Here is a 72089-nt window from a genome sequence, read left to right as displayed (position 1 = left end):
TTGTAAGAACAGTGGGTTGGAATATGAATGTTTAAAAGGAGGTTTGAGTTCTCGCTGGATATGGTAAATTTTTATGATGGGTATTGCAGTTTATCTGTGTCCTGTGTGAAATCAAAGGTTCTCTTCAAATTCTCAAGTGCAACATGTGTTCGAAGAAGCTCCAGCTTTGTGAGATGTTAAAATACCCGTCATGATTTCACACAGGACTTTCTTTCCACCCTCAGAAAATCCTTTAAAATTACTACTAACGTTTAAAATTTCAAGAAACAAGTAGTTTCCAAGATATGAAGAAATTCACTCACTTTATGGTCACATTTTTGAGGGGGGGGGCTGCTGGTTTGTTTTTCATTCTTTTTTTTGGAGGGGGATATTCAATTATAGAACTAATGTAGATTATTAACCGTTTTAAGCAGAAGAACTTTACAAAAATTCTGTTTACATTTGGTGGGAGGCGGTGGAGGGGCGGGGGGGGGGGTGTGTTGTGGCGGCTGCCACAACACCCTCCCTTGGAAACTACTTGTTGCCAAGACAATTCCTTCATGGACAATAAGCAGTCAGTAAACGAAGGACATATCTCTACAAACAGAGACAACTTATATCTCTACAAACAGAGACAACTTATTCTGCTTAAAACGGTTAATTAAACAACATAAGCGCCTGTTAAAAATCTACATTAGTTCTATAATTGAATATCCCCCTCCAAAAAAAGAATGAAAAACAAACTAGCAGCACCCCCCCCCCCTCAAAAATGTGACCATAAAGTGAGTGAATTTCTTCATATCTTGGAAACTACTTGTTCCTTGAAATTTTAAACGTTAGTGGTAATTTTAAAGGATTTTCTGAGGGTGGAAAAAAAGTCCCCCCCCCCCCGAAAAAAAATCCTGGCCATAAAGTGGGTGCTCATTTTACGTTAAATTATTATAGAAAAGTGATCATCCACTTTTTTAAAACTAACATTTATTCATATCTTGGAAACTACTCGTTTGCTGTAATTTTAAACATTATTTTCGTTTTCAGCGACCCCCGAAAACCTATAAGAGTGGTAATTTTAAAGGAATTTTCGAGGGTGGAGTAATTCTTCATATGTACCCAGGAAAATATTTGTCCCTTTTAAAATAATAATACAAAAAACAATCTTACTTGATACGTAAAATCCTGAAAGGCAAACAACATGCAAAAATGTTCTTTTTCTTTCAGTCTTTCTTTGAGTGAAGCTCTCTCAATCTTCTAGAACATTCTGGTTCTAATGTTGTTGATTTTTGTTTTAAAATAAAAATGTCCTTCTAATGAAAGGAATTTCGGGTAAAATTGTTTTCCAACACAGTCTCTTTCTTTAAGTTCCTTTCTTGGAGAACATATGTGCTGATAATTTCCTAGTCTTCTTGGCAGACAGGCCAGCAAATTTAATTTCTATCTCTTTACAGAAAAATATCTAAGAAAACAATTGGTTTCTACCGTAAGACCTTGTTTCCCTGTAATTAACTGGTAATGAAATTGAAACATTTTTCTCTAATAAATCTCACCTGTCTATTTAAATGTATTGTTACGTTCAAAGGTGTAACAATTAAAAATATGGACGATATGAAATATGGTTTTCGGAAAATGATATTTTCCTTTATTTTCAACAATAACAAAATAAATAAGGTTGATCACAAATATTTACAACAGTAACAAAACAAACGAAAAAAAAGTCGGTTAACAAAGATACAGTTATTTTGGATTACTACTATCAATACAAAGGAAAAGACGTTGAAACTCGAGGTTGAAAACTAGGACATAGAAGTGGAGGGTTACAAGCGTAAGGAAGGTAGTCAAAATTAAGAACTACTAACAGGCCAGTCTTCATGTGGCTATTCACTCTATTTACGATGAAATTTAATGACAATAAAATTTCTTTTTGTTTTTTCTTTTAAAAGTTTGGTCAATGAGAATATTTCAAAATTGTATTTACCATTAGTCCAGAGGGCATTTTCTGCAACTTTCCGTGGGTTGAAGGGAAGTATTTTTCTTTTTGTGTTTTAGATTCTTTCGGCTAGACTTATCCATGAATCAGAGACCAAAGTTATCTTAATGGGTCCAAGCTGATAACTGATCTGTTTCCCTCTCCACTTTTATTTATATGGCATCTTAACCCATTCTAGATTATTGCAGAACCCTCTGGGGCTTTCTAGATACTTCTAAAACCTTCTAAACTTTCTATTACTATACTCTGGCCTTTAAACTATCTTGTGAATTAAAAACTTTTGAAATTTGATCATTAGGGCTGCCTAGAATATGTTAGTACACATTTTAAATTGTTTTATTGATTTTTTTATTATTATTTTATAGAAATGCTCCCTCATAAATGTATGCATGTTTGTATGTTTCTATGTAACTATCGATAGAAGCGACGGATTTTCACAAGATCGGTATCATTTTGAAGCGCGACCCTTCAGACGACAAATATTGAAAAATTGGCTAAAAACATTAATTCCTTCACCCTCAACTGGGCACTTTTCTACAGAGACGGGTCGCTTTTTTTGCCAATATTTTCGAAAGTCATCCACTCTTTTGATTGACTAGCCTTAATTCAAACATTCGCCCCTTTCGCTTTGGCAATGGGTGCAACAGCAAAGACATCACTTTTTTTTTCACATTCTTTTCCTCCTTCGCGATACGGATTCGAGCCTGCTGCCTACTACCACTGTTTTATTTTTTTGTTCAACACATCTTCAAACACCCGGGCAACGCTGAGCACCCAGGCTAGTCTTTCTCTCAAGGAGAAAAACCTAAAACATAATGTTTAACATCAAAAACTTTTGTTTTGATGGGAAACGATCAGCTCACGTCCTCTCCTGATACCGGCAAAATTCATACTAAAGTAAACGGGCAAAAAGCCCTTCCTCACCCCTTCACTCCTATCAGGGCAAGGAAGATGACAGTGGGGATAGTTGATGATTAGAAGCAAAGAATCTCAGTGCCACTGCCAACCACACCAGGTCAAGAAGTGTAGGCTCCCCACTCTACAAAGGCAAAAAGGGCTGACCCCACTTAACATCCCTTGATGACTGCTAGGATTAAAAACATAAAATTCTTAAAACATCTCTCCATTTTAGAGTTTAAAAGAAAGTCTCAAATCTAACAGATTCTTCACTCTTCACCACCTTCATTGCTGCAAGGTTGCATCCATGTGCTCGTTTGACTTTTTTAAAAAATGTTCTTATTATTTTGTTTTAGCTTGGAATGGGTTATCCTACTAAATGCCAGACATTCACTCACTATATCAGACATTCCAACCGAATTTTTTTAAAAGATTCTAACTGCCTCCTTTAAGTGCAATTGTTTGTATCTCTTTTCTACTTGGTTCACCGGGTATATTTGCCAGTTTTGAAGTTTTTTTTATATTCATTCATTTTACAACTACTACAATAAAATGTGCTTTGATGAATTTACTGCTCTGGTGCTTCCTCACTTGCCTAACCCAACAATCAATTAAATTCCATCCATTCACTGTGGGGGGTGGGGGGGGGGTCTTCAAACATCGGAAGACTTTCTACTCTAATAGCTTCTTCTCTCATGCTGTTAACCTTTGAAATTCTCTCCTGACTCCCTGTTTCCTTAACTGTAACATCATGCAGAAACTTAAATGCAATGTGAACAAATATTATGATGCATAACTCTTCACTTAAAATTCTGCCTATAATCTGTTTCTTGTCCAAATCTTTATTGTTGCATATAACAGTTGTTTGACTATCTGCCAAGATAGTGGATGGAAAATAATTTTTTCCACGATCCACCACAAATGTAGCTAGTATTGCATCATGATTTAATAATGAGTGAAAAACACAATATCTATTTAGTAAACCAACTATTTAAGCAGATCCAGATAAAAGATATACAGGAATAGCAGTTGATAAATGTTTTGGTATCAACGTACGTGCATTAGAAGCTAAGGACACAATGTCTACAATTGTCTACAAAAGCTTTCTATGAACAGATGCAAATATATCTACTATTTTTTTTTCTCTACACAACATTTCAGATGTACCAACTATGCAAGAAAGTTATATAAAATGTGGAATTCTGTCTTTTCAACCTTTTACAAATTTAATATTTCTGCTGCTGGTGGCCATACTAAATAAGGTTATACTTGTCAAGCAGATACAATGCATAATGTTGACGTTCACTTATATAAAACAGAATATTTAAAAGTTAAATTTCTCAAGTATCGTTTCTCAAATCCATAGCAGCTATGTTGGCGGATTTAAATGTAAGTGTGCATGACTTGTTTGCTGCTTTGATGCAAGTTTGTGTCATTTTCTGATGAGTTTGTTTAACTTAGTGTTTTCTCATGGCCTACTCTTTTTAACTCTACAAAAGAAACCATTAGCATGTTATTTATGTAAACAATTCATTCTGTACATTTATTTTTAAAGTAATGGAGCATAATTGAGGAAATTTAACTTTTAAATATTCTGTTTTATATGAGTGAACATCAACACTATGCATTTTTAAATATTCTGTTTTATATGAGTGAACATCAACACTATGCATTTTTAAATATTCTGTTTTATATGAGTGAACATCAACACTATGCATTTTTAAATATTCTGTTTTATATGAGTGAACATCAACACTATGCATTTTTAAATATTCTGTTTTATATGAGTGAACATCAACACTATGCATTTTTAAATATTCTGTTTTATATGAGTGAACATCAACACTATGCATTTTTAAATATTCTGTTTTATATGAGTGAACATCAACACTATGCATTTTTAAATATTCTGTTTTATATGAGTGAACATCAACACTATGCATTTTTAAATATTCTGTTTTATATGAGTGAACATCAACACTATGTATTTTTAAATATTCTGTTTTATATGAGTGAACATCAACACTATGCGTTTTTAAATATTCTGTTTTATATGAGTGAACATCAACACTATGCATTTTTAATATTCTGTTTTATATGAGTGAACATCAACACTATGCATTTTTAAATATTCTGTTTTATATGAGTGAACATCAACACTATGCATTTTTAAATATTCTGTTTTATATGAGTGAACATCAACACTATGCATTTTTAAATATTCTGTTTTATATGAGTGAACATCAACACTATGCATTTTTAAATATTCTGTTTTATATGAGTGAACATCAACACTATGCATTTTTAAATATTCTGTTTTATATGAGTGAACATCAACACTATGCATTTTTAAATATTCTGTTTTATATGAGTGAACATCAACACTATGCATTTTTAAATATTCTGTTTTATATGAGTGAACATCAACACTATGCATTTTTAAATATTCTGTTTTATATGAGTGAACATCAACACTATGCATTTTTAAATATTCTGTTTTATACGAGTGAACATCAACACTATGCATTTTTAAATATTCTGTTTTATATGAGTGAACATCAACACTATGCATTTTTAAATATTCTGTTTTATATGAGTGAACATCAACACTATGCATTTTTAAATATTCTGTTTTATATGAGTGAACATCAACACTATGCGTTTTTAAATATTCTGTTTTATATGAGTGAACATCAACACTATGCATTTTTAAATATTCTGTTTTATATGAGTGAACATCAACACTATGCATTTTTAAATATTCTGTTTTATATGAGTGAACATCAACACTATGCATTTTTAAATATTCTGTTTTATATGAGTGAACATCAACACTATGCATTTTTAAATATTCTGTTTTATATGAGTGAACATCAACACTATGCATTTTTAAATATTCTGTTTTATATGAGTGAACATCAACACTATGCATTTTTAAATATTCTGTTTTATATGAGTGAACATCAACACTATGCATTTTTAAATATTCTGTTTTATATGAGTGAACATCAACACTATGCGTTTTTAAATATTCTGTTTTATATGAGTGAACATCAACACTATGCATTTTTAAATATTCTGTTTTATATGAGTGAACATCAACACTATGCATTTTTAAATATTCTGTTTTATATGAGTGAACATCAACACTATGCATTTTTAAATATTCTGTTTTATATGAGTGAACATCAACACTATGCATTTTTAAATATTCTGTTTTATATGAGTGAACATCAACACTATGCATTTTTAAATATTCTGTTTTATATGAGTGAACATCAACACTATGCATTTTTAAATATTCTGTTTTATATGAGTGAACATCAACACTATGCATTTTTAAATATTCTGTTTTATATGAGTGAACATCAACACTATGCATTTTTAAATATTCTGTTTTATATGAGTGAACATCAACACTATGCATTTTTAAATATTCTGTTTTATATGAGTGAACATCAACACTATGCATTTTTAAATATTCTGTTTTATATAAGTGAACATCAACACTATGCATTTTTAAATATTCTGTTTTATATGAGTGAACATCAACACTATGCATTTTTAAATATTCTGTTTTATATGAGTGAACATCAACACTATGCATTTTTTGTATCTGCTTGACAAAGTCTTTCAACTTTATCCTTGCTTTCAGTAATTTATGTGTGAACTAATTTGGCAAAACCTCAAATGCTTTATCGTATGAAGTCTATTCAGAGTTGCTTAGTTTGGTTAGGTTGCAGATAAAGGATTTCCATTGATTGCCATACTATCTTGATTTTTGTTTGCTTGAATTGTGTTTGATTTTCTTCTCCTGCCCAGCTTTTATTACTGAACATTTTACAAGCATTTTTGTTTCTTTTGCTAAATACCGTATAGACAATAGTTTTTACTTTTTGTCGGATCTAGTAGAAGACACTTTTATCTTGCTGGCAAAAATAGTTGATCAAAATAAGAACGAAGAGTCCATTTTTGTTTAGTTTGTGATTCATTCTTTCAGTCGTTGTCGTACTGTTTTAGATGAGAAATCATGTAAAAGTATATTTCTGGCTTTAATGTGCATTTTAAGTCAGTAACTTAATGCACAAAAAGTTCAAACTTAAAATAATATACAACTTTTATTTGATAAATCCAAAATACTTCATTCATTTTTTTAAATAATCTTTTTGCACAGAACACCCAGTTACATTTCTGTGGAAAAAAAGAAAGAAAATTGGATATTCTTAGTTGACATTCTACAATTAAAACATTTGGTGAATCATTAGTAATGAAACCAATGAATGTTTATTAAAATTAGCAAAAGATTCTGTGTGAAATGCATTTATTTGTTATTAATGAGTCACCACTTATGAAAATGAATAAAATCAATAAATTTTGTTTACTTATGACGCCTATTTATCAATAAGTTCTTAGAAAGAAACTGTTTATGGAAACTGTTTGATGTTATGCGCACTGAGGTAAAAATGTGACACTATTTCCTATCCCAGACAACATCTGTTCACCTTGCTAGTCAAATCAGTGGTTGTGTGCGTTTGACACATGGTTAAAAAAAAGTCCAGGTTGCTAAAAGAATGATAAAATGTTTTTTCTCGAGAATGGCAGAAAAATACATTTCTCGATGATAATTGACTTGACAGTTTTCTGAAACAACCCTAGCGAAACATCAACAAGTTGTCACCAAATAGTCACGTGTTTATATTGAAAAAAGAAAATTAAAACAAGCTTTGTTTTTTCTTCATTAGTTTGATAATAAGTTAAAAAAGCAGAAATTGCAATCATCATATTTGTTTCATTGGATTGGAGCAAGAAGAAGGTGGCAGACATCTCACAGAAAGGTTTTTTATAATAAGAAGAAATAACTTGGGTGACATGGGAGAAGGGGATGAAGGAATTAATTTAACCGATAAGTAATTTTCTTTAAGAAAAAGAAAGAAAACCAAAAGTGATTTCAGGAGAAAGAGAGAGAGAGAAGAACTTTGGAAGAAAGAAAGGGGGGGAAAAAAAAGAAAGGAGAGAGATAAGAGAGAAAAACAGAATTATCCGAAAAAGATAAAAGAAGAATTAATGGTTTTCATAAAAACCATTTGTTTTAGCAAATACAAGAGATTTAAGCACTGGCCTCGGACAGAGTGCACATCAACTTTTGGGCTGGCAAAGGTTGAATCCCTGTCCGAAAGAGCAAAGTGGATAGAAAGACTTTTCCTCTTGATTAAACAGATAACCGTAAGCCGTGTTTTTAACGTTGCAATGAAAATTGAATGATGTTGAAATCCTGCGTTTGTTCTTCTTAAATCTGAGAGTTTAACTTTGCATGACTTTATCTGAAAGATAATTTTCTTCCCACCCCAGACGTGGTTACAAAAATGGAAATTTTTTGCAGTTGTGGTAGGAAGACATCTTCTTACGAACATCTTCCAGGAACTAACCAAGGAATAAAGCACAGTCTAGCACCTTTCATAGCAAGATAGAGTAGAGAAAGACTAGCAAGATTTTTCTATGAGAAACAAAATATCCATCACTATGGAAATATTTCATTAGCATAAGATGAGAAGTAATGAACACAGCAACTCATATTAGTGTATGGGTGTATTTATGATGGTGAAAAAACATGTGCATAGAGGTGGTACTTCCTGGACTTTATGCTTTAAATACCTACAGACACTAGTGTTTCATCCTTTCAGGAATAATCAGTGTAGAGTGACACGATTACTGCCGGTCAGGAGATTTGAACCAAGTAACAAAGTTATCTCTGACTCCATTAGCAAGGAACAAACCATCTCAGCCAACCTTAACTTTTAGAAATACCGTTGAAATTTAAGCATTTATTTTTAAATGTTTTAACATCTGTCAGAGTGATCTAATGATTAAAACATCATGATCTGTGCATGTGAGCTTAAGTGACCGACTTTTATTTCAACTGTAAAGTGCTCAATGATAAAAATCGAATTCTTAGGGGCTGACATAATTATTTACTATAATAATTTTTTTTTATTAAATACTAAAGACACTAGTATTTCATCCTTTTGGGAATTATATATATATATATATATTATGGCAGTAGAGTGTAGTTTCCTAGAAGTACATCCAATGAAACAACATGTGTCTACCAAACAGTGCTCAATGAGTAAACAGAGCAGGTATATTTAATTTATTTATACAAACATTGATGGCTACATATGTGCATACATGTTTCTGTAATGACCCGTGTTGGGGAGATTACGTCTTCAGGCCAAGAATTGTCCTCGATAACTGATATTTCAAGACAAAAACATTTTCTTATTTCGTTTACAAATTTAGAGTCTCGTTTCCGTCGCAAAAAGAAAGTTTTCATATGAAGAAATTACTTTTTCGAAAAGTGGGTGATCACTTTTCAATGTAAATTTAACTTAGAATGAGCACCCACTTGAGAGAGGGGCATTTTTCTGTGTGTGGTGGGTCCCCGCCCCTCCAACCAATTTAAACAGGTAATTTTAAAGGATTTTCCAAGGGTAGAAAGAACCCCCCACCCCACCAAAAAAAAAAAAAAAAAAAAATCGTGGTCACAAAGTGGGTGATCATTTTACGTTAAATTATTATGGAAAAGTGATCCTCCACTTTTTTAAACTAACATTTCTTCATGTCTTGGAAACTACTCGTTTGCCTTAATTATAAACGTTATTTTCGTTTTCAGCGACCCTGAAAACCTATAATTCTAAAATAATACTTGTTTATTTTTCATTAAAGTTTTTTAAGGTATTCACACGTAATTTTCTACAAAGGTAAAATCGCATATTTTGGATAGGTGGTCAGTTGGGGTGGGGTGGAGTGTTAACGGAAAGTATTAATCTACAATAATACCAAAGAAATATTGCAATATATTCATTTTTAAACAGTCCTAAATTTCGATTTCAGTTATTTGTACATATAATGCATTACAATTCAGCTTTGAGTTGTTTAACTTCTTTTCTTTTAATGATTACATGACATTTTGAAGGAATTGCATTATATTTATGTGCATTTACTGCGGATTACTTGGAAACTATTAATTTTTGGAGATTTTCAGTAGCATATTCTATTTCCTAGCACAAAAATACACTTACGTGGTAAATTTCATTGCTTAATCTTCTGTTTTAACAAATATATAGCATTTTTACTGAAAAAGTAGTGTAAAAATGTGACAAAATGCATCTGGTCTTAAAGAGGGAAAAATATCCAAACGTGTGAGGCACAAAAATAGTCATAACTTCCTTAATTTTAATTGGATTTAAAAAATTTAAAAAGATTCTTTTGTAGTTCAAGCTCTTTCTATAGATGCCAATATTGAAATATTTTAAGCTATTTCAATTTTTTTTATGTGTATTAGAAGTCCTATTACTAATTTCCACATCTCTTCATCTCTCATGGCTAAGTGACGTTCCAACACTGGGAAATTTGATTTGTTGCCTAAATTCTCTCATCGCTGTCTACAAACAAATTCATTGTTATTCATATTCTTCACTTCTATATCCAAGGACTGTAAATACCTTAAATGCTTAGTGGACACTTATCTTTGTAGCACAGTTTCAATATAACTGCTGTTTTAAGCTCATAAAAAGCTTCAATTTTAAGATTAAAGAATAATGTTAACATCAAGTATCTTACTTGACCACTGAGCAATTTTGCTTGCCATTAATTTTAAAATTAAAGATGATTGCGCGGTATTAGATTTATATGAATGTAAGTAACAAAATACAGAAAAATAAAAGCACCACACGGTTTAAAAACTTACAAATAAAAAAAATATTTACAAGTCACTAAGCATAGGCCATGCTAAGAATTGGACGTGTCTTATTTTTCATTTGAAATATTAAAACTTTAGTAATCTGTAAAATTAAAAGTTATATTTAGTATTCTCAGCTGAGAGTCGAGCATCACTTGAACAGTCCAAATACAAATTGTTTAATTAATTTCATATTAATAAAGGCATAAGAACAAAGAGGAAAAAAAGAAAAAAGGTGTCAGAATGAGCAGAGGAAAAAAACATAAATATGTTAAAGTAAAATGGTTGATTCTCTAAATTCCTATTTAAAATTGAATAAGCTATTTGCTACGTTAAGCATGAAACTATTTCCCCATAATATTGTATAACCGATTCATAGTACTAGAACTTATGTCTTTGATATTAATGGTGAGTGTCCACTAAGCATTTAAGCTCCTCACAAAATACCCTTGCTCAACTAAAATATGACCAACAAAACAGAAGAATAATAATTTGAAAGTGATTACTCACAGACCATTTTCCATCTCGACTTGGTTTGTTGTTCTTTTCCTTTTTTTTACACTATATTCTCCCATGTTGTGGTTAAATACATTGGTATTACGAAAATCCAACACACATTTGACAGAATTTGCGTCGGCCAAAGAGACACCATCAAATTGACAGAACACGATCCTGAGCAACACCGTTAAATTGATAGAACGTGATCCCGAGCACGAACGCAGCAACACACGATCAGAGCAATCCTCCTCAACTGACCCCGAATGACCTATTATTTTCTATAGCCGTCAGGCGAAACCCAACCGTTGCTGCGGGCAGGATGGATGTAACCTATTGGCAGACTCCTGATCTGCAACCGAAAGGCATCAGGTTCGCTCCTCGCCACTAGTTTGTATTTATTTTTATTTACGTCTTTTTTAAAAAATTTTCTTCCTTTGAAGATTGTAATGCTGGGTATGGGGCAGCCAAACCAGCTGCCAACATTGCCCTGCTTTTTATTGAAATCAACCGAGAGCTCTTTTAACTATCCTGCCCCCCTGATCATTAAAGATCATTTCACATTGCATAATCCCGTGCCCAAATAGGTACATTGCGTTCTTTCTGCGGTTTTTGCATCGGCACTGGTTCACCTTCATTACTCTCTGGCTCAGCACCGACATCCTCATCATCTACATGGACCACGCACCTTAAGTCTAAAATATGTTGTGGCATTCCATCAACACTCAAGTTGTTAGGGGATTGCACTCCCGTAATCAACCCTCTTCACCATTGTGTCGTGCATTAGAAAGTTTCACCCAAACCTCTTCTCCTATTTGCATTCTGGCTGGCCCTTTCTCATCAATTTCTGAGGACATATCTCTTGAGTGCCTCCATTTATAATTAAAAATTAATCTATGTGGCACTGTGTCCGATCTCAGAATGTGGCTTCTTCAGGTGATATTCTTCCTCCCTCAGCTATTTGCTTTCACTGTCCGATGATGTCATTCCACTATTCCATTTCCTCCAGGTCCATAGGCTGCCCTATAATAACTTTTTATCTTCCATTATTTTAGCATAGTCTGGAAGATTTCTGAGTGAAAAGCAGTGCCATTATCCATTATCACCTCCCCTACTGAACCTCGTTCAAACATCACTTTTTTACTTTGGCTGCAATTGCGCCGATTCCATGTGTAACTCCCTCCATATCTCCAATTGGTCCACAGTCAAACATTGACAACTATGCTCCTCCATCATGGTGTTGTCAACAGCTAATCTTGTCCAATTCTCTGAAATTCCAATTTCCCCAGGATTGTGTATATTTGGGGCAGGATCAATCGATTGAGACTGAACACAATTCTTAACTACCTTTTGAATTTCTTCCAGTTTTATATGGGGATAAACTTTCCGCACCAAATATAATGTTCTTTCCACTCCCAGATTGTGCATGCCATGCAACTCCTCCAGTTCACCAATTCCTAGACAGCATATTGAGGCCTCTTTCTCAACTAACCACTGTTTTTTCATCTGTGTTAGCACATCTGCTTGAAGTCACAAACACTGCTTTTATTTGTAGTTCAAATTCACATATTAACTCTCCAAGCATTCCTAATCCCCGCTTTAGAGTAATTTCTCCAGCACTTTTTGTTCGTATTCTTCCACTCTCCTCCACTGTAGAGTTCAGTGGCTGAATCGGTTCTTATTTCGATATTTCTCCATTCCGATTTTATAGCTAAATTGATGCCCTTTAGAACAGCATCTAATTCAGCCATGTTAATATGATTATAATCATTATTGTTCCTCAACCATGTTGCATCTTCCACCAAACCACTCCTATGCCCGTTTCAGGTATGTGCTAAGCTCCAATAACAGGGTCCCCTTTTTTAACCTTAACTAGAATCTCCTGCATTCATCTGACGGTCATGCAATCTACTCCACTTGCTCTTCTTTTCACACAACTGCATGACAATCGCAGCCATCCAGCAATTGAATAGTGCCTAAACAATCTCCCACAGATAGAAAATAACTTCTGCCTACTAATTTCTCCTCCCATCTCTGGGATCTTATGGCTTCTCCTGAACATCAGCGCTCCCATCCTGTTTTTCATAAGCCCAGTACCGCTTCTCCATCCAGGAATTTTGGCAATTTAGCTGCTAGCCCAAATCCTTTCAAATGTTGCACTTCTTTTGTCGATATCTTTATTAGATCCATTATTTCATCGATCACCTTTCATTTTGCTTCCTTTCTTTAACACCGTTTGTAAAATGGCTGCCAACATTAAGTCTGAATCCTAACCGTTAGGCTGTTTTTCCTTTATAACTGACCACCTGGTACTGCCATACTTCCTTCGCCACATGTAGGCAGACTTAAGGTCCACAATGGTGATTCCTATAAACTGTCTCCATTTCTTCATCACACACATCTAGTATGTCGCTACCTGTATGACACATCACAAAACGGTTCAACTCAGGAAAGACTAACACTGGCCTGACTTTCCCTTTTGTGGTCTAAAACACTGTCATCAACGGTAACCCACCGTTTCTTTTTCCCTTCCATGGTAAAAGAATACGGTCCGATATACATCTTTTCATCTCTTTCTCAAATTCTAACTTTTCAGGGAATTCTTATAATACTGCACTCTATTCTGTAACACTGGAGGTTCTCCCTTCCATTTCCATCTTACTGTCCATTTCTCTCCATCGAAACTTGCTTCAAAGTCTTTATCCTCAATTTTGCAAACATTCAGCTAATGCAGCACAATGTACATTTCCTAACTTTATCTCAGCTTTCTTTATAGTTACACTTCCCATCTCATTGATTATGTCTGTTCCAGTTATGACATCGATCCCGTCAATGATGTGATCTTTTACTCGTACTCCACTTGCCTGGTTCCTTTAACTGCTTTCACTGTACCACTCCTACCATACCCACTCGTTTTGAGTTGATTAAATTGGTGGTGCACCCAGTATCGACAAGTGCAGCCATTACTGGATCATCCAACACCACTTCTATTATAGAAAGAGGCCTGTATTGCGCCCTCATTCTGTTGTCGGGGTAGCTTGTGGTGTAGAAGCTCCCTCTTGCCTCAAATCTGAGAACACTGCCTAGCAATGTGGCTAAACTTTCCACAATTGTGGCATGTTACTCTGGCTCTAGGTATCTGTGGAATCTTTTTTTCAGGTGGGGTCCTTCACATCTGAAGGCTTGATTCTTTTTGAGCCTTATTTCTCAGCATATTACTTTGTGCACTCGCTGCCAATGTCCCAGTCTCTCAAAAGCCTTTACCGACTAAAAATCGTGCACATAGAAAGAATGGACGTCAGTAAACTTTGCTGACGTCCATTCTCTCTATGTGAGGTAGCTGTAGTGCCATAGATACATTGTCTGGAAATCCCATTATAAAATCAAGTTTGACTGTATGATCCATTTCTCTCCTTAGGTATCCTGCTAGTCCAGCCAATCTTTTGATTGCATTGGCGCAAATATCAACTGATTCACCTGCCCACTTGAACTTTTGTAGCTTTTCATAGACTTCGGCCACTAGTTTCATTTCTATTTGTTCTTCATTACTTATCTCAAGAAAGAAGGCTAGCACATCTCCATGTAGAAAAAGTGGAATGAAACTGGCAAGGTTAGGCACATGTAGCTTAGCTATCAATTTTACATTTATCCACCCGGCTACATTACTTTCTCCACTAAAAGGTGGTATCATGTCTTTGCCCAATCTCAGCATCCCAGATTCCAAATAGCTTGTGGTTAAATATGTTGGTGTTATGAAAATTCAACAGAACTTACGTCTGCCAAAGAGACACTAACAAATTGACAGAACACAAACGCTGCAATATGCGACCAGAGCAATCCTCCTTAATTGACCCCGAATGACCTATCGGCCCATTTTTTTTATAGCTGTCGGGAAAAACCCAACCGTCGCTGTTGGCAGACTCTCGATCTGCAACCGAAAGTTCTCAGGTTTGCTCCTCTCCACTGGTTTGTATTAATTTTTTTTTTTAAAAATTACATTTTAGATTACATATGGTAACCTTTTTTCATTTTGAACCTCCTTTTTTTGAGAAAAGATTTGGACTTTTGGTGCCAAATAATTTTCTTGTAACACACACTATCAAGACTCCTTAGAGGAAGTGTGCTCCTCAACTTCCTACCAAGTGAAAAAGAAAGAAAAATATAGCTACCATATTAACATGAGAATGAACTTCTGTGACATTTCCATTTATATATTGATAAGCAGTTTAATGACATTTACTATTTCTTAAGCAGAAGAGGTGAATAAAAAAGAGGATGTTGATCCGGTCTAGGTGGTATGCAACTATAAATATATATAGGGAAGAAAAAAAAAAAAAAAAAAAAAAAAAAAAAAAGCGGGGAGATATCTGACCAGAAAATATTTTTACTCCATTGAACGGTTTGATAAAATTTATACTTTTTTCAGATAAACAAAAGATATGAAAACTCAATTCCTTAAGAATTTCTTTATTCAATTATACTTTCTGATGTAAAATTTTTCTCCTTCCAAAATCCTATCCCATATTAGATTTTCCAGTTGTCATACACACTCAGCATTGTCTGGGAATGAATAAAAATTCTTGCATATTTCCATTCTCAGAGTTCGGCCCCAAAGATCACAACTTTTATTTATTTATCAAATTTCTATTATTTTTAAGTCAAACATAACAAAATAAAGTAAAAATACTGTTGTTTTTGGATGTCTAATGCAATTATGAACCCGGCAATATTTTTAATACATCTCCCTAATTCAAAGTACCATCATTGATTACTAGTTAGATTTTACTCAATAACATCCTTAGACAAATGGTAAAAAAAGTTGTTAAACACTAACAAACAATCCAAATACTTTCACTTTTTGGAATAAATTAATAGCAGATTGACACTCAAAGAAGACAGAGCAATCTTTGAAGTCAACACATCATACGGGGTGAAACAATAAATTTGTCGCCCGAAAACAACACTACAGCTTTATTTTAAAACTTATTGAAAAAATTAATTTAGGTAACGATTATGTAGTAAAGCTGACATTTATTCAATGTAGCTGCCTTCAGCCTCAATCAACACCTCGATATAGGCCTGGAACTGGGAGCATGCCTTTTCCACAAGCGCCAGCGGGAGCTTGACAGATGGCACTGATCAGACTGGCTTTGATATTGTGAGAAGTCATTTTATTGATGTTCTCGACATATGACCAAACGAAGTAGTCCAGAGGGTTCAGGTTGGGAGAGGAAGGAGGGAGGGGGAAAGCAGTAACAGAAGGGTAGAAAGTCATAGCACTCTTTCTAAAGCCAAGCCTGGGTCTCTTTGGACTGGCACCAAGTCCTGCTGCCACACTCAGGGTCTGCCAGTGACCACCTGATTGCAACAGGGCATCACCAAACTCTTCAGCACATCCAAGTACACTTTGGTGTTGACTTTCAAGCCGACTTCGAAGATGCGAGGTGGCATGATGTGGCTTTCACTTGAAGCCACACTAAAATCCATAACCATAGGTGGAAACTTTGTTGACCTATGCCCTCAAGTGTCAAACCATCTGGATTTGCATTTTGAGGGTGTTGGCAATGGTCCTGTTGTCATAAATTGGATTGGTAGAGAACACGAGTTTACAGCAGCGCATCTCCTATCTCGCTCATTAAACATTGTGTCACTTTCAGACATGATAAAAGACCCCTATCACTCTTGGGATTTGTACACAACTGGTGAACTACTAGATGGCCTGTACCAAAAAAAAAAGGAAACCGGTTTCCATCAAATAGAAATGGAATCATGTAGTCTTTTCTAGTGTGACAATTTTATGGTTCCACCCTGTACTATTTATTCAATTTTGTTTGATCTTTTTTAAAATGACATGATTTAGATAAACAATTCATTTGTTGGTTATGCCAGGTACATTAAGCTATTTCTTTAGCTAACACAATACTGCAATATACGGTATCCACATTAAGAGAATGCCAGAATAAGCATTTTCCTAACATACCACAGACTTCAATGTGATTTACAAAATGACATGATAGTTGCTTCAAATATTCTTGCAACATATTCCTATTTTTAATTTTTTTTTTTCAATAACATTCAATTTATATCTTTTGTATAAGAAATTTTAGCTTTCTGAACAACACCAATCTCAAGAACAAATGTACAGTTTGAAATTTGATGGTTCAATCATTAATACAAAAAATAATCTACACTCATGAAATTACAATACTTTATAAGAACAATTTAATACGAAAAATATTTTGTAATATTTAGAGTAAGGACTAGTATTGCAAATATATTTAATTTAAAATGATTAAACATGTATGCACCTGAGACTTAACAGTTTCCAAACAAAAATATATGTAATAGTTATGCATGTAACATAATAGTTAAAACTCAATTTTACTGAAAACAATTACATACTCGTTTTTATTTAAAAAATGTTTTTAATATATTTCCCAACATTAAAACAAAAAAAAACACTTAAAATTGACCTCCATTTAAGAAAACACAAGTGGGTGATCATTTTATTAAAAAATGTTAAACTGACTCCGCTCCCACACCTATCGTAAGCTGTTCACAAATAATCAACTAAAACAAATAGAATCTAATTTTTCTTTCTGGTTAAATCAGCATAAGGTGCATGGTTACAATAATACCTTCATTCCTATCCAGGTAACACCTGTGCTGGTGTTCACAACTTTATCATTGAAAATGATATGGGTTCACAATTTATGAAAATGGATTCTCCGATGTAATCAAAATTTAGAAGTCTATTTCCATTCTAGAAATGGCGCCCTAAGTATTCAACTGTTTTTGTAATTTCTTCAAATTACATGAAACTGCTAGAGTCGACCATGGATAGATAATTGTCAAGTAACAATAAAATACAGGTTTCTATAGGAAATAAAAAACAAAACAAACAACAAAAACAAGTGAAAAAAAAAAAAGTTTTGGAATTGTCCATGGGAATGGAATGGTTTTATCTGATAAACACAAAGTATTATGAAGGCTCTCCAATTACAACACATGCAGAAGGCGTGAAGACACTTTATACTTTTTGTTGCTTTTTATCGTTCTTCTAACAAAAAAAAAAAGAATAATTATTTTCAGTTTTTTGTTTTTTAAATTTCATATTCATAAAAAGGTATCAGAAAGAGGAGAGGAAAAAAAGGCATCAGAAGGAGGAGGAAGAGAAAAAGGTGTCAGCAGAAAGAGGAGAGGGATAAGGCAGCAGAAAGAGAAGGAAAGAAAAAGGTGAAAGAAAAGGTTACAAGGAGGGGAAAAAGGATGATGAGGAGAGAAAAAAAGATGAGAGGAGGACTAGGAGGAGAGAAAAAAATGTGAAAGGAGGGGAGAAAAAAAAGGAGGAAAGAAGGAAGACAGGAAAGAGAGAAACGAAATAAGGAAGAGACAAAAAAATGAAACGGGGTAAAGGAAGTTTCTTCTGTAGCTACACTGACCTCCTATCCCAACTTGCATAAGTAGAAATATTTATTATAATCAGAGTAAAAAAAAAAAGTTCTTTTATGAAAAGTAGAAAAAAAAAAAAACTTACATTTACGTACAGTGAGAAATTATGAAAAAAAGAAAAAAATTTTTTTTAAATATGCTAATATACTTTTACAAATTTTGTTCTTTCATTTTATTTGTTTAATAGAAATTTATAAGTGGTTGGAGAAGGAAAGAAAGGACAATTAATTATTACTTTTTTTTTTTTTTTTTTAGATGTATTAAAAAATCTTTCTTTATTTTTTGGTCTACAGTCAAGTTTTATACATACTGCAGCGTTTATTAAAAAGAGAAAGACAAGACAGAGAGAGCAGTGTACATGTGTCTCTAAAAAAATGTCCAATTCACAGGTAAAGAGAAAGGCAGGGGTTGGGGAGATGGTAGGACAAAGACAAAAACGGTAGGGTGCTGTAGGGGAAGAGATATGATGTTGAATTACGTCATTTTTTGTATGCTATCTTTCAGGTGGAGAGAAAATGGGTATGATGAAAGAATCTGTTTTTGTATGTGTAATATATATATATATATATATATATATATATATATATATATATATATATATATTATAAAAAAAAATTAAAAAAAAAAAAGTTAATCTAGTCAATTATATTAAATCAGAAATACAATTTTTTTTTTTTGCAAAATTATTTTCAATGTTTTTGTTTTTTTTCAAATTACAAAAAAAAAAAAAAAAATCTCATCCGTTTATTGTATTTTACCTACGTGCACCTGATTTTGCCTCATTTCTTTTATTTTTTACATCGTTACCAGAATCCATCTTACCATCCGACGTTTCTGAACTGCTTTTTTTAGAGTTCATGTTGGGGTAATAATCCTCAGGGTCAAGTGGTCTTTTCCGCTTCATTCTTAATGGGTCAAATTTCTGCTTTGGCAATGTAAAATTAGAAGGTACGCCCTTCGAAGTATCATCCTCATCGTGAGATATCGGAGAGGATGGCTCATCTGTCAGATCAACATGGATGATTTTTTCCTTTATGCCGGATTTTATTTGCTCAGAGCTGACTCGTTTTAAGCTGACTTTGATTCTTTTCAAGTGTCTTTCCTGCACATGTCGTATAAAGTTTGATAGCGGAACTTGTTGTTTGCACACCTTGCAAACCTTTTTTGTCAGCACTCTCATTTGGCATTTATGGTGTGTAAGGGCTTGTGCATTAGGCAAAACCATGCTGCACCTGGGGCACGATTTATGTGCAAGAAGTCGATGCCTATTCAACTCCATGCTGGTTGGAAAAGGTACCTTGCAGAACATGCAATAATGCCCTTTGCTCTGGGTAGGGGAAGGTGTCGTATAGCCAGTCTTACCTGGCATGTTGTATGGCGTCGTAGGAGATTTTTTAGTTGTTTCATATGAATTAGTATTGCTATGTTTTACAAGAATACCATGGCTTGATGCCATGTGGATTTCAGTACCAGAACGACTTTGGCAGACAATTCCACATACAATACAGCGTTTCTGGTTCAAGAAATCCTGTAGATTAATCTGATGCGTGTTGGTCATGTGGTTGAGAAGGTGGGTCACTTGACAGCCACAAACAATGCATACTTGAGAGAGCGAACCTTTGGCATAATGCTTAAGTAAAACCCTGTGTTTTTGGAGGCCCTGACTTGTCCAAAATTTACGATCGCAAACATCACAGAAGAGAGGGGGGTTAGGCTTTTCAAACATCAGGGCAGGCATTTCAACCTTATGGGCATAGAACAAGTGTATACGAAGTGCATTTCGATCCTTCACATAACCATTACACAATTCACACGTTTCAAAAGAGCTCACGTCACTATTAGGCATGTACTTCTGATTACTGAGTGACCGGTTGGACATCATGTTCTGAGTTTTGATAAGATCTTTCACAGGGAGACGGGAGTGCATCAGATTACTATTGTTCATACCTTGGTTGCTCATTGGCGAACCACGATAATGGTTCTGAACCATGTTACCCCTTCCAGGCGTGAATTGTTTTATCGTTGGGGTGGTTGGACGGACCATGGCGGACCGATTATGAGACGGATGCTGGTAGCAGTTAGATCGGACTTGGTTACCCTGAATGTGGTTAGGAGATTGCATCATGTTACCGTGTGGTTTGTTGTGGCTCATCATGGGATACCTTTGGTTCATGTTGCCCTGGTTTTGTTGCTGCATCGGGGAAAGTTTATTAGCATTGAAATAATTGGCTCTATTGGTGGCAGCCTGCATCTGCTGAAGTTTATACTGTGCCTGCTGGGCTTTTATCTGAGCCTGTTTGGCCTTGTGCAAGGCGATGGCCTTCAGGGTTTCTTCTTTCTCTGAGAGATAGAAAACACCATATAAGCTGTAATTGATATCTGTTTCTGGAGATGGTGCAAGATGGGTTTTTAATTCAAATATTTTTTCGCATTTAAATCTGTGCTGTGTGAGCTTTGTTTTGGAGTTGTGCTCAAACGGGCAGAGGGTGCACTGCCAAAACGATGGCTTATCCATGCTTCGTCCTCTTATGTTATGTTCAGCCTCCATATGAAAGTTAAAGGCTGCGTTGTTGCGGGTAACAAAATCACAATACGAACAACAAAGGTCCTCGCGCTTATTAACATGTGGATGTTCTCTGTGCCAGAAGTGCACATTTACCGATTCGCTCACAAAGTTGCATAATTTGCATTTCCTGTAATTGAGCTTCAAGTGGTGCAGCTTCACGGTCAGCTCTTTACAGGAGGAACGCATTTTATCAAGCTGGGAGGTCTCGATTTCGGTCAGTTTGCTGGCTTGCTGTTTACGTGACTGGATATGGATGGCTTCTTGGTATACAGACTGCTTCACAATGTCCAAGCCCAGGTTGTTAAGAAAGGTGGCCAATGGACCGAGGGGCTCGTCCACTTTCTTTAACAGTTCTGCCTTGGCCCTCTCTTTCAGTATACGTTGCATCTTTACCGACATCGAGTGCAGTAGAGTTTCTCGCTTGATCACTTCGATCTGTTGCGTACTAGATGTTGGTGCCATGTCCCTTCCATCATCTGTGTCATTCAGATTGGGTGAAAAAGGAGATGATGATGAGCAGGAAGCATAGCCGCTCTTGTTCATGGAATTATTTCCTGGGGTGTGACCAGAATAGGTGGGGGTCCTGGAATTCATACAGCTATAATTATTAAGAAGGTTATTGTTCTGTTTCATGCTGTTCATTTGACCGTTACTAGAATTACTCTGCTTGGCAATATCTCTAAGACTATTCTCAGCAAGATTTATTTCAACTGCCTCTCCAGAATGGCCAACATTTCCTTGCGAGAGGAACTGAACATCATCATCTTCTTCTGTTAGTTTAATCACAGTTTTATCCTTTTTGTCTTCCGTGGTTGACGATGACGATTCGTTTTCTTTCTGTTCTGATGATTTTTCTGCATCGAAAGTAACCAGAATTTCTGATCCATCCTTGATTGTCATCTTATCATCAGAGGCCGAATCCGTATCCTTTTTATCAGAGGACTTATTGTTTTCAAAACTAACTTCAGCATCTTTGGATGCTTCTGAATCCTTGGATTCTTCAGCATCTTTGGATGCTTCCGAATCCTTGGATCCTTCAGCATCTTTGGATGCTTCCGAATCCTTGGATCCTTCAGCATCTTTGGATGCTTCCGAATCCTTGGATCCTTCAGCATCTTTGGATGCTTCCGAATCCTTGGATCCTTCAGCATCTTTGGATGCTTCCGAATCCTTGGATCCTTCAGCATCTTTGGATCCTTCCGAATCCTTGGATCCTTCAGCATCTTTGGATGCTTTTGAATCCTTGGATCCTTCAACATCCTTGGATGCTTCCGAATCCTTGGATCCTTCAGCATCTTTGGATGCTTCTGAATCTTTGGATCCTTCAACATCCTTGGATGCTTCCGAATTCTTGGATCCTTCAACATCTTCCTGCTTTTCATTGGAATTTTCATTTACAGATTTTTCTTCCTTCTCCTGGTCTGGTTCTGTCTTGGATTCATTCTTTTCAAATTTCCCATTTTCTTCTGCTTCTCCCTGAACCTTTTTCATTTCTGGATTAATGGTCTCAGAGTTGTGTTTGTCCATTCCAATGTTATTCTAATGGGTAAAATCCCTTTGCATATTCCAAAGACTGTTAAAAAAAAAAAAAGTGATGGGGGCCTGAAAGTATAAAAAAAAAATTTTTTTTTTAAAATTACATCCATATAGTTTACACAAAAGAAAAAAGTTTCTTTAACAATTTTAAAGCAGGGTGGTGGAATCAGAAGTCAGAGTAGATGAATTGCTTTGTGTCAGAGTCTGGTTTTTAATCATCTATTTATTGAAAAACAAATTGAATTCTTCAGATTTACAACACTGAATTGACAAATACTTGAAAGACAAATCCATAGAGCCAGCAATTGGGCCACTAACTGAACAGTTTGAAAGTTTGGTCAAATTTTAAATCTGCTGTGTCCAGATTAAAAAAAAATGTCACAGAAAAAATATTATGTTAAATTTCAATCAAATTCACTTTCATTCTTTTTTTTAGTAAAGCAATTCTAAATTGTTGCAACCTGTTCTTGTAATCACAATGTTTTTTTTTATTAGTTTTGTCATTATTTTTTTGTATACCTTGCGATCTTTCCTCCCTGACGAAACTAACTTGCAAAAGTTAAATGTAATGTGAACAGAAATTTTCCTGTTAACTCCCCACAATCTCCTATTAGACATGATCCCAAATAGTAGCTTCATATGTTCAACTTGAACATAGGAACATAATGCCTTGTCAGAGGTGAAAAAAGACACTGGCGTTGAGGTCTTGGAGTTTTATGCTTAGCTCCCTTGGAAAACTATTTCTAATCATTTAATCTTGATAGCTTAAATGCATTATCAAAACTAATTTTGCTGTAAATTGCAGGTTTTATTATTCCTTTAAAGTCAAAACAATTTGGACATTTCCAATTCTTCGATTTTCTTTCTGGATAATCGCACGATGATAAGCAAGATAACCAAATCCACAGATCTGAATATGGCTGGGGGAAAAAAAAAAAAAATTGGTTCTTCTTTGTAGCAAAAATCGAAATATTGAATTTCAAGTGAAACCAATGATATCTACTGAATTGTTATGTCATAATAATGAACATATCCAAAAATTATGAAAACCTATAAAGTAGAAAATTAATTATGAAAATAGTTTTCAGAAGACAATTAGCAAAAATTGAATTTTGCAAAAAGAGGTAAATTTTCTAACCTATCATTTTTCATAATTTTTGGATATTTTCATTACTGAGACATGCCAGTTCAATAGATACCATTGGTTTCACTTGAAATTCAATATTTTATTTTTCAAATTTCACTTTAATAGCAAAGAATCAAAATATTAAAAAAAAAAAAAAAAATTCTTCCATCTCCCTGCTTTAAAAACTACAAGTAAAGACATTAGAAAACACAAATGTAATAGGAATAATTATATAAAAAACAAGATGATCTCTTTGTACCTGAATAAAAGAGGTTAAATTAAAACAAATAACATTTAGTGACAAAATTTGTTTTGGATTTACATGCAGAGCCATAGGACCGGTCAGAAGTCCAAATGCCCAACTGAAATTTTATAAGCTCTTGCTTTGATTTAAGAAATCTTCAAGAAAAATTGATTATTATATATGCTATACTATTATTTAAAATATGTTAATGTTAAAATGGATGGATAAGTGACACAATGAAAAACAATAGTGTAGCCAAACACATTATTCCAACTCCTGAAAGTCTGAAAAGTCTAGATTTCTACAGTAATGAACTTGCTCAGACTCAAATTTTTTTTACATAGATACGTCCTCAACAATCAGCCCAGCAAAGCCTGGATCATTTTGGGGTAGATGATTACCTTGGTTGTGCTGTGCTGAGGTCCAATTCTAGAAAGTTCACCTTTCCAGATTTTACCACCTCTCTTTGAGACACGGCAAGTTTATCACTAACTGTTTGAGGCACTTTTACAGAGGAATGCTGACAGGGTTGCTCAGACATTTATGTAGGATACAGTGCATCCCCTCTTCCCACAATGGGAGGGAAGCAAATACTTTTTTCACAACACAACAGACAATCATGCCTTCTCTGTAGTGTGTGGTTCTAATAACAAGCAACCATCAAATTGAAACCGTAATGACTCATGTTTCATAAGAAAAGGCAATAATAGTTAAAAATATTTTTTTTTTTTTTTATAAATGAATAATATTTATTTTGATTTTATTTTTGATATTTCGACAAACTTTTACTGGACATAAAGAATACGATTTTCAAGGCATTTTTTAAAGACATCTTCCATAACATGAAAAAATACTGCATGGTATCTTGAAACGATACATAATCACACATAATCACATAATTTCTGTTCTGAATAATTTCATGTTTCTGACTATTTGGTATGAATTATTTGGGATTCAAAATGGTGACACTTGTCCTCAAAAGAGGAAAAAACCATCCCTCAAGAAACAGTTGATCTAGTTTTAAATGTTTATGAAGAGTTCAGTCATTAAATGATTGGTAATAATGACAATGTATGACCAACAAAATTCACAGAAACGATAAGCTATTTGAAATCTCTGAGAAATGTGCAGCTCACAAGGAAAAACATTCTAATTTGCTTTGGAAATAAATCTGGGTTTCACTAAGAATGTTAAATTTCATATGCAGATTATTTAATATACATTAATTAAAATGAAACAGTAAACAATTTGACTTTTTTAAATAAAAATTTTTTTTTGTTCATTATTGAGATTAGTTGAAACATTTCCAGAGAGGATAGTTTGAACATCTCAACTAAGTACTTACATTTCAACTAACTATGGATATCTTTAAAGCACACGAGTGGATTATGTCTTTATGAAGTTTGAACAAAGAACTGGTTCAATATGAGGATTAAAATTAATCAGTAAAATAAGGACTCTAACACCATTATTACAATAGTTTATTTTTATTTTTTTTAAATATAAAAGTTATGGTATAGGCATATTCCAGTCAGGAACATATACATAGCATTTGAAATGTGTAGGTCTTAATCTGTTTATTACATATTAGCAAAGTTCTGACCATAACCATTGACCATGAAAATGGTATGCATCAACCTTAGGTAAAAGACCATTATTATGCGAGGCTTGATTGGTATCAATCCAGTAGTGTGGGCTGTAGGAGAGCATATACACAACAGGCTATGACCTTGACTGTAACCTTGAAAAATGGTCTCTAAATGGTGGGGATCATCATCATGCCAGTTTAGTGGTGTGGGCGGCAATAGAGTTGTACACACACACACAAACGCTACTAGAGTCAAAATTCAACGGTTTTTTTACAGGGTTTGTACAGATTTGCAATGTCCATTTTCAAGGCCTTTTAAAGTTTTTCAAAACCTTCTCCAGACAAATTCAAGTTTTGGAAAACAAAATTTGGGGTTTGGTTTTTACAATCCACAGCGATTCGAAAAAGTGATAAAAAAATCAAATATGTAATAAATACAAAAAAAAAAAAAAGCGATTGGAAAAAGTGATAAAAAAATCAAATATGTAATAAATAAAAAAAAAAAAAGCGATTGGAAAAAGTGATAAAAAAATCAAATATGTAATAAATACAAAAAAAAAAGCGATTCGAAAAAATGATAAAAAAATCAAATATGTAATAAATAAAAAAAAAAAAGCGATTGGAAAAAGTGATAAAAAAATCAAATATGTAATAAATAAAAAAAAGCGATTGGAAAAAGTGATAAAAAAATCAAATATGTAATAAATAAAAAAAAAAAGCGATTCGAAAAAATGATAAAAAAATCAAATATGTAATAAATAAAAAAAAAAAGCGATTGGAAAAAGTGATAAAAAAATCAAATATGTAATAAATACAAAAAAAAGCGATTCGAAAAAGTGATAAAAAAATCAAATATGTAATAAATACAAAAAAAAAAAAGCGATTCAAAAAAGTGATAAAAAAATCAAATATGTAATAAATAAATAAAAGTTACTTTGCAGCCTAGCTGCATCATTTTCTGGTGTTTTTAAGTAGTTTTTAATGCTTTTTGTTTCATCTAAAATATTAACTCTGTTTATAGCCTTTAAATTTCAAACCAAGATGGCTACTGCCTTGTTCATTTTTTTTTTTTTTGGTCCGGCTCACCTCATTTTCGATCATCACATTTTTATTTATAGCCCCCCCCCCCACCTCCCAAATTAAATTATAAATGAAAGCAAAAAAAGAAAAAGCATGATATAACAAACCAAGAAACTTAATTGACAAAAGGAAAAGTCATTTTCATTTATCTCTTTATTTCATGAAGTAATTTTAAAGGTCAGTTATTTACATAAAGTTCCCTAATGTGTAACAAAACTAGTCAACTATTTTCAGCTTTCATTCACTTTGTGTTCAGTGTCAGCCATGTGCGATTTCAAAGCACTTTCATCGATTTTGCTTAAAACAAATGCCTTTTTACATAAACAATATGTCTGTTGACAATCATATTTACCACTCCTGACCCACTTATATTTGACCAACAGTTAACATTGTTTAAAAACATGGTCAAAAGACCATAAATTATTAGGGAGAGTAGAAAAAAAGAATTAGTATGGGGAAAAGGAGAAAAGGAAACAATCTCAACAAATACCCATACATTTCAAATTATGAGTATGTTCTTTTTGTTTACACAGAGACGGTTGGCACAAATTAATAGATATTGCAATGAGGATTTTTAACTGAATTCTCAAGCATGCTCTGTGTAAGATAGGAAGTTTCATCCGTGTATATGCCAGTGTAAATCTGGCACTGCAATAAACGTTCACTGATGGCCGACTTATCAGCCTGTACATGCCTAAATGTTGGCCATTTTTTGTGCTTACGTATTGAGGAGGGGGGGGCATGTTAGGAAATTCTAAACGCTGAATGGTATACCCCATGTACTCAGCCTCACACTAACTGTTAAAATGATAAACCACCATATTGTATTGAATGGTAGGGATACCATCCTTTCGAAAGAATGGGAAAGCATTTCTAATCATAAACACCATTTGAACCTTGCTTGCAAAATCGCAACGTGAAATGACTAGAAATTTTATGTGAAAACTCCTGGCTTTTGACACTAATCCACAGGAGCTCCACATATATAGGACATTTTTAAGGACCCACAAAAGTTCTACCTTATTTTTTATTAATAGTTTAAAATATAAATTAATAGTATTTTGATTTTATTTATTGATATTGCGACAAACTTTTACTGGACTACGATTTTCAAGGTGTTTTTTAAAAACATTTTCCATATTTTCAAGGAAATAATAGAAATAAAGCCTTTTCAAGGCAAAAGTAAAAATTCAAGAATTTTCAAGTCTGTACGAACCCTGTTGTACTATAACTCTATACAAATGTGCAGATACCATCAGTATTCTTCTCAGATTGTCACAAAATAATTAGGCACAGCATTATCAATAGAAACAAGTTTTTTGTCAATTCTTTAGAATATAACAAAATTCAAATTTTGATCGTTTGAGATATTGTATATACTATTGTTATGCAGTTGATTGAAACAAATTGTTTCAAAAGATGAAAGTCAATCAACTATGCAAAATGCACTAACACCCTTCAAGAAGAAAAAAAAAAATTCTTGCGTAAGTATTAGTTGTGAAATTTAAAAAATTGACTAATTGGTGACAGAGGATGTAGGATGGTAGAGGATTTGTTCCTCCACTCAATAATAATAATAATAATAATAATAATAATAATAATAATAATAAATTTTATTAGATTCAATATAAAATCAATATTTTATTTCTGAATTTACTAGATGTAAATCAATAATTTGTATTCTTAATTCTCTGTGATCTTAAGTTATCTCAGGTTTTGGTTGATATAACCTCTGACCTTCTTTAGGAGTATCTTGTCGGATTCAAGAACCTGAAAGTCAGAGTTTACATCGTCTGAAATATGAGAATAATACAAATGAATTTTTTGTTTTCAAGAACACAGATCAATATTTACCAAAAACCCAACTGACGAAACAGGTTCTCTTCTATGTACCTTTTATTAAAATAGTTTGTTAAAATGATGTGGGGTGAGAAATTGTTTATTTTTTGTACAGAAATTATTACTAGTCATATATTAAGATAACTTCGATATATACTAGTACAGAAATCTATAAAATTGTTGATATTTGATAAGTCAATATATGACGCGATCAGTTTGAACACCTTCACCAATACTTAGATGTTTCAGCTATCCTCATTACAGTGGTTATATTCAGTAAATTTGGAAATACACTAGTTTTCAATTGGCATTTAAATATAGGTAGGTTTATTCTTAAATTTTTTTTTCTTAAATAAAACTTCCTTCATTAAGGATACAATATACATCATAACTATATAGAATTCACCATGGAATATCTCTTATGCAATAGACATTTATTAAAAGTAAGACAAGTGTCTTATAATAGATAAAAATGGAACAAAGCGAGAACAATCTTTAGAGCGTATAACACTAACAAAGGCAACTTAAGTTTGGAGAATAGATGCATGTCAAAATATATGAACTAGTGTGTCCTGTGCATGAATGTTGCCTGGGAAAATAAAACCCCAATAAACTCATGCTTCCACCCCTGAAGCCAATATAAATATTTTTACTCACTTTTTATTTAACTAAAGATAGTAAATTGTTGTGTTTGATTAAGTATTTAATTTACAAATAATAAACATCTAAAAGTTTGTTTTATTTCCTAATTAGGAAAGTGGATCCTTGCAACAAGAATTATTACATGACCGTTATTAGTTAACCTTATTGCCAATCATAAGTCCAGGTGGCAGTATAAGAAATGTGTGCACAGTCGACATAATGAAATAGGTAAAAGTCAATTTATAATTTAAAGGACTATAACATTTTAATCTAAAAATATTCTCGTTGATTCCCTCACAGATGATAAGAAATAAACCCATGGCAAAAGTTGGTATTGTCATGGAGGATGCTCTCCTTCTGTAACTAATTCTTGTTTCTTTATATTCCTTTATTCCAGATAGTCATACAAAAATTAAATGAAACTATACGCAATGTATATAATAGAATTGTTAAAAGTCAATTTCGGCTCAAAAATAGCCTGTGACATTCTCCCACAGATGAGAGCAATGAACTCATTCTCCTACTGAAAGGAGAAAGTGGAAGTTGACTTCCTATGATTATTATGCTTATTTCCAAGTATAAAATTAAAAAAAAAATAATTCATTGAATTTTCAAGCACAACATTGGAATACCTATTTTGAAAATTGGTAATACTCAATAGGAAGCAGTATTGTTTATGTCTGAATCCTTGAGTGTGTATCAAAATATACATCTGCAACATTTATAATGACCAGCAGTCTAACTGCTACTGTAAGGTCGATGTTGACAACAATGCATTCTATTATGCAGAGAATGTAGAAAGCGGTTTTTTAAAACCATTTTGAAAAGCAAAATGAATCATTACATGTATCTAAGGTAGGTCGGAAACCAAGATTTTGTGATAGGAAAAATAAAATGTAGCAAACGAAATAGGATTTTTCAGAATTTAAGTGAGTATTCATTAGTGATTGTATTATGTCTGAAGGCTGCAGCGCGTTTGAAATATGTGAACTACTTTGCCAACTATTATTTCTATATATTGAAAATGTTTCAATGTTTCACGATGCAAGCACATTATAATCTATAATTCAAGAGGAAGAATAAAAAGTTAATGTATCCAGCATGGGAATAAAAATAATTTATTTACAGAAATCATAAGATTTGAAAACTCTACTACGAAATATGGTGCTAGTGCACTTACTGAGCCGCGCTATTTTTTAAATCGTATTTCCAAGTTTAATTAAAGTTTTATATGTTTTTTTTATTCAATTGTAAGGTTAAAGTATAGAATAGGTACAAAACACCCTCCCCATGTTAAGAACGGCTTTTTAAATAATAACGTTATTTCAGCACGGATCAATAAGTGCACTAGTATCGGAAATATATTTCCTATTAGGTTTCAAATCAATATTTCTGTAAGAAATAAGATATGAGAAGAAACAGTATAAATACTGTAAGCAAATGTTATCAAATTGTTCTATTGACTCCAAAAATCACTAGGTATGCTCCTTTCATTGAGAAGGTAAAATTTAAAATAGTTAATTACTTCTTGTGGGAAGAATCCTACGATTAGTTGAGAAATGTAGAATAGCTAACAGATTTTCTGTTGAATGTGGCAGACAGATCTGAGTGGACAAAATTTCTTGACTTTGTGTATGGATGACTCTTAGATTTTGAGCGAGATAAAATGTAAAATTTATTTAAAGCGAATGGAATAAATACACAGTTCCCAAAAATATGTTGACTGAAATCAATGTTGATCTGCAACTTTTGGACTGAAAGCTTTACTGGTCAATAAAATAGGAGAAAAATCTCGCTTTATCTTATAAGATAACAAGTATGATGATGACCCCCCATATAATTAACAATACATCTCATGGAAGTAGTATTACAATTACTGGTTTGGACTTGGCATGCAGTGTTCAAGTTATGCCAACACTATAACTAGCATCACTAATTCCTCTGGGAAGTATGCTGAATATTAGGTCAATGAAAATAGGTTATTGATATTTTGCTTCATATAAGACTTGACCAAGGCCAGATGGTCCCAAGTACAAATTATACATTTTCCAATTCTTCCATGCGTGATCTAAATTTTAGCTATGGGTTAGAAACGTCCAAAAGTGACTACAGAACTTCAATCCATTATGCAATAGGTAGACTAAACTCAAACCCTGATAGTGCAATTATTATTTTTTTTTTGCGTGTGTGTAAATGTAAAACTGAAATAATATTTTATATTATTAGGGCAAAATACAAAATGCTGACGACCTTAAAATCAAAAGTCAATGCAAGGTGCTTCCTCAAGACAATAATCATTCATTTCAATTGATGCCAAGTAGGGATCAGAACATTAGTGGTGAAAAGAAAGAAGCTTGGTTTTGGACGCATCTCTAAGTCCTTAATTAATCAATCAATCAATCAACCACTAGTCCACCAACTAATATATAAACTTCTTTCCAGCCAATAGTATGAATTTAGGCAAGTCTGTTCTATTGCAGGTATCCTAACTGTAATTTATGAATATACCATGCACTGGATAAGGCAGGGGAGGCTAGGGCAATAGCCCTAGATATATCTAAAGCCTTTAACAGAGTATGGCACGATGGTCTTATGAAAATTAAATCATATGGTATTACTAGACAAATACTTCATATAATCAAATCTTTCTTAAATAAGAAAAAAATCCAGGTTATCTTTGATGGTCATACATCAAAACATGATATGTGAGTGTGCCTCAAGGTTTGCTCTTCCTGATAAAATTATCTCTGAGATGGGTACATTTGCTGATGACACCATGCTCTATAACAGGAATGAAGGGAAAATGAATAAATACATATTAAGGAAATGGCTGAAACCTTAGGGAAAGACCTCCAATCTGTAGTGGAATGGGAACATGAATGAATGGTCACATTCAATGTTGCCAAGACTAAGCTTCTTTCTTTTAATAACTACAAATTTTAACTACTGGTTGCCGTCACAAATAATATGCTACTTGAAAGCTCTTTATTCAAACTCCTCCATATAACATTCATAGGGAATATGAATTGGAACAAAGGCATTGCCAAGGCTGCTGTGAAAGTGGACTATCATGCTGGAGGGTTATTTACACCTGTACCTCTACAAGGCCACCATCCACCTATGTATGAAGTATTGCCACATTTGGGCTGGTGCATCTTTTACTAGTTTTTCTCTCCTAAACAGGGCTGATAGTTCCTGCTCTGTCAATCAAACTCCAACCCCTGTCCCATCAACAAAATATTGCATTCCTGTGTCTATTTTACAAATATTTTAATGGAAAGTTCTGAACCCCCCATCTCGACAAACAGCAAAATCCCACCACTACACAGTAGAGATCTCTTGATGCCAGAAAACTTTCTTCCTTCGAACCGCTCGACTTTGGAATTCCCTCCCAAATTCCTGTTTCCCTGATTACTAACATTCAGAAGTTTGAGTGTAATGTAAACAGATATCTTGCTGCTCAACTCCCTACATAATATCCCAAATAGTAGGCACTTACAAAGTGGCACTGTGTCTTGTTTGCAGTAAAAAAAAAAAAAAAAAAAAGTCACCTTTTACTCCATTACACTCAAAGAGATCTTCGTCATTGCCACCCTTTGAAGTACAAGGGTAGACGGTAGTGTCATTGACAAGTGAACTTAGAATGCAATTTGGGAGATCATTGATAAAGAGCAGGGAGAGAATTGGGAAGCCAAACTATTATTTATAAAATTAAATTGAGGTCTAACTATATTTTATAAATAGATCAAACAAAGTAACGTGTTTGTTGCATATAGACACTATTTACAGGAAGCAAACAAAGAATTAGAAGTTTTTTTATTCATGAAATGAGCGAGACAGTGAGTTCGTTTAACAACATTTCAACTGGCTAATTCATTCAATGCCAGGCCAATGAATTTGTTGCAAATGGAGTGTTGTTGATGAATAATCAATCCTGCTGCATAGCTAAAGTCTTGCATCGTATATACTATCAGGCTAACCCTGTAACCTATGAGACCCTGATTGTGAGGTGAGAGTAAAACTAAGAAATCACTTCACACTCCCAAATTGAGGCCCTCACCATCAAATGCAATTTTGTGTCATATATAGGATCATAATAACGGAAAGATCTACATAGGTATTGGTCACAGTTGTGAACTGGTATACAAACGGAGCAAAAAAATAGGGTAGACCAAAATCTCAAACCTTGGTAGAGCAACTAGCTTAGGCGAACTCTGGCAATAACGGATTTTGTTGCATCAAATTATTTCTGATCTAACAAGAGAAAACGAAACTATTTTTTAATTCAGCTGTTTTTTTTTCATCTTTTTGGAAGACTTCATCAATTTCCACAGAAGGAGCTGCTTTATCCATTTTTTTGTAGAAGAAGATGCTTTTAAAAGTTACCTAGCAAATTTATGCAAAGTTTTTTTGCATGATTAAAAATATTTAAATCATATTTTAACATTATAATGACAGTGCGGAACCAATCAGAATATCTTAAAAATACTTTTATAGATTAACTGTCTAAAAATTGTCGAACTATTTTAAAAAAAAAACAAAAACATTATTTACAATCCAAGGAATTGATCATAACTTTCTAGACACAGAGGCCTAATGAGCTACACTAATAAGTATTTCCCAAATTTCTGTTTCTCTGGAACATTTTAAAGGATTTTTTTAAAGGTATAATATTAGCACCAACATCACATTTGAAAATTCAAATATTTCAGATTTGCCTTAAATTTGATTCCTGGCCATTAGATACCAATTAAGCAAGATTCATTAAATTTCAATTTCTTCTTAAAACCCCTTAAGCATAAATTTTCTAAAATCAAAATCATTGCAAGGGGACATAAAATTGATGCAAAACTGTTCTGTTAAGAGAATTACATTTTCTACAAGGATTGTTCCAAAAGTAAAGCCTCCTAATGTTTTTTAAACGAGCAACCTTTTAATGGCTGTGCATGGGCATACAGAGCGTGTTTTGTCATATGAGTCATTCCAAAAGTAAAGCCTCCTATTTTTTTTAAACTAAGAACTTGAACTACGAAGACGGAAATGAACAATCTTTTGTGTTCTAGAATTTATTTTTCTACATAGTCACCACCATTCTCGATGCACGTTTACCAGACATTTAATGACACATCTCTGCTTCTGATGCACATCCAAAACAGGGGTTGCATTCTTAGTCTCACAACATCAATATCTGCAACAGAGAAATGAAATTTTCTGATGATGCATTAAGTTTAATCATCATAACAATGCAATTTGCAATCTCCTGATCCATTCAGGTGGAAAAAAAAAATAATAATGGAGGCATTACTATGGAATGCCTCACATAGATTTTTATAAAACCTAACATTTTTCTGAATAACATTTTTATAATGAATCACATGATATTAACTTCATATCATTTTATTTTTTTTTTTTTTAAATATAATTGTGAGGTCTGCCTTGTATCAGACACCCATAAACAGCAACAACATTTTAACTTATTAAAAATTAAAATCTTAATACAAGGATAAAGCCAAGAAGCAACTTCCCAGACAATACCGGATGTCCATCCTAGGTTTTACTAAATAACAATTACTGAGAACATTTTAGCAAATAATGTTCAGTAATTAACTATAACTATGAATTATTGTTCCTGAAATAGTTTTTTTCCAAAAAGAATTTCCAGATTTTATAAAATGTTCATCTCGCTTTCTGATTACATAATACAAATTACCATGATTTTAAATCAATTTGAATAATACAAATTAACTCAATTTTGTAGTTTTTTCATTTGGTTTAATGTCAGTTTTACATGCTGGCATGCATTGAGGGGTTTTAAGAAACTAACTTCTAAAGTAACCTATCTCTGGTCAGGTCCATTTTTATCCCTCCATCCTGTGTTTTCCTTAACTTTTGACTGTGAGCTGAACCTACTAATGTAACTGTTCTACATCAACTAATCCATACCACTGGCCTACTCTTCTGCACACATACTGTCTGTATTTATTCTTTTTCTGAAATCATCAGATAAGTCTGTCTACAAGACTCATATTACACATACACATCTCTCCATGCAATGCTTGTCTTCAATCCTACTTGGCCAGGTTTCATTGATTGAATATATGTTATATAAACTCCTCCCTTGATAGACAGTAGTAATGCTCTGCTGGTCAGTAATGGCTAGAGTTCTCACCCACTTCTAATTCTTGCAATCACAACAATAGTACCACCACGTGCTCCAAGGTATCAAAACTTCTGAACAACTTCAATAGTTTTACCATCCAAATTTACTTTCTCTACTTCTCATCCATCACCAATGTCTAACACTTCTTGTACAATTTGGTAATCTTGTGTCAAACTTCACTGCACTTATTGTGAACCTAATGCATACAGGTAAGAAAAAGCATCTGACTCCCTTTCCATAGACGGAGCAGATGGAGATTTCCAACACAAGAACAACCGAATAGCATGTTGATTTTGATAATATTCACTTTCCATAGCATTTCTTTAGGTCTTTAATTAAACAATTTTTTTTCACAGGCAATTATTAAATCAGCATCTCTTTTGAACAATGCTGCTAAGACACAAATGAAAAGCTCTGGACTCAATACAGAACACTAATGCACTCTTACTTTTGACATTTATCATCAGAATAATTATAAAAATACAAAGGTATCAAAAGGTAAAAGATGCCCATTTGTTCAATCCAACTTATCTGAGAAAATACCGTAGTTGCTTCAGTAGAGGCAAGTAAAAATAATGAATTAAATTTCTTTAAAATTGTTACAGGAAACAAAATAGATTCTAAATGTGAACTTGAAAGTGCAACCCCCTCCCATTTCATAGTCTAGACCTGAGCAGAAGTTTTGCACCACTTTAATGTCCCATTATATTGAGATTGGTTGAAAGAAAATTTATCCTATGAATGATAAGCGCCAGTGATGATGAGGTCAGTCACAGTAGATACTAGACAGGGAGTGAAAATACCTTCATCTTACCCTGTGTAATCAAAAAGAAAACTTTGAGCAGGATTAAGTCTTAAAATCGGCAACTGTAACTGAAAATTATTTTGTTTCTGACAGAAATTTAAGGTGAAAAAGAATGGCGAAACAGTTTTTTATATAGCATTTGGGAAAAAGTAAGTAGTGTTCTTTGGCCATAAATTCCCAAATCTTTTAATTTGAGCTTTTTATTTTGTTCTACACAATAGGCAACACAAAATCATCATTACCGACTATTTATTATCAAACTCAAGACATACTAGTTTAAATATTTTTTTTTTATGGAAAACACATCATACAAGGCATGAAGCCACTTGATGTAAGGAGCTAAAAAGAACGAAAACTGATTATCGAAAAGACAGCAGATGCCTACTGACCTTAGTCTTGAAAAAAAAAAAAACCAAGGTTATAGATAGGACAAAAACAACTAGAGTTCCACAAGTCTGGGTTGTTGAAAAGCTGATAATAAATCTATAAATATAAAAGCGAAAATGTATGTATGTGTGTTCGCTTTTTCTGTATGTCTACAAAAGGCTTCTTTCAGAGAAGCGGTCGCTCGGTTCACAACTTTTTAAAACTTTTTATATCACATATAAATCGTAATATCTCACAGTTAACAACGAAGCTTGCCTGTCTATTTAATTTGCTCAATTTTGGGAAGATAAATATTCAAGATTTGTCGCTCGCCACATGTGGGTTAGTCTTTTTCCTATAACATCTTGGGGGATAGGGGAAAAAAAAAAAAAAAAAGCGTTCAGCAGTTAATGAAATCCCGCAGTCAAACTTGACCTCATTAACTCATTAAAATGCACACCTGCTAAATCCAAGTAATTAATAAATTCAAATGCGTTTCTGTTAGCATGTCGCGATGGGGCAATGGTTAACGTTGCACGTTTTTTTTTTTTTTTTTCACATACTTACTTTTCCTACTGATCCTCATACTTATTTTTTTTTAACCCCCCTCCAAACACCCGGGCAATGCCGGGTACCCCTCGCTAGTATGTAAATAAAACAAAGTGCATCACTTTTCGTTTAGTTTAAACTGCAAAGCTAATTGATAAATTATTATGAATGTTGAAATACAGCTAATAGGTATAAGGTTGAATAATATGAACTATATTTTGTTTAATATAGTTAGTTATATAAGGTAAAAATTGTTGATTTTGAGAAAATTTTAACCATAGTTATCAAATGTAGAAAGCATGGAGACAACTTTTCATTTGAAAATTCAAATATTTCTGATTGCATGAAAGCCATAGTTATTAGCTATAAATTAAGAAAGAGTACCTGAATTTTAATTTCTTAAGATCACTTAAGAATAGGCCTCAAATTGTAGACATTTTTCTAAAATCAAAATCATTTAATGGATTTTCATCAATATTGGAACAAGTGTTCTAGACAAAATTTAGTAGCATATATATATTCACAACATAAAAGTGGTGCTAAATAATTTTATTATTAACTAGCCAAACTACCAATCGCAGGAAACATTCTGCTAGAACAATATAAACTAATATACACAGTAAACGAACACTGAACAGTTTTGCACCAATTTTATATTGTTACAAAACATGAAATCAAGATACAATGATGAGAAATCTTGCGTTTGAATCTAAATTTCAAATTTTGATAACAATCCATTACATGATTTGGATTACAGATAATATAAAAAATTTAAAGCTTAGGTCTTCAGAAATTGAAATTCGGGGAATGCTATTTAATATTAAATGTTTATGCATCAAATTCAAAACAAATTTGATATATTCAATTTTTTTTAAATATCATAGAATGTTGTGACCCTATTCCTTCTCTCCAAGAAACTGAAATTAGTGGGAATATTTATTAATTGATATCTAATAATTATGGTTAAAATTTCATTAAAAAATCTAAATATAGCTCACATCACATCAATCAGCTGTTTTCCAAAATTCATAATGATTGGTTAATTAGTTTAGCAGGGAATACCATACATATATACCCAACATGTTCCCCATCATCAGCAGTTGTTATTTTCTGAGGAGCATAAATAATACTGTAGAAAGGAATGACACATTTGCAAAATTCATTTGTCTCAGGAATTTATCCTCCCAGGCATTAACATCCTCTCAGTCTGAAGCTACAGAGTTTATTATCTGTCACCTGAATCATTCTAATGTATGAATGAATGCCAATGTGAAAAAACTAGGTTACAACTGGATAAAAACTTGAAGTTGAATTAAGTGGTGCAGCAACACCTGCCAAATTCATTTATTGCTTGTATAATACATGTTTCAATAAAATTTTTCTTAGTTGAATTGTGTGGGGAAAAAAAGAAAAAGAAAAGGGCAAAGCACTAGTCTTTTGCCATCCATAAATCTGACTTACACCATCATTCACTGAAACAGAATATGTAACAAGCTATCAATTTCAAAAACCAACAGACCAACTTCGTACATATAAAGGAAAATCTACAACAGTGTAGTAAATAATGGGCAGTCAACGATTCCCCCACTATCAAACAATCATGAAGTTGCTTGCAAAGGCTAATCTGCTTGCCAGTCGATTTGCCTCAAACTCCACATTGGACCCGGCACACTACTCCCCTCCCCGATTTTCCTTTGCGGACAGACACCATACTACAGGATTTGAAAATCACCGCTTCTCAGGTACATAGTATCATAAAAAACCTAGACACCGCAAAAGCATGTGGACCTGATCTAATCCCGGCTGTGCTATTAAAAAAATGCTCTGCTGATGTTGCTCCAGTTCTCTCCAAACTTTTCAACAAATGCCTTAATGAATCTTGCTTTCCTGACTGCTGGAAAACCACTTCTGTGGTACCAGTTTTTAAGAATTCTGTTGAAAGAATTGACCCATTAAATTATCGCCCCATTAGCCTTCTCCTGCTTTTCGCCAAAATATTTGAGTCCTTAATTAATCAAGCTCTAGTCCATCACCTTACAGATGCTAAACTCCTGACAGACAAACAATATGGATTTAGGCAAGCCCGTTCCACAGATATCCTAACTAATCTCTGAACGCATATACCGTTCACTGGACAAAACAAGGGAGGGTAGAGCAGTAGCCTTCGATATATCTAAGACAGGGTATAGCACGATGATCTAAGGAAAATAAGAGCATAGGGTATCACTGGAAGAATACACAATGTAATTAAATCCTTAAGTAAGAGAAAAATCCAGGTTGTCCTTGACATTCGTACATCTAAACAATATGATAAATGCAGGAGTACCTCAGGGGTCTATCCTTAGACCTATTCCTGATATTCATAAATGACATCCTTGATAAAATTGTTTCTGAGATGGATATATTTGCTGATGACAACTCCTTTAACAGGCACAAGGGGAAAACAAATGAACACATATCTAAGGAAATGGCAGAAACACTAGAGAATGACCTCCAATCTAGTGGAATGCGGACAAAAATGGATGGTCACATTCAATGCTGCCTAGACTAAGCTTGTTTCCTTCAATAATTAATCACAAGAAACCTTCTCTACCGCCAATAGCATGGCGAAGAATACATTACCCGAAAGTACTTCCTTTAAACTCCTCAGCCTAAAGTTTACAGGGAACATGAACTGGAATAGATACATTGAGAGCATTGCCAAGGCTGCTGCGAAGAAGGCGGTCTCTCTCTCTCTATCAGGCTAGAAAACTACTTACACCTGAAAGTATCTCTATAAGGCCACCAGTCGCCCATGTATGGAGTACTGTTGTCACATTTGGGTTGATGCATCTGCTATTTGTCTCTCACTCCTGGACAGGGTTCAAAAGAAACTCACCAACCTGTTAGGTCCTGAACTGTCATCTAAGCTTCAGCCTCTGTCCCATCGACAAAATGTTGCATCCTTCTGCCTGTTCTACAAGTACTTTAATGGTGAATACTCCCAACAAGTAGCTAAGTCCCACCCCTTCACAGTAGAGATCCCTAGATGTAAGAAAGCCTTCTACTCCAATAGTTTCTTCCCCAGAACTGCTAGACTTTTGAACTCCCTTCTAGGATTCTGCTTTCCCAACTGTACTGACATGCAGAAGTTCAAGTTTAATGTGAACAAACATCTTGCTACTCATCTCCCTTCATAATACCCCTGCAACTTATGTCCCCGATAATAGCCCCCTACTTTAAAGTGGCACTGTGCCTTGTTTGGGGTGTGAAAATTGAATTAAAAAAAAATCAATATTTTTGAAGATAGCGCTTTAGTTTTTTGGCATAGCAACTCTTTTGAGGCCAATTTAATTATACAGTAATTTAGGAAAAAGTTTATGCTCAAAGTTTTTCAAATCTTTATAGATCCAGAAGTTGCAAATGGAACATGAATTGAAACAAACACATTAAGGCCATTACCAAGGTTGCTGTGAAGAAGGTGAGCTCTCTTTACTATTTTAGAAAGCTACTTTTGTACCTCTACAAGACCACCATTTGTCCATATATAGAGTATTGCTGCCATATTTGGGCTGGTGTATCTGCTACTAATCTCTCACTCCTAGACAGGGTTAAAAAAAAAAAAACAAAACTGCCAATCTAATAGATCCTGCATTGTCAACCAAACTCCTAATTCTATCAGCGAAATGTTACATCTATTTTACAAGTATTTTAATGGAAAGTGCTCCGATGAACTTGAAGGTCTTGTACCCCCCCCCCCCCCAACTAACCATACAAACAGAAAAATTTCACCTGTACACTGTAGAGATTTCTAGATGCTGGAAAGCCTTCCACTCAAATCCCTCAAACTGCCAGATTTTGGAATTCTCTCCCAGGTCCCTGCTTGACTGTACTGACATGCAGAAGTGCAAGTGTAATGTAAACAGACACCTTGCTGCTCAACTCCCTATATAGTATCCCTGTAAATTTGGTCCCAAATAGTAGCCCCTTACATGCATACCTTGTTTGGGGTGAAAAAGTAAAAAGAAAACTAAAAACTAAAAATAATCTGCAAATAATAGATTTTATTTTAACAATAACTGGTTCATTGACAGGTACTCTCATTATTCTAGGTGCTCTCCAGTTGGATCCTCATACACAAGAATAATTTGACTTATCATTCAACTATGATCGCAATAATGAAATTGTAAATATATTTTGTAAGAGTCAAATCCACCCTAAAATGGAATATTGTTGTCACATCTGGTGAGGAGCCACTCAAAGCACTGTCCTACCTTGACAGAATCCAAAATTGGCTCCAAATCTCATAGGTAACCCCCCTTTTTCTCTTTACAACTTCTTTCCTACATTGCAATCTTGGCTTTGTTTTATCAGTATATGCATAGCAAGTGCTCGCCAGAGCTTCAATTTATGCACCCCCAACTTTAATAAAAAGCACTCGTCTAGCTACAACCACTATCAACAATTTCCCCCATTCTATCTGTGCCTAAATCTAAACGCAAGTTCCATGAACAAAGCTTCTTTCCTAGAACTGTCCGTCTGCTATGCAGCTGACTACAAGTCCAATGTAAACAAATTCTTATTTGGCTGTCCCCTTTAATAATCAAATTCTGCCCAACATTCCTGTTTCTGTACATTCATTAACTCGTATCTTGGAGTGGACCTTGATAAGTGATAACTCTTTTATAGAAAATTATTTCAACCATTATGGATATCTGAAGTAGGGTTGCCCATGGTGACTACTGAAAAAATCAATGGGTCAAAATGCGACACAGGAAGATCATCATGTGCCTAATTTATGAAAGTTATTTACCTTGTTCGCAAGTAAATAATTCAAAGTGTAGTTCTGTTTCGTCTTTGGAAGAGAGTGCCCCATCGTTTTAGGGGGAGCCCATTTCCATCCACATTAAAAGCTGACCATGTGCCTAAATTTGACCTTACAGGGAGGCAAGTAAATCAAGAAGAATAGTAGTTAATATGGAACTTTTTACAGCAAAGACCGGTCTGATTTAAACTAGAAATCTATTTTGCATTTGCAAAAAAATAAAAAAGAAACTGAGGAGAGAATGTTTACAATAATGTTTTAATAATTTTAACATGTATATTTGACTATGATAGACCTTAATACATTTCAATAGCCAATGAATATATATTTTTTTAATTATCGACATTTTTTCTTTTCATGTCTGACACGCGGTTTACAACCTAGTTTTATTCCTTAGACCATATACTTTAGACTAACTGAAGAATTTTAGTAGAATAGCGTACAAATAATATAAACATCAAAGATAAATAGTTTATATTGAAATAATTTTTAAAAGAAAATATAAAAGCATTTTAAGGAAGAAATATTTAATATTTTAATTCTAAAACATCTAATCACATTTCTTTATAAATGTGATTAAAGTAAAAGAAAAACAAAACTCAATTATAAAAGATAATTTTTATAAGCTTTACAACTTTACCAAAGGGTTGACTTAGGACAGACAGACCTCTGTTGATTTACAAGACATTTTTCTAATGAAATCTAAAAAAAAGTATATCTGTATTATAAATATAATTTTTGCAATATTTCTTTCTTTTAAAGTTAAAATGGGATTTAAATAGGACAATGGGTTTACAACGAAAGAATTTACACAGTTATCTCGCTTATATCGGCCATATTAGAAGTCGAATTGCAGGTGATTTTTCCTAGTCACAAAAGCGGAAAAGTAGTAATTGGTAAAAAGCGGAAAATAATTAAAATGGATAAATATGGATTAAAAAATAAGATCATCTTTAAGTTTGGCATCCTAGTGTTAACAAAGGCTTTCTGTGGTTCTGTCGGCTGAACGAAAAAAAAAAAAAAAAAAAAAACTTTTATTTATAAAAATGAAATGATGCCAGCATTATAAAATGTGGGAGGGCTTTTTAAATGATTTTTTTCGTACAGTCGACTGGAAAGCAGAAAGCCTATTGTAACACAAGGATGCCAAACTTGAAGTTAACCTAAAGATAAAAACGGTGTTTGTTTTACAATACACATTGGCACGAAAACGTGGTCAAAAAATATATACAAAAAATAAATGCGGCGGACCTGTACGAGAGTGCTCACCCCTTAAAATGTGTTTTTCACCTTTTTTTTTTCGACGATTATCATAGATCACAAACTTAAGTATCATAAAATAATAAATAAATAAAAAATTTCAAGAACTTTTAAAATGGAGTTTCAATCACGTGACACGTCGGTCAAGAAATGGACGGTAAGTCAGGTAGCAATGAAGTAGCACGTTATAACGAGAAAGTGAACCCCCTACTTAAAAGTCATTAGATTTATTTTTTTTTCCCACAATTTTTTCTGCCAATATGATTAGCAAATCTGTAATCTATAATTGTCGGAAAAAAGGGGTTGGAAGAGGAGGTAAAGCCCAAATCTTTAGGGGGTGGGCACTCTCGTACAGGTCCGGTATAAAAAAAAAAAGATTAAAAGCAAGGTAAGTGGTAATGTCCAAGATCAGTGCTCGGAAAAAAATCAAGCTACCGGAAGTGGATATGGAACGGAGTCAAGACACGAAAAAACAAAACCATATAATCATAAAAAAAAAAAAATGCTTTAGTTTTAACACTTGTTTTACGACGAAACAGAAAAAAAAAACCCACTTTAGTTATAGCAATTATGTATTTTTAAGTTTTATATATAAAGTTTGGAGATAACCGTTTTGCGAAAGACATTCTATCTAAGAATAAAAAATATATTAAAGAGACTTTATAATATTTATATGATTAAATAAAATGTGCTAATGCAGAGAGTGATCCGCGCTTTTTTTAAAAATCGTATTTCCACGTTTAATAAAAGTTTTATTTTTTTTCTTTCTTCAATTGTAAGGTTAAAGTACAGAATAGGTACAAAACACCCTCTCCTCCTCATGTTAGGACTGGCTTTTTAAATAACGTTATTATTTCAGCACGGATCACTCTCTGAATGAGTACCAAATAAAATTTTATAATATATAATTTATATAATTAAATAATCGTTTTTACAACGAAACAAAAAGTGTTAAAACTAAATTGTTTTGAATAAAATATTTGCTTTATTATTTGATAATAGAAGTTTTTTTGTTAAAATGTCATTTTTTTTTTTGTTTAGTAATAACACAAAGTAATTTTTTCATTAAAATATGATTGTTTTTCAGGTCTTTACTCCGTTCGTTCCATAATGAACCTTATCGACTTCCGGTAGCTGTATTTTTCCTAGCACTGATCTCGGACAGTACCAGATAAATTACTTTTCTACTTATCTGGTAAAGTTTTTTGTGGTTTTACTCAATTTAAAACGTTTATTCGATTTGAGAAACAGATAGTATCTAGCGTTACGTAAGAACAAGGAAAATGGTCGCGAATTGACACTTAAATATTTGAAGTCTTGACAATGACTTAAGAATAATAAACTACTGTTTGAAACCCGACCAATAAATGTCACGGTAATATTTATTGGAGGGGTTTCAAATAGTATTTTATTTCAAAAAGATACCTGTAAGGAAAGAGGATTTAGTGGATTTCAGTATTTACGTAGTCAGTCTTGATGGAGAATCCCGATTCAGTTCAGGAAATGACGGAAGCAGCGAAAAAGATATAAAATAAAACGACGAGTTCATCCCCTAACCATCGAGAAATAAAAGGTGGGTTTGAAAAAGTTTCGACCATTTCCAAGATTCGGGACCGACTCAATCCTGTAACCTATTTAAACATCAAAATAAAAGTTTGAAAGTTAGGAATCAAATTTGAAAAATATAAATTATAGGTGCTATGCAGAGAGTGGTCCGCGCTATTTTTTTTGAATCGTATTTCCATGTTTAATTAAAGTTTTATGTTTTTTTTTTTTTATTATTCAATTGTAAGGTTAAAGTACAGAATAGGTACAAAACTCTCTCCTCTCCATGTTCAGAATGGCTTTTTTTTTTTTTTTTTTAAATAAATAATAACGTTATTATTTCAGCACGGATCACTCTGTATGAGTACCAAATTATATATACAAAAAATAAATTTCCAAGCCAAGTTATTGGATTTTTAAATAAACAATTCTCGAATTATATTGATATGGAGAAAACTACGGAAATTTAAACATTTAAAAAGTAAACATTTATACAACTCTTGGTTTACTTCAAGCGCTGGCTACGGGCCTGTTAGACTAAAATCAAACTCCCACCACAAACGTATTAATATTACGAAAGTTTTATTTACTAAAAAGAAGAAAAACTATTTTAGGAATGTTCTGTATTGGATACTTTTTTTTATGAGGTTTCATTTTACTCTGACAGGCCCGCAGCAAGTATCGGGAGAGAGAGAAAGAGAGAGACTTTGCGTGACGAGAAAGGACAGCGTTTTTTCTAAATCCGTATAATAATAAATACCAATTGCACGATAACATGTTTCAAGGGAGGCAACTCTTCAAAAGTTCGGAGCTCTTCGAAGAATCAATCAACAGTTTTTAAGAATAAAGTTATTTAATATAATGTTGATATCGTAACATTTAATAAGATTAATTTTTTTTTTTATTTCTAAAAAAAAAAAAAAAAAAACAAAAAAAAAAAAAAAACAAAAAAAAACGCGATCAATTAAAATGTTTAAAAAAAAAAAAATGAAAATAAAATCAATTACTTACTGAAATTTCCGACTTTAAATTAATTAAATAAATAAATTTCTTTGTAAGGTTTTCGTTTAAAAAATATATAATCAAATTTGAAAAAAAAAAAAAAAATCTGAGTGCAAAATAAAATTGTTTTTATTTAATGACGTCGAAAAAAAAAAAAAAAAAAAAAAGTTACACCGGCTATAAAGTTAGTGTCATTTGAAAATGTACGTAGAGTAAAACGAACACATTCTGCTTCTTTATTTGCCCTTAGTACATAGAAATTATTAATTTGTTAGAACAAAAAAAAAAAAAAAAAGGAAGGGGGGTTAATTCTAAAAATCTGCATGAAAATTATTTTTAAGAAAGTCACCTCTTTTTGTAGCGACCGATATGAGTCGCCATGTCGTATGAATTCTTCTGAATTAAGTTAGAAAGATTTGTGCAAAGAAAGAAAAGATTAAAAAAAAAAATCAAAGCCTGATTGAAAGTAGCTTACAGCGCCGAACAAAGTTGAACGGTTAAATAAAATGAAAATTCTTACTCGATTGTGATGCTTAAATAGCGGAGCAGAAACGAAAAGCGTCGGGATCAAAATTTTGAGAGGAGACAAAAAAAAAAAAAAAAAACTAAAAAAAATCTGGGCGGGAAACACAATAGAGTGGGGAAGAGGAAGGGACAGGTTGGAGAAGCAAACATGAAGATTTCGTTTTAGATATTTTTAACACTTAATATTACTTATTTCCTTACTTATAATTATTTTAATTTTGAAATGTATTATTTTATATTCTAGCGACATGAAATTTCAGTTAAAAAATGAAGTAAAATCATTTTTTTCAGACTATTCTTATGAATGAAAAGTCAATAGAAAACAAAAATATATTCGGTTTAAATTGGATATTTTATGATATTGAAGATTTCAGCCTTAAAACGGCTGTAATTGAATTTTTTTTATAAACAATTCGGTTATATTACGGTATTGTTTAGATCCCAAATTGTTAAAAAAATAATATTTCAATATAACCAACTATTTGAAAGCATTAAAAAAACAAAACTATCATTAATTAAAATTGTTATTTGGTAGTTATAAAAACAAAACAAAATAAAACGAGAGGAAACAAGGAAACATGCCGGCAAAACGTTACATTTTGGCGGTTGACGTTGACTAATACGAAATTGTAAAATTAAATTAAAAATACAAAATTAAGCTTTAAGTTAATTAAGCTAAAATTAAATGTATAAAATAATTAACAATATTAAAATTAGAAAATATGTATTAATTTCTTACAAAATAAAACAGTTTTCACATTTCTATAAGTGACAAGACAAGTGTATCTTTAAAATCCTTTTAAAGTAAAAAAAAAAAAACACTTAATCTCCTACATATATTTTTATTTTTTCTTATTTTATACATCGGCTAAAATATCCTTTGAAAAAGTTATTGACTAAAATGTCCATTGGCTAAAAAGTCTGTTTTTGAGGACTAAAAATGTTGACCAAATCATCCAAGATTCAATTCAATTTTAGGGGTGTAGTAATAATTCGGGATGTAGAGAAAGTGTTAAAAAAAAAAAAATAAAAAAAATAAAAAAAATAAATCAACTGTAGGAAGTAGCTTTAAATTAAGAAATTATAATTTTTACACATATATTGCTTTGGTTTTTAGGTGAGAAAATATTTCATTAAAAACTATTCAATTGAATTTCGTGTAATCCAGAAAAAAAGTAGGAAGAAAGAAAAAAAAAAGGGGGGGGGACAAAAGAAAATACATTCGGCACAATAAAAAAGCGACATGGTTGTTTTTGCCGAAAAAAAAAAAAAAATTATCGTGCACTAATTATGAAAAGAAAAAAAGTATTTTGAAAATAAACAAAACAGGATAATTAAGCATGTAAAATTTTCATGTAGCAAGTAGTTATAAAAAATAAAACCCAGCACAATTTCTTGTTTTGTCTAATTTCTCCCACCCATTTTTAAATTTAAATTAAAACCCGGCACAGAAAATAATAGTATTTCATACTTATATCTATATAAGTTTTAAATAGGATATTTAAACACACACAACCAAATATTTCCGCGAAATAGTTAGCGATCTTCACGCCAATAAAGGATTTAATATATTTTCTTATTCAGATACTAAAATTCATAAAGTAAAAAATATAGAAGCTTTAGATTATTTAAAATGAAAACAAAACAATAATATATTAACATTTTAAAGTTCGACATTAAAAATTTTTGGTTTGTATGAAAGTTGTCAAAAACAAACATATAACAAATAAATATTACCAAAGGCAAGATAAGTTAATTTTTCTTTTTTTTTTTATCTAACTGAATAAGTTTTTAGTGTTTTTATTCAATGTAAAAGGTTTATTCGGTTCAAAAAACAAGTAATGTTGAACGGTGGCGGAAAACAAGGATGGCCGCGATATATTTTGAAGACTCGATAATCATTTCAAAATAAGAAATAAAACAAAATGTTGATGGACACCTACCCAATAAATGTTACCGTGACATTTATTGGGTGGGTTTCTACCACCATTTTGTTTTATTTTTTAAATTTTTATTTCGTACATTTCATTTTTAGAGACTATTTTAAATTTTAAACGATAAGAGTAATCTAATATTGATTTTAAATACATGAAAAAAAAAAAAAAATAAAAAGATTAATCAAATAAAAAAGTTTCTAGTAAATAATTCTTGTTAAATATAAAAATAGAAGTACAAAACTGTCATTTAGTATTGAAACATTAGATATATGATTCAGAATAAATTAAGAAATATAAGGATTCATTGCTGAATAATGTAAATACTTATATTAATCAAATATAGTTGAAAAGTTAACAAGAATATAGCATTCCGATTTTTTTATCAACCGACTTCCAGTTTCTATAAAAGCAATAACGTCTTGATGTCTCTCTCTAATAAGTAAAGCCAATCTCCCACTTGCTAAACAACTCACTTCCTCCTATAGACAGCGTATAAAAGAAAGAAAGGAAAATAAAGACTGAGAAAATGAAGTCGTTTTTTGGTTGGCAATGCAATTACACCTCTCCAACCAGGAGAGGCCGGATGAAGTAGACGCACCTTGCAGAGAAACATTTGCGCAGATTCGATATTTTTAAAACGTACAATATACATACCTATTTGCATATTTATCAAATGTATTTAGTAACGAGTTCTTTAAAGAAAGAAAAGAAAATGCGTGTTTACCTGTATGACAAGAAAGACCGTGTAAAGATCGTCCTTTTTTCGCTTTGATGTTATTTTTGTGTATATATGTAAAAATATATCTGTATTTCTTGTCGTAAGGTGACGAATCCTTGAATTATATCGAAGAACTAGGAAAAAGATGAAGATACCAACATACAAATTCGAATATACAGTTTTATCTAACTATACATACGTGAATAATATATATTATGTGATAATTGAATTACATGTATAATAATAATATAAATTGCTGTATGTGGTAGTGATGAGATATATCTGTATATAGGTAGGTATATTACTTAAAGGACCCTTATTTTTTGGTCATTCAACATAGGATTTTCTTTTTTTCACTCTCACTTTTAATGGAGTTCACCTCCTCTCCAGTCGTAGACAGGACTGCCTTTTCTTGAATTTTCTTCTTCTCTCTCTTTCTCTCTTTTTTTAAAAAATTCTTCCTCCTTCTTTTTTATTTTTCTTCGAACTTAAATTTCTTCCTTGCTCCTTCTTTTTCTTCGTTCTTTTTCTTTCCTTGTTCCTTCTTTCTTCGCCTCTTTCTTTCTTTGCTCTCTTTTCTTTCCCTTTCCTTCGCTCACACTCTCACTCTGGCTCCTTCACTCGAGCTCCTCCCTCCCCCTTATTGTGTTCTACTCCCACTCTTACTCCCACTCTCACTCGCACTCATTCGTATACACACACAATTATGCAGACGCGCACACACTATACATATGCATACACATGTTAAGGCAGGGTACACAGTACGGCGTACGTACACACATGTATATTCAGTATATACAAGAAAAAAAGCATGCACACTCTTAACTCCAAGTATATACACACACCTCACTTGTGTATGTATTATTGCTTAAACGTAGGAAAAATAGAGTCACACATAGATACACACATAAATAAACACAGATTAGTGTTTTCATTTAAGACCACACACACACGCACACACACACACACGGGCGCACACACACTCTATCTATCTCTCTCTCTCTCTCTCCCACACATGACACAACTTATTTCAACAAAACACCCACACCCATTTACTTACATATACATCATAAAACACAGTTATATATATATATATATATATATATATATATATATATATATATATATATATATAACATCACACATCTTTAAAGCATATACGTAGTAACATATTTTAACTAAAATAAATTTATAATATCATAAATATACACAATATTTTTTTATTTTAATTACATACATAACAAAACAAAGAAACACACTTTTCTAAAATCCCATCTTTTAATTAATTAAAGTTTAATTTACACAAATAAAACAAAAGGTACACAAAAAACATTCTCAAACCTACACGTGTTCATATAAAAATAGTCGTGTTAAAAACAAAAAATTAAACACATTAACACGTTTGTGTAAGTCAAACACACCCACATTTTTAATCCTGGAATACACACACGTAATAAAAATCAAATAATAATAATAATAATAATAATAATAATAATAATAATAATAACACTACCACCACTATCAGCAAATAATACCTATAATAAACCACATGTAATAATAATGAAAAAATAAAGAAAAGACAAAAATCTCATGTTTGTTTAAAATTAAGAAATATTTGACTATTACATGTTAATTTGAGAAATTATAAGCCCCTAAACCTTAATAATAATAATAATAATAATAATAATACGCAGCTACAGACATCTCACACACACAGTGAAAAAAAAACATACACGCATATGAGAATAAAAACAGTTTACAGTTACACTACTGATAATAGTGGCATAAACACACGGACATATTTATCAAAGTTACATTGAACACTCGTTATACACATACTAAAAGAAACGTAGATATTTATTCAAAGAGTTACATTTTCATATACACACATTTACATAAACATACACTTTTTAAATAATGTATTTCTGTTTCTATCTCTCTTCCGTTGTGTGTGTGTGTGTGTGTGTGTGTGTGTGTGAGAGAGAGAGAGAGAGAGAGAGAGAGAGAGAGAGAGACGTATAGGTGCTTTCAAGATGGCGGCCAGAGCAAACGCGATCACGTGACATTAAGGCAATTCAATGTATTCTTTCTGTCACCCTATACCTTTCTCTTTCCTTCTCTACTTTTTTCGTTCTTATTCCCCTTCCCTGCTCTTCCTTCAGAGTGCTTTCTCTCTCTCTTTCTTACGTCCTCATTCTTAATCACTCTTCCCACTCTCCCTCTCTTTCTGCATAATAATGAGCTTGACAGAAAACCGACCAATAGGAACTGTCCTATGCAAATTAGCACTCGCCATCGATGATGTGGGGATTGAGGGGCGATGAAGGAAATAAAAAAAAAAGGAAAAAAGGAGAGAAAGAAGAAAAAACAAGAAACAAAGAGAGAGTGGAGATATGAAGAGAGCAGAGCAATTGATAGCGGGAGTAGTTGATACTGAAGAGGACGAAGAGAGGAATGAAAACCGTTATATATGTTGAAGAAAAAAGAAAAGAAGAACATTTTGCATTCAAAGATTCATTCAATAATTTTCTATCTCTATTTACCTATCATCTCCTTTATATATATATATATGAAATCAAAATATGAGTTTAATGAGGTCCTGTGTCACATGTGATACCTGCATTCAAAACTGAAAAACTGAAGACAAGAAAAATTCCGTTGGAATCAGATCACTAAATTGTCAAAAAGATGTTGGAAGCCAAATATTGCAAAGCAAAGAATCTTGAGTTCCCAAAAGCTTATAAACAGATATGTTTTCAGATATGCCTTCTAACCAACTCATTTTGATCCGTTTGTTCCACAATCTGAATCTTTGAATCTTGCAGCCATTGATAAGTGCCACACCCATTAAAGGTCTTGTAAAAATTTGGAAACAAAAATCTACACCAGATCTTTATGTCTTATATTATCAAAATATCAAAAAGTCCTAATCATGACCTGCTAGATGAGGGAGAAGTCTTTGCCTTTGAAGAAAATCATTTATTTCTTATCTAAGTTTCTTTGTCCAACAACGGCAAATATTTCTATGATAGTCATGTGGAGGCACAGAAAAGGAGGTTTAAAGACTGCCTCAATTTCTTGATGGTGCATGTCAGATGGATCATCAGCGACCGTCAACCCGATGGTATGTAACTAAGAGATTTTTAGATGCAACATTCATTTTTGAGTTGGTCGGAATAACAAGATAACAGCATCAAGGCATAATTCTTAATATGATTGTCATGCATAGTGAATTATCTTTGGGACACCATCGTCATCATGTGTGGCTGCAGCAAAGAATATTTTAACAGGGATTCATCATATATGCCAACAGCTCTGGTCTACCCTACCAAGAATGGTTTTGATAGATCATTTATCAGGTTGTCGCCGCTTTTGTAATGGTCTGATAGACAGGAGAGGTATGTAGTATATTACCACTGTGTTTAAAACAAGAATGACAAACACTTGTATATAAAAATATATACAGCTTCATGTAGTCATGCCTCTTTCCATTGACACAACTGGAGTCATTTTTTTGTATTTTAAGACAATAGACGCATGTCCTGTTTATGTTATTTCCAGTCCGATTAAGCAAGGTTGTTTTCTCAACAAGATATTCAACAGACAGATGCAAAAAGCATAGAAATATAGCCCCACCCCCTCCTAATACAAACTAGACATGCCAACAGCCAACATATGCCGATAAATAATTGTATCATCCTCACGTCTTTAGAAGATTCAGAGTTTGAGTGAAACACGTCTCTTCAGATTTCTAGGATTCTCTGCTCCTTTTGATAAACACTGGAATTTATTTTGCATTATCGCAACAGGTGTTTACTATTAATTTGTTGCTAGCAACAACTGTTGCTGTTAGTCTTCTTTGGGTGGTAATAAATAATAAACCTTGTTGAGGTTCCAGTATTCTTTGCATTTTTCAAGTGGAGATTTGTTCTCTTTCTGTTTTTTTTTTATTGTTTTTGTTTTTTTTACTTGGGAGTCACTACTTATCAAGGCCTGAAGGCCATGCAAGGATAAGGGTTAATGAATATAAGGTGGTAGTGTAGTAATTGTTAATGGTGTAAATTGGGTAGAATTTGATTATTTATGTGGATAGCTCAACAAGAACTTGTTTACATTGAATTTGAAGGCTATCATGTTGTATTCAACTAGGAAGCAGGACAGTGGAACAGTGTTCTACAGATGGGCAGTTCTGAAAAAGAAGCTTTGTTCATGGAATCTGCATTTAGATTTAGGCACAGGTAGAGAGTGGGTGAAATTGTATATAGTGGTCGTAGCTAATCGGGTGTTTTTTTGTGAAAGTTTGGCCAAGGGGGACTATAGATCAGAGGTCAGTCGACCAGTTGCCAAGAAAATAACGATAGAGCAGAGACAGGATAGAAACATTTCTTCTGTAGGAAAGCGGTTTCAGGGAAGAGAAAAGGGCATTACTTACTAGGTTTCAAAGCCAGTTTTGTAACTCTATCAAGGCTGGATAAAGCGTGCCGAGCAGCTTCTGCCCAGATGTAGCAACGGTATTCCATTTTAGGGCGTACCTGGCTCTTATAAATACTGATAGAGGATTATATTGGCAGTGAGATACCTACTGGGGCATTAGAGTGATTCAATCATTTTTCCAATCATCTTAGCAACAGATTTGAGATATGTGTTCCATTTCAGATCAGGAGTGAAGGTCAGTTCCAGAAGCGTTTCAAGATATGGAGCTTACCCAAGACAAGAGCTATTCATTTCAGTAAGGGTGTGATGAGGGTCAGAGCAATTATGATGAAAGGAGAGAAGCTTGGCTTTCGATGCATTAAAATTAACCAGCCACCCTTTTCTCCATTGTACTACATTCTCAAGATCAGAAGAGAGAGAATCAGAAAGATCTTGGTCATTGTTGGCCTTTGAAGTGTTGCCATAGATTGTGGTGTTGTCTGCATAAATGTCTAAGAATGTGATTTGGGAGATCATTGATGAAGATCAAGAAGAGAATTGGGCCCAGAATGGAATCTTGAACAATGTCAGCATTAATACAATGAGTTTCTGATTTCTGCTCATCAACCACTACTCTTATATCAGAGAGAAAGGATTTAAAAATTGATAGGACATTTCCAGCTAGTGAAGTAGACCTTTATGCCATACTCTATCAAAAGCCTTTGATATGTCAAGAGCTATTGCTTTAGAAACGAAGCCCTGTCATGTGTGATATAACAATTAGTACATCATTTGTAGATCTCGCAGAACGGAAACCATATTGCACGTTACTGAGCAGGTTATTTTTGCTGAGGTGGTTGACCACTTTTCTGTTTATCACATATTCTAGCAATTTACTTATGAGGCACAAGAGACTGATTGGTCTGTACTGAGAGGGAGATGACCGATCTCTGTAATTTTTAAATATGTGTCAGACTGATGAAGTTTTCTGAGATGTTGGGAAGCATTTCTCTTTAAGGCAATGTTTAAACAACTTTGTTTGACTTTTCATGTGTGATGTTGTGAGCACTAGGCCGAGACTGGTGCCACCATATGTGTCTGTGTGTTTTGGGGGAGTACCAGTTTTGGGGGAGTACCAGTTTTGAGGGAGTACCAGTTTTGGGGGAGTACCAGTTTATGGAATTTCTTACATTTTCAGTGCTATTGGCCTCATATGATGTTTTCACTAGTTATATGCGTTGATTTCCACATTCAAGGATTTTCTTAAGATTTTGGCAGTTCCACCATTGCCATATAGTTTCAATTCCAATTTCTCCTAATCTTTTCCCCAATTTTTTTTTTTTTTTACCGTTTTTACTTGTCTTACAATTATTGGTATTATAAGAATTTTCTTCATGTTCCTCATCTCTTTCAGTTCTTTAGCATTTCCATATATTTGCTTTTCTTTTCTAGATTCTTGATATTTACTCTGCTGCAATGGCAAAATCTATGATTTTTATTTTATTGACATCTAGTTTCCTTGTATGATTTTATTTATGAATGCCTCCATATTTCAGAGGATTTTGTGCTTTTCATTTTCCAATACTATGTCCAGTTTGTGTCTTTAGCATGGACAGTTAAATGCTTAGGGATGTAAAAAAATATCCAACAAAGTTATCAATCTTTTAGAGAAAAGAAAGAAAATTTGGAGACTGGAACTAACTGCTGGAACATAACATCAAACTTAGATAAGAATACAGGGGGCCTTTTTCCAAAGAGACTTTCCATTGCTGTTTATCATAGCTGTGATGCAACTGAACAACATACTCGGGTGATACAATGCCGAATACAAATTCACAAATAGAAAATAAAAATCCCCCCCCCCACATAGATCGATGACAGTAATTTTCAAAGAAAAAAAAAACAACAAAAAAAAAATAGAAAAGTTTATATAAACACAACAGGAATCTACAGCCTTTTTTTTTTCTTTGAAAATAACCCTATGGGTTCATTGTGACTAGCAAGTACTAATGAAACGTCTCTGGTTCGTTTCAATTCAAGCTTAAAAGAGATAATTTGAAGCTTGCATTCACAAATATCCAAGGGGTTAGAAGAAACTTTGATGATTTCTCCCAGTAAACTCCCCAGTTATTCCAGCTGTAAGCGAAACTAACTTACACTCCTAAATTTCCTCTAACCTCTGACTTGGTTGAATACTTCCTACTCTGCCATACAGACTCAGACGGACATGCATGGACAGAGTCCTATTCATAGCATCCTCCATTTGACTAGCGAGCATAGTCTAGAATAGATTAAACGATCTACATGTGCCTTAGATTACCCTTACAACACGTTAGTTATGTTTCCTCTACCGTTCTCCTTTAACCAAGAACTATACCCTACGTCTCTGATAGTATAAATGCAACACTTTAAATAAAATACATGTATCTGGGGATTTTAATGTTCACCACAATAATTAGCTTGGCTTCTCACACTATAGAGGTGCATCTGGTAAAAGTATACATAGTTTCTCTATTCCACATTTCTCTTCACAATTTCTCGACCTGCCTCTTAGATTGTAGGAATCAGCAAACTTCACATCTTGATTTATTCTTGACTACATTACTTGAGGCTTGTGAGATGGAGGCTCATTGCCCAAACGAGAACACTGATCATCTTGTGATAATGGTTAACAAACTAAGTAGTTCTTCTTTAACAATTACAACATGCATCTCCAACCCCCTATATCCATGACAAATAACACCTTACCTGAGAATTCTACCTTCAAACTCTTCGGCCTAACATTTGCGAGCAATATGAACTGGAACAAATATATTGAGGACATTGCAAAGGCTACTGCAAAGAAGGTGGGTTCCCTCTATCGAGCTAGAAGACTACTCATGCCTGAGAGTATCCTGTACCTTTACAAGGCCTTATTCGCCCATGCATGGAGTATTGTTGCCACATCTGGGCTGGTGCATCTACCACTAGTCTCTCTCTCTTAGATAAAGTCCCAAAAAGAGATGTCAATCTAATCGGTCCCACTTTATCAACTAAGCTCCAGCCCCTGTCCCATCGCTACAATGTTGCATCACTGTGCCTGATTTACAAATATTTTAATGGAATATGTTCTGATGAACTCGTTTCACTTGTACCCCCTCGGCGTACATATTCCCGACAAACCTGCTTAGCACTGTTGATGTCCCTAAATGCCAGAAAGCTTTCTATTCTAATAGTTTCTTCCCTCGAACAGCTAGACTTTGGAATTCCCTTCCTGCTGCCTGCTTCCCTGGCTGTACTGATCTGCAGAAGTTTAAATGTAACATAAACAAATATCTTGTTAATCTTTCTTTTCCACATGGCCCCAAATAGTAGCCTCTTATGTTCAAGTGGTGATATGCTTTGTAAGAGGTGAACTTGAGTAAAAAAACAACAACAAAAAAACAACACCTAAACTTTTGACCCTAAGCTGAAGAGCCATTTCTTGAGACAACAAGATACTACAAATATGCTGATTGGAAATACATCAAAGGTCACATCAGATATCCCTTCCCCCATGTGAAGCATAACCTTTTTCCCCCTTGTTAACAGTTCGCAAGTGAGGTAATTGAATGTTTCAAAGCAAAGAAACATATGTTCCTACACAAAAATTCTACAGCAAACCTCACTCTCCGTAATGGTTTACTTCAATCTGTGATATGCTATCCAGAAAGAATTCTGTCAGTTCAACTGTCATAAGTCAAATACAATTAGACAAAAATTTATAGTATACCGAAATAATTATAAGAGATCCAGATAATAGATATATATGGAGATGATCAGAAACCCATTGGGCTGCAGAAATTAGGGACTCACGATTTCTGGAAAATTTATAATAGCTTGATGAATAATGGGGGAACTGACAATTTCCTTGCTGATAAGGTTGAACTGCATGCTCAGTAGTTTGCCTTGAACTCCACCTTAGACTTCACAAACCATTCCCTCCCAAATTTCCCATTGCAGACTAAAGCTACAGTTGATGATCAGATCACCAAGTTTGGAATATCATAAAAATCCTTAACACCTCCAAAGCATGTGGGCCTAACCATATTTCTGCAACAGTAATAAAGAAATATTTAGCTAAGCTAGCCTCTCTAAACTCTACAGCAAATACCTTGTCGAATCTTGCTTCCCTGATAGTTGGAAAATTGCCTCTGTGTTATTAGTGTTCTGGTGAAAAAACTGACCAGCAAAATTATCGTTTCCATCAAGCTTCTGCTGTTCTTTGCCATAATCTTTGAATCATTAATCAATCTAGTGATAGTCCAACTCTTTAATACTAAACCCTTTTCTGACCATCAGTATATATACTTAGGCAAACGTGCTCTATAGTGAATATTCTGATTTTTTAATGTATCAAACCAAAGCTAGTGAAGCTAAGGTGATAGCACTTAATATATCCAAAACTTTTGACAAGGTCTGGTATAAAGGTCTTCTCATGAAAATGAATTCGTACGGTATTATTAGATGAATATTTAATATAACCAGATCTTTCTTAGCAAAAAGATGTGTATATTTGCTGGTATTACTATACTTTACTGGAAAAACACTCACATATCCAAGGGATTGGCTGAACTGAAATCAAATGAACTTCAGTCTGTAGTTGAATGTAATGGATAGTAACATTTAATGCTACGGAGGCAAAACACCTTTTTACAATTATAAGAAACATAATACCAAGAAACATTTATAAGAAACATTTTTAATCACTGATTGCCATAGCTAATAGCATTCTATCCGAGAGTTCTTCATTCAAACTCCTTGGTTTAAGATTTACAACAAACATGAATATAAAATATATAGAAGACAATGTCAAGTCTGCAGTAAGGAAATTGGACCTTCTACTGTGTTAGAAAAAAGACGTGGGAGGAATGACTGGGCCAATTTGTTGAAAATAAAGATTAAGATTTTAGACATGTACCATGTAAGAGGTTAAATTGGAATCAATATGAAAGTTGTTAGAACATTGAGACAGGATGTTAGTGGCAACTGATGCTTTGATAGGTCATTCCTCTTGCGTCTTTTTCTCCTTTTCTTCATTTTCCTTCTCTTCCTGTATGTTGTCCAGCACCCCCTTTCTCTAGTTAACTTGAACCTCTCTTCTCCCCTCCTGATTTTGTTCCTATAATTCTTAACTATTTTCCTCAATGACATTATCCCTTCTCCTTTTTCCCATTTTGTTTTTACTATTTAAAAATTTTTTTAATGAATTTTTTTTAATAAGTACAAATAATGGTTGTAAGTTTCTGCACTGTATAAATCAGATGCTAACCTGATATATATATATATATATACACACACATACATATATATATATATATATATATATATACACACATATATATATATTTAGACAAATATTATTGAATAGCACGGAGTTATTCTGTTTTACAATTTTCCTTTTTATCTTCTCTAATCTCCGAATAGTCCTTTTTGTGTTCTTTTCGAAATTGTGTATGTGGATATGTATATATGTGTTTGTATATATAAATGTGTTTAATATATATAAAAAAAAAAATGTCCGCCCACCTAACTTGTAACAAGCTACCACGTGACTAGGAAAAAAGGTATATATATGTAAATTAAAAAACAATTTCTACATTTATTTCTACAATATGCCTGAGGATGATAGAAGTACTTCTGTCGAAAGCGCTCATGATTATGGATCCAACATGTACAATTTCGAGAAGAACACAAACAGGACTATTCGGAGATTGGAGAAGATAAAAGGAAAATTGTAAAACAGAATAACTCCGTGCTATTCAATAATATTTGTCTAAATGAGAAAATGCTGCTTAAATATACACAATATATATATATATATATATATATATATATATATATATATATATATATATATATATATATAAGCAAAGAGTTAAAACATGTTAAAAACACCTTAACAAGAGTTAAAAATATATTTAATTTCCAAAAAGGAAACACAAAAGAAGTGGACTGTCCTTAATCGGCAGAGTTTTGAAAGAAATGCTTTCCTTCTCATCAGAGGGGAGGAATTAGCAAAATGCAGAATCAAATTTTGCTTATAAAGTATTTAATGAAACTGCAAGTGAGCTATAGGACGTACTTGTTAAAAGTTAAAAAAAAACCAGTGAAGCAGAGGAAATCGGGGAAAAAATGAACAATGATTTCCCGTGAATGGATGTTCAGTTGAATAGTGGAAGATCTAAGGATGGTAAAATCCAAAAGTCTTCATAAAATTGGAGTATCCAGATGTAAAGAATCCAAAGGCATCCCATTACTGGGAGATATTTTGAGGTCACCCAAAGAATAGAATTCCATGAAATAATTCACAAATGGGTATAAGAAAAATAATTTAGTTCAATATATTATTATAAAAAGAAAAATAAATTGCAAGGAGAATGGATAAGTGGAGGCTTTTCACCACGCTACTGCCGAGGCTAATTTGAAAATTAGAGATGAAAACAGTAAAATTTAACAGAGACTGAGCTATTTTTAGAACAGAAAAAGCAATGTCACAACGGCCCAAACAAATGACGTTGTAATGGTGCAAGAATTAAGGCAGAAAAAAGGGGTCAAGTTGAACTAGACAAGTAATGATGAAATTATCAGCAGGTGTCATAGGATCAATTGTGGAATGGGTAGATATAAATTAAAGATTTCTTCTAAGTTAGGGGCTATAAATTTAATGTGGAGAAATCTCTATCTAATAGATAGGGAAGTGTACTTAAAGTCATGATAGATTATTAAAAAAATTGAAAGGGAGATGAAACAACAGATAGGGGGCAGAATTGGCTGGCATCCAACAGGCTTCGCTATAACACATAAATTAAAAACTGCAACAAAAATGCATATACATACACACATGTAGATGTAAATGTACATAAAAACATATAATCAAACATACATTCCAAAATATAAAAATATAAATTCATAGGTAGATAGATATACAAACTATATGCACATGCATACACTCCAACAGAGACTGTAGGTATTAAACCAGCCAAACAAAAAGGAAAGAAGAAATTACATTTAAAAAAAAATCGTATAATTTTGTAGAATTAATATCTAAGGAGTTAATGTTAGTGCTATGTAATTTAAAATTTGCCATATTTAAATTCAGTCTTATGTTTGCAATGGGGGATTAGTTCGTTTTTAGAGTTTATTATATTGCTATTTTGGGGGTAAGCAATTATTGTTATAATTTCAGTTGTGCAGAGGTGACACGACTTAGAACCTGGATAGCCCATTTAATTTTTTAGGATAGCCCATTTAATTGAGAAGGGAGTTTTGTTAGACTTATGTTTTTAATTAAAGTGGTTAGAAAAGTTCCTTGGTTATTACTAGAATTTTGGTTGTAAAAAGATATGTGGTTAGATATTCTTATGTTTATAAAAGTTGAAGTAGCGCCAGTATACATATGTGTTTTACTAGGTGTTTGGCGCCTTATATTAATTTGTTGATTTGTACTGGGATTTAATATGGGGAGATAGTTTAAATTTTGTTCATTGTGATGAATAATAGTTGGAGCAATGAGTGTCGGGATAGTGTTCTTAAAGGGATCTTGAGTTATATTAGTGTAAGGATGATTGTTAGAAGAAATATTGTTATTATTATTATTACCAGTTGTAGGACTGTTAATATAAGGGCTGCTTAATTTGTTTATTGGATCATTGATTCTTTCAGATGGTTGATAGGAAGGGAGAGAGAGTTTAACGACAGAATATGAGTATCTGTTATGGGAGGGTTACAAGTAGTGTTGGGACGATTCCTAATTTTTATACGATTCCGATTCCGATTCCAGGAAAATATTGATTAACGATTCCGATACCAAGTCCGATTCCGATTCCGATTCTTAGGGAATTTATTGTTTTGAAATATACCAGGTAGTTTTATACTTATGGTCGGTAGTTCCCAAATATGTTCCCTAACTTTGGAAGAGATATTTTATGTCTACACCGTCGTGTTTTGGATTAAATAAAATTATTATATAGTAAACTAAACGGAACAATTAGCAAAATTTATTTTAGAGAAAATTTATTTTACTTAATTGGAATACAGAAAAAGAAAACTCAAAGAAAATAGAATTTATCCTTCAGAGAAAAAACAAATAAAATAGAATTTATATAACAGAACAAAAACAAGAAAATTAGAGAATAAATACACACGATTCATTATTTTGGTCCTCATAATTAACAGATTTAATGAATTAAATAAAAAAATATAGCGGAAGAGAAAGAAAATATATACTAATTAAATATAAAAAAGATAAATATTTAATTTAATAATTTATAAATGAACGTGCGTAATGAAAAAAAAAACAATATACCACGTGACATGGCGCCGTAGATACAAAATAACCTTTCCAAAGTTAACGACCATATATGAGAAATACCATTAATCGAAAGTTTTTGTGTTTTATACCAAAAGGTAGGTATAGCGAAAAGTTACAATTAAAGGAATTTCAAAAACGATTTTTTGTTTAGCTATTGATATTTGTGACGGCAGTTCTTCAGACCTCCATAATTCACAAGGAGTAGTTAACACCTATTATTTTTTCTTACTTTTTCATTGCTTTTACACGTTGTTTCTAACGTGATGAATAAGTTTAGCCAAACTAATTTTGAAATAGGGTATATCAAAGGAACACATATAAAAATGATACCACTATAAAAAACAAATGAAATACTAGATAAAATTGAGCAAACATAATTACCAAAATTACAGAAAAAGATAAAAAAACAAACAAACAAAAAATGGTGAAGTTTGTTGAGTGAAATGAATTATTGAAAGAAAATTAATTGAACTAATAGAAATGTTAAATAAAAAAAATGTCACATTTCAATATTTTTTTAATAATTAAATTCTCAGGGTTGTCGAAATTAAAAATTAAGTGATTTTTTTTTATTAGACTTCTTTCGAAGCTTGTTACCTTGAAAAATACATTTAAAACCCTGTTTTTTTAAAATAAATTGAAAAATAAATGCAATTAAAAAAATTTAATTGATAATTGAAACTTTTAAAACATATTAAACATTGAAAAATTACTTATCTCACAAATTAACGTCCAATAAAGTAGATCCAGTCTTCATACAGGAATTCGGTTATAATAAATATATCTTTCCTAAACTTAAAAATTAAATCTTTTTTTTTTTTTTTTGAGAGAGAGAGAGAGTGCTTTAAAATCGCCGGGGAGTGCCGCCTAAAATTTTAAAGAAGTAAATTTTAGGAGTCTAGTGCCTTTCAAAGACGGTTATCATAATTTATTTTCATCATTTAATTTCCTTTTTTTCCTCCCCCCCACACCTTTCCACGTGGTTCAGTAGTTAACCAGTACTCCTGTTGCTGTCAGTCAGCTATCTTTACCTAAGTTTTAATTTCTAGTTAAAAGAATTTTTCATGAATGGAATCAGCATTTTTAAAAATTATTTTTTTAGTTGTATATATTGTATTTACTCTTTGAAGTTAAGGAGGGTTAAAAAAAAATGGTGACACCTAGATGGTGACGTAGGCAAAAAAAAAAAAAAGAAAAAAGACACTGCTATTTCGACCCTCACTAATAAAACTGCTCTGAGTGACTAGTTGGTAATTTTTTGTTCCTTTTCGTTTTTATTTTGCTCCTCCAATTTATTTGGATGCTTCATAGTTAAATGTTTTAACATGTTGGTTGTGGTCATGTTAGATGGTTTTATTCCTCGCGATATTTTAATTTGACAGACTTTGCAAATGGCTTTCAACTCATCATCTTCATCAACTTCAAAAAGACTTTTTTTTGGACTTTGGGCCATATTAGAAAATTCAGTTTATCTGTAAACAAATAATTTACTATTAAATTTTGTTTTAAAGCTAGTCACTTATTTGGATAATTAATTGAAAATAATCCGCTAAAAAAGACAAAAAGAAAACATATAAAGGGATGGGGCGGTAAATTGTACCAACCGGTAGTTAACAAAAAAAACTTATAGAATTTAATTTTTGAAACCAATGTATAAAAGTTTACATAATGAAATGCAAATATGCATTTTCGGGTTTGTATTACTGTACACATAGATGCGAAAAAGTTGTCAAAAAACAAATATATAACAAACAAATATTATCAAACGCAAGATAAGTTACTTTTCTACCAAACTGGATACATTTTTTTTGTTTTTATTCAATGTAACATGTTTATTCAGCTCGAAAAACATGCAGTGTTTACCGATGTATTGGAAAATTCAAAATGGCGCCCGACACTCTCTTTAACATGGTAAGTTCGGGAAAAGGTGTTATAAGTAATAAACTAGACAAAATACTATTAAAAAACACCGAATATATGTCAAAATATGTCACGGTAACATATATTGAGCGAGTTTCTAGCAGTATTTTGTATAGTTTATTATTTATAACATCTTTTCCTGAACTTACCGTGTTAAAGAGAGTGTCGGGCGCCATTTTGAATTTTCCAATACATCGGTAAACACTATATGCTTTTCAAGCTGAATAAACATGTTACATTGAATAAAAACCCGAAAAATATATCCAGTTAGGTAGAAAAATAACTTATCTTGCCTTTGATAACATTTATTTGTTATATATTTGTTTTTTGACAACTTTTTCGAATCTATGTGTACAGTAATACAAACCCGCATTTTCTTTTGAATTTTTTTTTTGGTTGACTGTGTTCAATTCACACATGGTTGATGCGGTTCAATATTGCTAAACTATAAGTCCTTAGTAAAATTCTATTTATAAATACTTTTTAAAATGAAATTATTTAATTAATCGTAAATATTATTTAGACATAAAAATTAATTGATTACAAAACCTTTTAAAAAAATATATATTAATTTCTTTTTCGTTCGGCAAAAAACTGCGCAAAACACTTTTAATTTTCAATTTAAAATTCTAGAAAAAAGATTATATTATTCTGCTTTTAATATAATCAAATTCAGGGGTTTATCTTTCTGGAGAAAAAAAAATAATGGATTTTATTTCAATTAAATTAAAAAAAAAAAAACTTGACTGAATTGAATTAATTACCCTTAAATTAACGAAGGGGTTATTTAATAACTTTAGGTTTGGAAGAGATAGGTATGGGGTCGATTTTTTTGAAACTTCAAAAGAAACCGACTACTGTCAAAACTTTGCGAAATAATACGTGATCAATTTCATTTTAGAGATATTTCTTTCAAAAGCCTTCTTTTAAAAAAAGAAAAAAAAGTATATTGTTCTATTAAACCTTTTGCTGTTTAAATAATTTGACTTTGCTCGTTTTATTTTAAGAAAATATAAGTTGAAAAAGCATTTTCATTCACTATTAGAAGATTTGTCAGTAAAAAAAAACAATCGCCAAAAAGATAAGCGTTTTTTTATTTTTACTCGCAATGTAGAGCCCTGCATACTTCTTTTCAAGTTAACTCTTTTGTAGTTTGGATTACAATAGATCTGAATGAATGAACCTTGTAAGGGAGGGGCACTAAGCATTGCCCTGTTAATAATGAATTTCTTTGGTTTCTTTTTATTTCTCTCTTGCGGTTAGAAATATCAGGAAATGTTTTTCTTTTTTTCAACATCAGACCAAAAGAATCGTAATGAAGGAATCGGAAAATTAAGGTATTTTTTAACGATGCGATTCCGATTCCGATACCTCCCAAAATACACGATTCTTACGATTAACGATTCTGATTAATCGTCCCACCACTAGTTACAAGGGAGCTCTGTAATCGTGCATCAATATAACAAATATAATTACTATGGATGCAATCATTATTGAGTGGGAAAGGGATTTTTTGGGCAGATTTAATTTTTTGTTATTGCATTTTAAGATTCTTTGTACTAAATTAGGCATAGTTGAATAAGAAATCCTTATTGAGTTTTTATTAAAAATAGAGCTATATCTATGTGAGTACTTGAAAGAGTTTTGTATAATATTAAAAAATTCTTTAGGTATATTGGTTTTGACATTTGCGCTAAATGGAGGATTAAACCAAACTTTTTTCTTTCTCCTGAGGCGGTTGTGTGGGTTAGAAGTGTTCCGGTTAGTATGTTGGTTCGGATTATAGTGATTGTGTGTTTCATTGTTATTTATAGCAGAAGATCTTGTTATTTGAACTGGTTTGCTGTTAGTCATATTGTGTGTGATTATGAACTTGAGACGGCTAACAGAGAAGGTATAATGGTTGTATTTAATATTTTCATTGTATCCTGAATTCCTTGAAGAAGGTAGCATTTTGGTTAAATGTTTTTTGTTGGCAGAAAGAATTAGAAATTCTTCTCGAGATGGATGGTACTATAGATTTTATAATTGGATTGGGCTGGTTAGAGGACTTATGAACATATAAAAGTGTAAGGTTGGGTTTATGGTAGGGGCTATATGTCTCGGTGTTAAGGTTTAGTGTGATGTCTAAAAAATTTGAAGTTTTTTTGTTTGGTTCAGTAACTATAGAAAGGCCGAAGTTATTAAAAAAAAATAATGTAATTTTTTAATTATTTTTTTGTACTCTTGCTGTTGTGTGCCTTGCTGTTGTAGTGAATAAAGCTTCGTCTCTATAAAGGCCCCCTTGGATATGTTTACATTGGTATTTAAGTTCTTTCAGTAAATCTGTAACCTTGGCAGAGTCAGAAGAGTCCATTAAAATATCCAAATTATTGGGGGTGTCTTTTCTATTCCAATATTTATTGTTAAATTGTATTAGGGATTTTCTGACTAGGAGAATTAATTTAATTTCTAAATTACGAGGGGCGTGCAATAAGTAATGCCTTTGACCCACTTTCAGTTGTCTGATCTAGCTGAAATTTCGCATGTGCAATGATTTATATCTCTACGGATTATGTGGCAAATTACAGCTCTGAACTAATTGTGGTTTCTGTTTTACAGGTGTTTGAACTGAGTCAGGTGTGAAATGGAGCCTGTTGAATGTCGAGCAGTGATCCGGTTTTTGTATTTAAAAGGATGCACACTACAGGAGACTTTTGATGAAATGAAAGAAACTAATGGTGATAATGTCCATCATATGACCTTGTAAAACGCTGGCATTGTGAATTCAAACATGGCCGGAAGTCTGTGGAAACAGCTCCCAGACTTGGTCAACCCCCTTCTGCCATTGATGAGGCTGCCATTTTGGAAGATCGGCGCATTACTATTTGCCAAATAACTCAAGATGTCAAGATTAGTACAGGGTCTGTGGAAGCTATCATTCATGACCATATGCATAAGGTGTCTGCCAGATGGATTCCCAGGTTGCTCACACCATTCCAGAAGCGAGAACACGTCGAGTGCTCGAGGATGAATGTGGAGATGTGCCAAGAAGATGAATCAAGGTTTTTCAAAAGACTGATTACACAGGATGAAACCTGGGTCCATCACTATGATCCAGAGACCAAAGCCATGCAGTGGAAGCACTTGGACTCACCACCTCCAAAGAAGGCAAGGGTGCAGCCCTCTGCTGGCAAGATCATGCTCACAGTCTTCTGGGACCAGGACGGAGTAGTGATGACAGATTTCCTGGCAAAGGGTACAACAAGTACAGGAGCCTATTATGCTTCACTTTTGAGGAAATTAAGGGAAGCTATCAAAATCAAGAGGCGGGGCAAGATCAGCAAAGGTACCCTCCTCCTGCAGGACAACACTCTGGTCCACAACTCGCATGTCGCCAGATCAGAAGCACGGGCGTGTGGTTATGAAATACTCCCCATCCTCCCTACTCTCCTGACCTTGCACCCTCTGACTTTCACCTCTTCCTAGCCATGAAGTTGTTTTTGAAAGGAAAGCGTTTCCCAGATGATGCAGCCTTGATTTCTGAAGTCATGTCGTGGTTGGAGGACCAACCTGGAGTGTTCTACAAAAACGGTCTCCAGAGCTGCATCAAACGATGGGAGAAATGCATAACTCTGGGTGGTTCCTATGTAGAGAAAGACTAATAACTGTGCCAAGTTTCGTTGCTCTACTACTATGGGAAGTGGGTCAGGGTCATTACTCATGCACGCCCCTCGTTGTTAAGTCAGAATTTCTTTTAGCGAAGAATATATATATATATATATATATATATATATGTGGATTTTTTTAACAATCAATTTTAATACCTTTTAAATGGTATTATATTGATTATTGTACCAATATTAACCTCGGTTTAGCTCGATGAGAATTCAGAGCAATATAATATATATATATATATATATATATATTCTCAGAAGAGTTAAGGGTTTGATTATCTAACATGTTTTTGAGTTACTATTTATTCAAGAAAATATAACTCTCCTAGGAATACACAATTTGCTTATTTTCTTATTTAAATCAATTGTGTGTCACATGGCATCGATTCTTAGATTCGTAGATTACAGATTCCAAAATGGACAAGACTGTGTAGGGCCATTCTTAGAAGATAACGTGCCGTGTTCTTCATATGTAGGATTATTGTATTTACACTAGTGACTACATCATAGGGACGGTTGGGCTCAATTGTAGCTTAGAGACAGTTGGAATATTTCAATAATTCCTTTTTTTTTAATTTATTTATTTTTTTATTACATTTTCATCCCAAATAAGACACATTGCCACTTTGATGTAGGGGGCTACTATTAGGGGCACAGGCTACAGGGGTACTAGGTGGGGAGTTGGGCAGTAAGATGTCGGTTCACGTTACACTTGAACTTCTGCATGTCAGTACAGTTGGGGAAGCAGGAACCTGGCAGGGAGTTCCAAAGTCTAGCGGTTCTGGAGAAGAAACTACTGGAGTAGAAGACTCTCTTACATCTAGGGATCTCTCTGTGAAAGGGTGGGATTGTACTGCTTGTCGGGTTTGTCGGGGGTATTTACATAGAGAGGGTACTAGTGCTTGCAGCTCGTCGGAACATACAACGTCAAAGTACTTGTAGAACAGGCAGAGGGATGCTACATTGCGTTGATGGGACAGAGGCTGAAGCTTGGATGATAGTTCAGGACCTATTAGGTTGGTGACTCTCTTTTGAACGTTGTTTAGGAGTGAGAGACTAGTAGCAGATGCACCGGCCCAAATATGACAACAATACTCCATACATGGGCGAATGGTGGCCTTATAGAGGTACAGGATACTTTCAGGGGTCAGTAGCTTTCTAGCACGGTAGAGAGAACCTACCTTTTTCGCAGTGGTCCTGGCAATGTTCTCAATGTAATTGTTCAACACATGTTTGCTGTGAACGTTAGGCTGAAGAGTTTAAAAGATGTACTTTCAGATAAAGAGTCTTTGGCCATTGCTATTGGTGGTAGAGAAGGTTTCTTGTAGTTATTGAAGGAAACAAGTTTAGTCTCGGCAGCATTGAATGTGACCATCCATGTTTGTCCCCATTCCACTACAGATTGGAGGTCATTCTCTAGTGTTTCTGCCATTTCTTTAAATATGTGTTCATTTGTTTTCCTGTCATGTCTGTTATAGAGCGTGGGGTCATCAGTATATATACCCATCTCACAGACAATTTTGTCAGGGAGGTCATTTATGAATATTAGGAATAATAGAAGTCCAAGGATAGACCCCTGAGGCACTCCCGCATTTATATCATATTGTTTAGATGTACGGCCCTCGAGGACAACCTGGATTTTTCTCTTATCTAAGAAGGATTTAATTATGTTAAGTATTCTTCCAGTGATACTGCATGATCTGATTTTCCTGAGACGACCTTTGTGCCATATCCTGTCAAAAGCCTTAGATATATCTAGAGCTACCACTCTACCCTCCCCTGCTTTGTCAAGTGAAATGGTATATACGCTCAGAATGTCTGCTGTGGAACGGGCTTGCCTAAATCCATATTGTTGGTTGGTAAGAAGTTTAGCATCTGTAAGGTGATGGACTAGAGCTTGGTTAATTATGGACTCAAATATTTTGGCAAAAAGTGGGAGAAGGCTAATGGGGCGGTAATTTGCTGAAAGAGGAATGTTGAAAAATAATACATGAAATTTGGGATCATGAATTTTATACCAGTTTGGAATGTAGATGGATAAACAAAACTTGACATAGTAACAATAAGCTTGACCTCTGACGTCAGAAAGAGTTGGACAAAGTAATATTTTTTTATATATACACGTTAGTCAGTTAGAGGAGAGAGTCAGAAAGAAGTCGAGTTGGCTAGCAGATGGGAGATTCTGTTGCTGAGGTCAACAGGAACATTGGAAGTGGGCCATATAGTAAGATATGATAAATAATAAATATATATAACATGCACATACATTATATAGCCAATTACATGTATTGACATGTACATACACTCAACATCCTAGAGATGATATGCGTGGTGATACAAACATATAAACATACATGATCACAGACGTGATTTGTAATGCATACCATTTGTAGATGTTTTATGTTTTTATTTTGGTGTTTACCTCTGTCCTTAAATCCAATAATATATAATTTTTCGTTAAGAGATAAGTAACAACTTGAATTTAAAGATTGATAAGTGTTAGTTTTCTTTAAAACATCCCATTTAACAATTGGTGCTTGATTTTGATTAGTTCGTTCTCGACAGTACATAGAAAGTGATGTTTTAATTGTGTAGTTTGGATTATTGAAGGGGCATTTATGGCCGGTATATCTTTCCTTGAAAGTATTTCTGCAATACCAGTATAATATTCATTCATTGTAAGAATTTTCATTAGTTGTTATTGTGGTTTGGTACATTATAGATGCTGTTAAGCACTTCTGTCCAAGGGGGCTAAATGCTTTAGTGTTATTTAATTTACTTTGGTTAGGGTCAGTGTTATAACTTAAAATTGTGTAATAATGTTTTTAATTATTTTTTCTAAGTTATCACTACAACTATAACTTAATTTGATGGCAGCACTGAAAGAGTGAAGAATCTGATTGTCAGATGTTGAACATGACAGGAACATTCATTATATATTTTTAAAAAATGCTGATAAATTTTATACCAATAATTATTTTGTAATAAATCTAATTCAAACCTCAGCAAATGCAAGGAACAAATTTTTATAAATTCATACAATTATCACATCACATGCATCTTTATGATATACAGAATATTCAAAATATATAAGATATCAATTTTTTTGATGAGACCTTCAGTTCATCAACCAGGTTGAAAAATATATAAATTAATAGAAAAACATCAAAGTACTTAATCTCAAGCCATACAAGAGCTAATATATAATTGCAATACCTAAGTTTTATTCATCCGGTCATCATGGAATTAGGTAAAATTCTGACTTGATTTTACTCCATGTAGTGTCAGCAGTTTTAGATATTTTAAACAGTGGATAAACTTCATCTGAAGTAAGAACAAGGTAGAATTTTACCAAATTCAAGGATGACCATATGGACAAAATCCGGATATCTCCAGTAGATATATCAATGTATAATATTTAAATGAGAATATATATATATATATATATATATATATATATATATATATATATATATGAATGGAAATGTATAAAAAAAAATACGAAAAGTATAAAATCTTATAACTTTTCTTTATTCGTTTTCAATTGGTGACGTGCAGGAATACAAAATAATATTATTAAAAAAAATTAAAAAACTTTTTTTATAAGTACATAATTTTCGACCGATCCTTCAGTCTTCATCGGTGTAGTGAAAGTATGAGCATGCACGGGGAAAAGGGAAATGGAAAAGGAAGGAAGGTAGAGGAGGGGGAGGAGGAGGAGGAGAAGGAGGAGGAGAAGGAGGTATAGCCAATGAGAAGGTGCCACATCAGTCTTAAATATATACACATATAAGTATGCACATACACACATGCACACAGTACATATACACATACAAACGAAAAATTAAAAATTAAACAGTAAATAAAAATGAGAAACGCGTCTTTAACTGTCCAATCTTTTGAATTCTAATGATATTAATTATTCTAAGAGAGAATAAGAATTCAAAGGATATAAGACGTATATATATATATATATATATATATATACACACACGGCTCCAAAAAATTAGAAGAACGTGTTTTAATCAGAGTATAACAACCTATCAATCACACTTTTGGGATATTGATCTGATCAGTTAAGTAGCAGAGAGTGTTGCAAATCGGCTGCTTTGTTGTTAATGAAATCAACAACATATGCTTCAGAGAGGTAACAATGAGACCTCCCCCCTCAAAACATGATTGGTTGAAGCTAATACTTATTTTCCTTTCTCATCTCTTTTTGCTGATGTTGTACTGATGGACTTTTACTGACTTTTATAAATTTTGCATAAATAAGCATGCTGGATCGCATTCAGGCTCTTAACATTTTACACATCGATGTATTATGCAGAATATGGACTGTACTGAGATACTAACCTTATTCATTGCCCCAGTCTTAACATTAAGTAAACAATATTTACCGTATACAGTATAAGTACAGTATGTGAAATATGGTACAATCTGTATTCTGCATACTTACAAAACACATGTTGTGATTGCCCATATGCAACTGCCTCAATACAGCAATAGCTGGCAGTGCCCGTCTGTGCCATCATCTAACATTAACCACCTAAAAAGATCACTATTCCACAATTACCACAGATAACAGTCATAATCGCCACTAGATGACAGTACATGCCACTGGATGACAGTGATCAATACTGACTGGCGTGCACCGACAGTGACAGTTGTAAAGGCAATTATCCGTCCTAAAACAACACTAATCGCCAACTATGATAGTCAGTAGATTTTGTTAGCTGTAGACAATGCAAGACAGTGGAATCCAGATGCTTTCATTTTGACCACTGCCACTTAAGCCGAGAATGACTACCACTAGCAACTGCCGTCGTCTACTTGTGTTCTGTGTAAATATTTTTTAGCTGTTTATCAATAGTCAGTAATTTACGTGCTCGGCTGAGCCCCAATCTATGCCCCCCCCCCTCGCCAAAGTT

At 33.2% G+C, this 72089-nt stretch overlaps 1 protein-coding gene across 5 annotated transcripts; it reads right to left on the bottom strand.

The window, feature by feature from the left end:
* Positions 1 to 18019: 18019 nt before the first annotated feature.
* Positions 18020 to 49836, bottom strand: LOC145296009 (uncharacterized). Of its 5 annotated transcripts, none has more exons than XM_080142046.1 (3): positions 48844 to 49836; positions 44536 to 44741; positions 18020 to 22713 (listed from the first exon to the last, which is right to left on the bottom strand). In XM_080142046.1, the coding sequence occupies exon 3, from the start codon at positions 22636 to 22638 to the stop codon at positions 19300 to 19302; it is 3339 nt and encodes a 1112-aa protein (XP_079998172.1). In that variant the 5' UTR covers positions 22639 to 22713; positions 44536 to 44741; positions 48844 to 49836; the 3' UTR covers positions 18020 to 19299. The 5 variants fall into 5 exon arrangements, with proteins under 5 accessions (XP_079998172.1, XP_079998182.1, XP_079998155.1 ...); XM_080142056.1 differs by having other exon boundaries at positions 44574 to 44741; XM_080142029.1 differs by lacking the exon at positions 44536 to 44741.
* Positions 49837 to 72089: the final 22253 nt, after the last annotated feature.

Source organism: Euprymna scolopes, chromosome 2 (assembly GCF_053919585.1).
Source record: "Euprymna scolopes isolate OS-2025 chromosome 2, ASM5391958v1, whole genome shotgun sequence".
NCBI classification, from domain to species: domain Eukaryota; kingdom Metazoa; phylum Mollusca; class Cephalopoda; order Sepiida; family Sepiolidae; genus Euprymna; species Euprymna scolopes.
Note: the sequence above shows the minus strand (reverse complement) of the source record. Positions and strands in the feature narration are given on the sequence as shown.

Bases quoted from the DNA above. Each gene is read 5' to 3' on its own strand.
- LOC145296009 (XM_080142046.1), bottom strand. From the start codon at position 22,638: ATGGACAAACACAACTCTGAGACCATTAATCCAGAAATGAAAAAGGTT.